General features: G+C 42.2%; 1 protein-coding gene across 1 annotated transcript; it reads right to left on the bottom strand.

Moving 5' to 3' along the window:
• Nucleotides 1–29,502: 29,502 nt before the first annotated feature.
• Nucleotides 29,503–63,429, bottom strand: PLD5 (phospholipase D family member 5). The gene is made up of 5 exons (XM_067535873.1): nt 63,226–63,429; nt 58,494–58,627; nt 56,191–56,356; nt 38,618–38,732; nt 29,503–29,852 (listed from the first exon to the last, which is right to left on the bottom strand). The coding sequence occupies exons 1-5, from the start codon at nt 63,421–63,423 to the stop codon at nt 29,617–29,619; spliced, it is 849 nt and encodes a 282-aa protein (XP_067391974.1). The 5' UTR covers nt 63,424–63,429; the 3' UTR covers nt 29,503–29,616.
• Nucleotides 63,430–72,089: the final 8,660 nt, after the last annotated feature.

The raw sequence follows: 72,089 nt of genomic DNA, 5'->3' as shown, positions 1-72,089 counted from the left end.
AATTGGATGTGTGGAAATCCAAGATTCTTCTTCCCAAATACCTGCAAAATAATGGAGACTAAAATATGCAAATCCTGGCTTGAGGCCCACATTCTCATGGGTATTTAGGCACCCAACTCCCATTGAGTGTAAGGCAACTAAATACCTTTGAGGATCAGGGTACAGGAGTCTATTGGCATGTGTGCTATTGAGTAGTGTGAGTGCTGGCGGGTTTTCTGAAGCAAGATTTCACAAGACAACAAGCTGCCAGGAGATGGCTTTAGGGCACAAGGCTCTGCTCTTCTCCTCCACACATTGGCAGGACCCTCTCCTTCAGACTTCCCAATGAGCTGCTCCTGCCTCACTCCCAATGAGGCCATCTCTTCCCAAACTGACTCTGCTGAGATCTCTTAGTGTAGGGTGTCCAACCTGTGGCCCTCAAAGGCAACTGTGTTCAGAAGATATTGGGGAATTGCATTATGAACTGAATGTGTGTTACCTGAGCTGGGCCTCGCTAGTTTTAAAGAGAAGTGTTTGACTCAACACTGTCACTAAGGGGAGGACCATGCCCCAACTAATTTTTGGCTTCCCCTGAAGCCTCAGGGGCAGATCTGATAGTAGCCAGAAGCACTCTGTGACCCTTCCGTGCGTAGGATAGCACCTGAAAATGCCAAGGTCAGGGCAGGCTGCAAAAGGAGAGCAGATTCTCTCAACACTGGTGGGTGACACTGAAGTCAGACTTCCCAACCAGCCACAAACTGTGCTTCTGATACCCCAGACCGGTTATCAAGAAGCCAGTACACAAATACACACAGCCCCCTTTACTGCATTCCAGTCTCTGGCTCCAATCAGCCACTAGGTCCAGTAAAGAGACCAGTTATTTAAATTCTATTTTCTTTACTAAAAAGGGTCAGCCACATTACCCAAAGGGTCAGCCACATTACCAGATCAATATAAGTTTGGATCTTACCCAAAATACCACGCGGCCAGTCAATCCTTTAATAACTAAAACTAAAAGTTTATTATAAAATGTAAGAAACAAACCATAAGAGAAATGTTAAAGGATTAAAGCAATCAGATACATACAAATGATTTGAAAGTCCATATACATCAGGTTTTTAGAAGTATTGTGGAGTTTGCAGGCTTGTATAGTCCCTCTGGTATACATCGAGTAACTGGATGGGCCTCAGTCCTTTGTTTTACAGCTTCTGTTGCAGATGACTTGATCCAGAGGTAGATAGGTGGCTGGAAGCTGAACAGGATTGAAGACAAAATGGATTCCAAGGCTTCTGCCTTATATATCCTCTGGCCCCTGCCATGCTGCTTGTGGAATTTTACAGGAATCAAAATGGAGTTCAGAGTCACATGGGTAAGTCCTGATGACTCATCGGGTATATCCCTGGCTTCTCCCCCGGGGCCCCTTGCACCTGGGAATGTCTTAATGGGCCGTTAAGCAGGCTATTGTTCTGCAGCCATCCTGTCTGGGGTGTGTCCCAGACAGCACAATTTGAAATACAGAGATATCAAATATATCCATAACTTCCATTTCACATATAACACATGAGCATAAACATTATTATCTTACTTAGCACATTATAGCCTTTCTAACAGTACCTGACATGGCATATCCCACATGAATTATTATGATTTTGACATACTGATGTCAAACAATATCATAAATGCTCCTCTCCCTCCAATCCAGCCAGCGTGATACCCCCAACCTGAGACTGGTGTAGAGGGGAGTAATCAGACTCCTGAATACACCTCAAGGGCCCCACTGATCCATCCAGCATGACACGCTCTAAGCGGCTTCTGTTCTTTTCCATGCTGCAGCTGCTCTGCTGCTCCTCTGCTGTATCACCAAAAAGAGAATAGCTCTGGCTACCCACTTTCCTGCTTACTTGCCTGATGTAGGCGACCCAGAGAAATCAGGATAAGAGTTTGATGAGCTCTGCCTGAGCATAAGGGAGTGTCTACCAAAGGATCGTTCTCCTCCCCACACAAACCCAAGAGCAGATCAGGAGAGGAGAGATGGAGAAGTTGAAAATCAACAGGCACTTCTGTTCTAGCCCAAGTTAGAGCAGTCTAGGGCCTGGTCAAAGTCATGCCACTTGCCAATGGTCCATCTTGGAGCCATACCTCAACTAGCGATAAACAGAGTGCAACACACTCCTGCCATTCCCCCACTACATCATGCCTCTGCACCAGGGGTTCGAGGAGGGAGGCCTAAGAGTTAGCTGACTATTTACGGATGGTTTCCACTACTTTTGTGCCACTGGAGAGCATGTCTCTGCCCCATAACCTGGCCTAGTGTTATTCATTGTAGCTCTTTGACCTTTTTAGAATATGTGTGTGGCTGTACAGTCTTAGTAATTCTTTCTAGTTGTTAAAATAATACAGCTCTGGCATGGGGGCATCAGATGGGTTTGTAACGGTGTCACAATTCTTTTTCTTAGAGTACAAGCAAGTTTTCAGTGTGTGAAGAAAATGCTGTAGTAGTGCGGGTTTTCTCTTGTGGTTTCCCTGGGAAAGCTGTACCAAGTAATAAGAGACTCTCTGCCTTCATCTCTCCAACTAACATCAATTCTTGAGACAAAATGGCTCCCTGGGAACTGGGCATTGTTTTTGGGGCTCCGAACCCTGAAACAGAGGGTTTTGTGATTATGCCTTTTGTGATCACCTTTGTTCCAGATTTGACATCTATGGATCATATTCCAAGTTGCACTAAATATATATCAAGACATCATGTCATGGATTTCTCCTGTGACTAGAAAGCTCTACTATCTGCTACTCTGCTTTGCAGAGATGTGACAATAGAAATACTTAGCACTTTTACTGAGTTTTGTTTTCAAAGCATTTGACAAACATTTACTAACCCATCTGAAAGGTATACCAAAATATTGATGTTCGGAACAAAGTACACAGTTCATGGATCATCTTGGGAACTGGTTAAGCTTTGCATTAATTGACTGACTATCCTCCAGAGATTTCTAGCCCAACTTGTGTGCTAAGCCAAAAATTATAAAAATGCTTACCTGTAGCAATAAAGTACTGACTAGAAGATTAACCCTATGGCTTATTGCCATGCGCCAAGATTCTGATGAATTACAGAGAGAGAAAATTATTATCTGCAAAGCTTCTAAAGCCTGATAATTCACACCAAAGGTAGAGAGGAAAATGTTGCCAACTGAAGTTTAGGAAAGAAAGGGAATATGATTTGGGTTTACATATAATTGTAACACTTCTGTGTCAAATGCCAATAGCAGCAACAAGGGCCTGGTTCAATTTGTCTAGAGATCCTTTACTAAAATAAAATAAACTATGGCTTGAGCCCCTGCCCAGATCTGGACTGCAAAGTCTTACTGAGAAATTACAAGAAAATCTCCCAGGTCATCTGTGAAGGCAGTTTTTTGTTCCTCACTCACAGGCACTCAGGAGTCCTTGGGGTACATGGAACACAAGTATCTATGTATTTGGAAGAAAAGGAGAAAACAGTCAAAACAGACATGAAAACCTATATACATTTGCATTTAAGAAACCAACCAATACAGCTGGACAACAACCTAGAACCCCACTCCTGAGTTGAATAGCTGTCAGTGGTAGACATGGGGCATCTAAGTATGGCTCTCCTCCATGATCTGCTCAGTCCTGAGAAAGGTGCTTTACCAAATCCTGCTCCACTAGGTCTAGTTGTGTGATTTCAGCTCTGCGTCCACTGGCCAGGGAGATGAAGTGCAGTGAAGTTAGCTCGGTACTGCCAGTCCTTTCAGTGGGATAAGTTTAGCTATTGCTGCCGTTATCGTTATCACCATCATCACCATCATCACCACCACCACCACCACCTGCTGCACTAGTCAGTCCTCACTGTGGAGTCTGCTGCTGCAGTTTCACACAGAGCAAAAATTACCAGGTAAGGAAATCAGACCAAAACAAGATGCCTCGACAGGTTTGTTATCCTTGACCACTGTGCCTCATTTCCAGGTCAGAGCCCTTTCCCCTTCTTTTTACTTAGCCTGAACATTATTACCCAAAGTTCATTATTTGTTCATTCAGGATGACCCCACACCCAGGGCATATCCTACAGAATCCTTTGCCCTTTCATGTGCAGTAATCATAGTAATCCCTTATCATATATACTCATCAAAACAAACAAATTTCAGCCAAAAGAACAGTACTCAGTAGGTAGAATTATGGGTAAACAACATTATAATTTATGTAAATGAGTCTGGCCAGGGCTGGCTTTTCTCCTTCTCCCCAATAGCATGCAGAGAGCACTATCTCTCTGGATCTTCTAGGTCTGGGTCTTACATAATAAAATGCTAATGTGTTTGTTTGTAAAGCCAGCAGTCTCCATTCTTGACAATATAGATTGTAGTACTAAACAACACCTAGTTTTTGTATTTTACTTGTCACTAGTCTTTATTTTGAAATTGTTCTAATCAACATTGTTATTTTAGATTCATAGAAAACATATTTTGCTATTATGCATACCTTTCTTCAACTGTACTGGGCCTTTAGTGTGGCTTTTTAAAGACAACTAATTTAGAATTTAAATACAGATGTTAATCCCCTTTGGTCTTTCTCTCATACTAAACCTAGACCACCAGAATTAGTTTTAGTTAAGAGTACTAAACAATTAGATCCGAATGAATAATTCACAATTAAATAAATTATCCAACAAGTACAGTCTCTTTTTCTGCTGGTGAAATATCCATGTGCAAATCACAATTTACTCAGATTTTTTTGTTATTCAAAAATATTTGACAATTGGTTTTAGTCAACTGTTTAGCTCCGTGGATTGATCTCAGTTTTCCACAGCTGAGTTGCTGTGATTGGTCGAATAAAGGACACTGATCAGAAGCCACATGTGCACATAAATCCATTTTTGTCTCCTTTCCCTAAATGGACAAGCACAGAAAGACTTCTGGTGTGTGTATTTCAGCATACAACTTTGAATAAAGGTTGATATTTAGCCTGGCTAAGCATTTATATTTGCTTTGATCTCCAAACTCATTCCATAAGGAGAAACCTCTTCTCCTTTCTTACATATGCTCCTTTAAAAAATGCAGGTATAAAAACAGACCACTCCAGGAGCCTCCTTCACCAGTAATAAACGTACATAAGAACACAGCAGCTGAAAATGTATTAGAGAGCTTTACAATTGCCCATCACAGCTCTTCTCTCACAGCTACAGACAACAAATGGGCCTTGCACTGTGAACTGAAGATGGCCAATTCAGCACTGGGGAAGGGGATCAAGTCCCAAAACTGAGGGGCACCTATGATGAGTGTCCTGCCAGCTGCCCTCTCTTTTATGTGAGTAGCGTTGCAGCTCAGAAGCCCTGGATGACAGCAGCTGTGGCAGTATGGCCTGGGGATAAACATGGCCTTTCAGATAAGTATATCCCAGGCATTTGGGACTTCGTAGCTCAAAACTGGAGTTTGTCCTTTTTATTTATTTGGCGCAGTTTTTTTTTTTTTTTTTTTTGGGGGGGGGGGGGGAAGGTGACCCTCATTCCACCATTTCTAGTCAAAACAAACACCATGCATTCTACTCCATGCTTAATGCGTAGCCAGTACAGATTAAAAAGCACCGACATTGTGAGCTTTCAGTAAGGTGGAGCTCATCACAAACCAGCTGCCAGAATCTATACCTGCTTCAATTTCCAGAGGTAGCCCCATGTAGAGCACATTGCAGTAGTCTAATCTAATATATGCCCCCATCACTGTAATAGCTGAGGCCCGTTTTAAGGATCAAAGGAGACTCTGAGTCAAATTCTATCCAGAGTCACACCTATGCAACCCCATTTTCTTCCATGGGGTTATATGGGTGTAGCACAAGGCAGAATTTGGCCCTCAAGATGTGTTTATTATGGTGAAAATGAGCAATTTCCTTCTTCTATTTACCCTGTGATATACCGGCATCAACTGAGCTTCCAAGATTTCTATAAAACTCACCTGTAGCTCTCTGGGAATGTAAGATATTTTATTGCCTCTGCTAGCTTTGCTTCTGTCACAGGACAAACCCATCTCATTTTTAACAGCTAGGAAAGCAGTCAGGGTTTATAATTGTTTAACAAATACTAAGCTGATTCAGACGGATAGGAGTTTGCCCAAGTAAAGATTGAGTAAAAAATATGTAAAGCCCTCAGGATTGGCCTATCATTATTGCCATAAAGAGCATACACTACAGGACTAAAGCACTGAATGAAATTGGTGCTATTTCTGACAATATATTTTAAGCAAGAGAATCTCTATGGCTCTGATTCAGGAAAGCACTTAAACATGTGCTTAAAGTTAAGCATATACTTAAGCACCTGCTCTGAAGAGGGACCCTTTCCTGAAACAGAAACTACAACTGTAACCCACTGTCACCTGAGTCTCTTTCCCGCGTGTACACATTTCCATCAGCACACAAGTACCATAGCCTGTGTTAATAACTACAAGGGCTGCTACAATTTACATTTCAACGTAAGAGCTCTCAGCGTTGCAAGTAAGGGCTTGTCTACATATAGCATTGTCCCTGATTAACTGTCCCTGATGAAACCTCCAACAATTGGTCCAAACAAAATTGGCAGCCCTATGTATCATAAACTCTCCTGGATCTCACACACATATATAAATCCAATAATTATATGATCCATGTCTCGGGAAAGATTTGAACGCTTAATTCCCTGAAGCTACATTAGAGCATAACACAGTCCATAGTGTTTCAGTAGGTCGCTTCTTAATAGTTTCTTAAGATCCCTTTATTGTCCTCATCCTATTTGTATGTTGAGCTTTCCAGTTTCTGCATTCACATGTCCTTGATGCTTTATACCCTCCATATGTAAATGAAAGATTACTCAACTGATGAGGCTTACTAATTGCTAGACTGGCCTCTTTCACGGTTTACAGTGTGTTTTTACACTCCAAATGACACAGAATATACTCTCAAGTTTGGTTAGACTTAAGTTTATAAAAAAACCCAAAACCCTTTCAGCAGATACAGAGATAAAGAACTACCATTCCAAACAATTTAAAGCTAAGAGCTTTATATTGCTAAGTTATCACAAATGGACAAATATGTCCATTACAAAGGCCTACATTTTTTCTAATCAAATGCAAGACTCCTCTGCAGCTATCTCTGCTGACATTGAGAAATACACATTAGAACTAAGCTCCCAGTGTTTTCACAGTAACTCTGTGACATAAGCAATCTTTAAACCTTTTATCTTTCTCAGTCTTATGAACAGGCTCTTCATCCCATTTCTTTGTGTGAGTATATCTGAGTAGATGTTAGAGCTGATCAAATCACTCATATCATTTCAATTACTTGCTAAATTGAGCTTCTTTCTTCTTGCAGAAAATCCACAAGCAGATCCCAGTGTCCCCAAATGTATTTGTTGTTCAAACTGATTTACCACATCTTTTATGTGTGCTTTTTATACTTTTTTTTTTGATTGATCCTGAATAGTTTGTTGTGAATCTGTCTATGAACTACTATGTACCATTTATAAATCTGTCTGTGTCCACTGTTTGAAATTATGAGTGCTCTGTATGCTTAAACCCTTATGCTTATCTATACTGTGTTCTTGCTTCATACTCCTCGTGCTAAGGAAACAGGGGTATGGCACTTGAATTTCTGGGTTGGGTGCGTGGATTATCCAGACTCATTGCCATTTGAGCAATGCAATGGATATGCTAAAGAAGGTGGCCAACCCTGGTGGTAAGTAAGAAATAGATCACTGAGGGGGGAGGGGCTGATCAGGAGGTCAGCTGACAAAGAGGACTGGAAGTTATAAAAGGAAGCTGGCTGGAGAGGAGAGGATGCAGACTCTATGTTTTGGAGGAGAAGCCAGAGAGAGGTCCAACAGGGGGACTTGGAATTTTGAAAGGACACTGACCCAAACACTCCAGTGTGGCAAGGAAATTGAGGCGGCGAATGGGCCATGGGTGTTTCATTGTTTTTACCTAGAGCTGCATATGTCTTGTGTGATATAAAATAAAGACTAATTGTGTTAGAAACCTTTCCAAAGCCTGTGTTTTATTTGCTTCAACTATCAAATGTGCCCGGAACAGTAAGTTAATATAAACCACACTGGAAAAGGGTGTACGTAAGCTACTGGGATATCTTAAGAGGGTTTGCACTGGTCTGGGAGGGGGGGGCCAGCACAGTTAGACCATGAGTCCCACTTCTGTGAAGGGGTAACAGAGAGCTTATGTCCAGGAAGTGTGCCAGAGAAGGAAACAGTGGTGAAGCTTACACTTACTCAGGAAATTTGAAGCACATGAGTCCAGCATGTTGAGATCCAAACACAGCAGCCTGGTGAGAGTCTAGAAGAGAGAGCTCGGCCGGGGCTGAGACAACACAAATGGCAATGAAAACATGCATAATCCCCCTGTCGTCGGTGGCTTAGGACCTGTATGATGTGTGAACAGGAGAGGGCATCTCACAGTCTTTGGACAGTTCCAAAGTTTCTGTCACCTGGGCTCATTTCGCGGTGCTGCTGGTAGGTGGCCGTCTCCTTCTCCCGGTGTGCTAAAGAATAATGTTACTCGGCGGTGCCTCCAGTGAGACAAAGGGTTAACCACACTAAGGCAGTAGCTACCACACTTGAACTGCCAAATCATTCAAACTCGCCCAAACAAACCAATTGAAAACTAACTATAAACTTTACGTCAGGCTTTGATTCAAGAGAAATATACAATCAGTAAAAACACTGAATAATTAAAGTGAGTGGCGATATTAATAATGATTTGTAATGACTAAAGGCGATGCTAGCAAACACACTAGGTCAGGTGACCCCTGGGCCCCCCCCCAAAGTTAACCAAAAGTGTCCCATCCTACCTTCCCCCCCGTGGTTCTGTTCCCCACGGCTCAGGTACCCAAGCAGTGCATGTGGTGACACGGGTGCAGTGGACACTCCATTATCCGGGGAATTGGCAGTGCAGGTCATGATGATCCCTGTAGATGAAAGTCCTGTCGTGGACGCAACATGCCTTAATGGTACAAAATTAAACGCTAACTAGCTCTCTAACGATAACATGGGGACAAGGCTGATCAGGGGGTCAACCCTTTAACTGGCTGCTGGGGACTACTGTTGTCTCCCCTCCTCCCACTGGCTGAGGGAAGAGGGTTACCATAGTGACTGGGGGTCGATTCTCCCTCCCCTTTCCTCCTGCTACCTGGGTGATGACACCAGCACAGCAGTCTGTGTCGTGGACACCCCAGGGTCTCAGAATGTGTGTCCCTTCTCTTGGAGCACAGCTAGGGTTGCCAACCCTCCAGGATTGTCTTGGAGTCTTCAGGAATTAAAGATTAATCTGTAATTAAAGATTACGTCATGTAATGAAACCTCCAGAATAAATCCAACTAGAATTGGCAGCCATAGGCACTGCCACTCTTGGAGGGGTGGGGCAAACCCTACACATGTATTTTTTCCCCCGGAGGTAATTGGCTTAAATGCATGAACACTATGTACAGATTGTGCCAAGGCCTCTCAATGGCCAGGTAACAAAGTTAATGGTTTATACCTCTGAGCTCATTTAAACCTGCCACTCCCCAGTGATAGTGAGATACAATAACATTTGCTATAGTTAGCTTTCAGCTTCATTCATTACCTGATTTCTGTCCTCTGTAAATAAATAACACTTGGTCTCTAACGGGGTTATGTGCAGGAGGCCTGGATATAGTGCTCTGCAAACATCTGATGTGTGGAGAATTCAGACTGCAACCTGCACAGAGTTCCCTCTCCTTCAGTGACTCATCACCAGACTGTCCTTTGGGCTGCTTTTGATAAAGCTTTGCAACATCTGGTCAATTCACCTGTCTACCTCGCACATCACTTTAAAGCCAAGTACATTATTTATGCCTGATGTCTGTGATATATTTGAAATTGTCTCTCACCTTAGTTAGCAGGCCAGACATTACAAATGGATTCTGCTCCGGTGTTTTGCTACATGTAACATTATGAGTAAAGGTTGTTATAGCCAAGAAACGTATGTTACATAAACTCGTAGGCAGGACTGAATAAAACTCAATAAAGTATAACTCTCTGGCCACACCGGAGCACTTCATTTTTCTCAGTTGTCTTTGTTTAGGAGAATTAAGACTAAGTGATACTTTTACAATGATTACATAAAAATGTGTAGATGTTGATTCTGACACACATCACCAATGGTAAGAAGTGACAAACTCTTGGGGCTAAATTTGCCTGGGACAGGCAGTTGCAATGCCAACTAACTGTGATGGCAAACAGGATCACAGATCAATGGCAGGACTTGGCCCTTGTTCAATAAGTTGTCCCATTCTTTGTAAGCTGTAAAGTACGTTAGGTACTCTACATTCTGTTTTGGGAGTCCCTGCAACACCTAGACACACAAGGATATGTTAAGAAAGACAGCCTTTTTTATTTTCTTTTTTTCCTTTACTCTTCCTGGTTCGAATAAACTTTTAACATTTTTTAAAGGGCAATTTTATTGTGTAAATTTGATTGCTTTTTTAAAAAATTCAGTTTAGGGGAAAACCTCATGTGAATTTATGATTGTCATCACTGATTATGGTGACTTTTATGGCCAATCAGTCACATTGCTTTGCATTCCATCTCCCATCCTTCAACCTAATATCAATCGTATTCATTTGAGTTGTCCTTGCTTATTGGACCCAAAGGCACTACTTGTATGAGTTAAAGTCTGCAAGCTCATGCTCTTGGATTGCAAACTCCTTGGAGCATAAACCTTGCCACTTTACCTGCCTGTAAAGTGTGCTGCTGATGCTACATACATAATAAATACATTTTTAATGGGCTGTCCATAAAAGAGCTTTGAGGCTTTCCCTCACTATATACTGCATCTGGATGGATAGGAATGCTTGCCCAATACAGTGTTAGATCCTGATCTTTCAATACTCCAGTCTCATTGATTTAAATGGCACTTCTGGTAGCAATGAGGGCCTCTAATTTGTAAGCACAGAGAAACTCTGCATACATTTTTGGACCAAACTATTAAGCTGGCTCTGCATGAGCAGAGATGCGCTAAACTTTTACAAGCCCTTAAAAATGAATTCTTGTTAAGCTGGTTCTACTCCAGAAGACGTGACCTTTCTAGCACCATATAAAAGCCTTTGAGATTATACATTAGCAACAAACCAGCAAAATGAATGCATAATCTCTAGCAATGTATGCCAACAAGAAAGTGTATTAATGACTTGTTTCCATGCAGGCTTGATAGTGGCTAGAGTGCACCAAGGGTACAAACCAGTGATTTTGCAACATTTGTGTCCAAAATACTGACAATAATACCTACCTGTTATTTAGGATAATAGACAAAATAACAGTATTTCTGATCACATGGTGTAAACTTCATACCCACATTTTAAATTACAGGGCTGAAACAAGTTCCATTATACATTTATTTTCCAAATTATATTTTATTCAGGGTAAAATATAACAATAAACAATGTCTCCGTGTGTTTTTGTAGGCAGCTGGTCTGTGCTTGGAGAGGAATAAGCCTGAAGGTCAGTTGAGCTATTCCTGAAGTGCACTAATAGCCTGCCACTCTCAAATAGGTTACTGCTCTTCTTTGGCTTCTTCCAGTCTTCCACACACACCACATAAGTGACCACACTTCAGAAAAGACGCAAAAAAAAGAGGAATGAAGTCATTCAAATTAAATGATGCTAATGAGCCAGCATTTCTGCAGTCTTTCCATGGAAGTGTGTGATGATACCCCATTGATGTGTACTGGTAAACTGCATGCAGCTTGTCGGAGGTGGAGCCCGTACCTGAGCTACATTTAGCAAAGTCAGGCTGGTTTTGGAATGGAGCATCAGTACATGCAAGTTTACCAGGAGGAAGAGCAATTCCAGCACCTCATTGGTTATGACAGGCACCTTTCTATTCCTTTTAAACAGATGGCAATAACAAATTATGAAAGGAAAGAGATGTTTTTCATATTTTACTTAATACCAAAGCAACGTAAGCAATCCATTTATGCACACCGGAGCCAATTCATTGCCATCCTTCCTCAGGACACATACACATAACCTATCAAAGTTGCACTGCTGCAGCTCAGTCTTAATCACAACCACAGTGAGTGTCCAGAGACAAGGATATCTGAGTCCAAAAATAAATAAAACGCTGATAAAGAACAAAAGACTTGATTCTGCAGGCTGCTGAGTGCTTGGGAGTTGAGGTTGCTCAGCAACACTCAGGATCAGGCCCAAACGAAGAGACGTGCGCCGTACGTACAGTAGGCATACTTTAATCGTTCATTCCATTTGGAAAGATTTTTCTTTTTTGGGAGTTCTGTCCTCGGTTTCAAATGGGAACCGCCACAGGAAGGGGCGATCTCTTTCCAAAGGCAATTGACTTTGTAAGTGTGAGCGCTGCACATTGTACTGCGCATAAGCTAGGCCTGTCCAGAGTTAGGCATCAAGGCCCTGATGCTGATGATCCAATGGCTTTTTTAAAATATGTTTGGAGGCCCTCGTTTGGGGTCTTGATTTACAGTGCATGCTATATTATAGCAGTTACATAATTGCCTCAAGTGCACATGTCCCTGATCTACTACACTGGTGTATAGGTTTGAAATCTAAATTATATTAATTAAACCTAGAGGAAGGGATCCATAGCCAACCATCCGTAAAGCAGCATGTCATTTGCTATAATTAGCAGCAGCAGTTTTGAAAAAGACCGTTACACAAAGCTGTGACATGCTGTAACCCCATGTACACCCTTATGGTATGATTTGTGTATTGTTCATGTTCACCCTCATAGTGTAACTGTGTATTGTGTAATACAAAGTATGCCATGTAAGATGTTTTTGGAATGCTCATGACACACTGAACATTATTATTATGGTAGCGTGTTTCCTGCAATGTCACATATGTAGAGATATGAAACTCTGCTATGTCAGATTCCCAAATGTGTGTCTCATGGCTTGAACAGATCCAGGCAATCACAAAGCAAAGTGAGGGTTCACACCTGGCAGAGGCATGTATACAGGAACAATGGACTGGCCTGAGCACCTGATAAGACGATTCTCATTTGACTCAAGTGGAGGAAATCATGCCCATTGCCAGACATGGCCAATGACCTGACCCCAGGAGGAGGAAACATGTTAAAGGCAGAGGCATCTTTGTCTCTGGAGCTCTCCCTTGGAATCCATCTACAAAGCCACAACAAGCAACTGACAGACTGTCCACGGGGGCGGAACCTGGTTGAAGGAGTTAAACAGTCTGTGTGGTAAGATAACACCAAAGACTGAACGACTACTAAAGCGCTGAGTTTAGTTTAGAATGCTATTTGTCTTTTAATTAATCATGATCAAACCTTGATTCATATTTTTCTGGCTTATAATCAGCTAAAATCTTGCTTTAGTCAAACGTATTTGTTTGTTTTATCTAAAGCAGTGTATGTGGGTTGAGTGTGTGTAGAGACTTCACTTGGCGTGACAGAGCTGGTGCATATTAATTTCTTTGATAAACTGACAGACTAATATAATGAGGTTGCAGAGTGCAGTGTACAGCACTGAACCCTGCAAGACAGCAGTTTCCAGGATTGCATCTGGAACTGGGGGTGTTTGCTGGGGGTCAATCCCATGAGCAGCTCACCAGAAGCGCTCCTTCACTAGGTTAAGATTACTCGCAGAAGGCTGGGTGTGGGTAAACCCAGTAGTGGGTGGTTCACACAGCAAAGCAGAGTAAGTTAGGGACCAGGAGTGAGGGATCGGGGTGACTCAGCTACACACCAGTCCAGATTGTAAGGGGGAATGTCAGAAAAACAAAACACAAAAGTGAGTACAGCAGATCAAACTACACACATAGGTAAAATACTGAATAGCAGTGGGTCACAACCAGAGGTATGTGTATCCTTGGGGGTATGCAGAGGTCTTCCGGGGGTACCCTTAACTCATCTAGGTATTTGCTTAGATTTACAACAGGCTTCATAAAAAGCACTAGCAAAGTCAGTACAAACTAAAATTTCATACAGCCAATGATGTATTTATATTGCTCTATACATTGAAATATAAATACAATATTTATATTCCAATTGATGTATTTTATAATCATATGTTAAAAATGAGCCAGCAAACATTTTTTCAGTACTAGCGTGCTGTGACACGTTCGTATTTTTATGTCTGATTTTGTAAGCAAATAATTTTAAAGTGAGGTGAAATCTGGGGGTGTGCAAGACAAATCAGATGCCTGAAAGGGATACAGTAGTCTGGAAAGGTTGAGAGCCATTGTTATATAGCCTATTATAATTTTGTAATGTTATGCTCTGGTCAGCTGGTACACGCAGTAATTTCCTGTCTTTTTCTTTTCATCTCACAGTGCATGTCTTTCAAACCACTCAGCTCCCATGGCCTATCTCTGTAGGCCAACTGTAAATAATGAATCCTAGTCTGTGGTTGCAAGCACCTGCCTTTAAAAAGAAAAGAAAAGACATTAAACTGAACATTGCATTTGACCAAGCAGTGAGGATCTTTAGCAGCTAATTGACATTGAAAAATTAATTTTCAGTTCCATTCATGATCTCTAAGAAACACTTATAAATAGTTTGGAAATGAAAATCTAAGGAGGAAGAATAATCTTATGGTTAAAACACAGGAGTGTGGTGCAAGTTCCAGTCTACTACACCTTTTCTTCTGTGTGATTTCAGGCAATGAGAGTAAATTCTCAAGCTCTGTGAGTGTCCGTTCCCATCTGTAAAGCAAGGCTATTAATACACCCTAATTCATATGGAAGTTATGAGGCTAAATTAATGTATGTGTCTGTGACTAAAGCGTTTTGAGATCCCGGATAGAAAAATGTCTTATCCTGAGATGCACTGACTGCAGTCAGTGCCAATAGAAATGGACTCTAAGAACAGCAGAGTATTGTTGTTTGTAAAAGATCATCGTCTTGCTTAATATTTATGCCATGACTGCAAACATGATCTGCTCTGAGACTGATAAAATGAAAAGGAGACATAAATAGCTTTGGATTTATGACAGGGCTCTCCTTCAGGGCAATCTGTGCTTTGTCTTTGGACCCAACTCTACAGGGTACCACTATTACATTTACGGAGGTGTTTTATTAGTATCAGCTATGTGGTGGTCTGGGTCATATTTCAGTCAGCTACAGTTTTCCTTACAACAGATTGCATAGTCAAGAGGAACCTTTCTGTAAAAGCAATTTGGTATTTGACCGATAGGCACAAACAGCTATGCTCAAAGGTAATGCAGTCATCTCAGGAGACTTGGCGTTCTTCATTGTCTCATATGCTTATTTTTTCCAATATAGCCTACCCTTTCCTCATTAAGATGCCATTCCTTTTAAAACTTCAGCGAACACAGTGTCTTGCCTAAGGTCATAGAGCATATTACTTGCTAAGAACTCCCTTTAAACCACACAGCTTCCACCAGTCTGCTCAAAACACGAGGGATGTCATAGGACAGGCCCAACTTCAGATACAAGGAACCATCAGTTGAGAATTGGTAAAGGCAATAAATAAAAGGCCCATGCCTTGTGTTAAACAATGAAGGAAACTTCTAGGTAGGTGAAACGGAATAAGCCATGCTGGAATTTGTGACCAGTTTAACAACGCTGTTGCAAACAGCACCATGGGATAGTTAAGGACCATAACAATGATCATGGCTTGAGTTTCCCTTCTGCTCCTTGTTCTCTTCTTCCTTTTCTGTTTATTATGAAATACAAAAATATTATTGTAATTTATAAATAACTATTCTGTATTAGTATTGAAGTTTCACTTCAACACCTATTTCTGCATTTTACATTTCCATATAAAAATTAAGGCCATTTTTGTCAAGCGTGGGTGCCTAAAATGCTGCTATATCCATATTTAGGCATGAAAGTAGAAGGATGCTGAGCAACTCTGAATCCCCACAGCCATCACATTTTGCAGCCCTCACATCAGCAAGAGCTGGGGGTACTCAGAGCCAGAAAGTCTGTGGAAAGGACCCACCATTACCTTCACTAAAGGAGTTTGCCAAAGAAACAAGTCAATGGAAACATTATCCACAACATGTCTTGAGTACTGCATATGGTGAGTGTGCCAGATAGGGCAAACAAATATTATTAGCCTAAGTTTTACCAAGGGGGAAGGTGAAGGTGATTTGCCTACAGCCATACAGTGAATCTGTGGCAGTCAAGATCAGAACTCAGGGGTCCCTGGCTCGCTGGGCTGTACCATGCATCTTCTAAAAAATACTAACTATGTACAATAAACAAATGCTTAAACACACTGTATGTACAACCTTGCCACAAGATATCATTGTAGCCCATGCACAGGTTGAAGTCCTGGCAAAATACATAACATGGATTTATAACTTGAACAGTGTCACAGAACTATGGTTCAGTTTTAAAGTAGTAATTGGAGATAAAAAATACCTTCTGGCCAAAATGATACCTAATAGAAATATGTTTTAACAATGGATGATCCACAAAAATCTTAGGATTTATCTAGGCGACCATCTAGATATTATAATGTTATTACCTAGTCTATAGGCATCAGGATGCTCTTCGGGAGTTCTCAGGGGAAGCCTCTCACAACCACATGGCCCATTGCCCAGCCCCTGGAACCACTGCTGGCTCCTACAGCTCCCCCTGTAGCTTAAATATACTCCCTCCCAGAATTCCACCTGAAGGTGTGAGCCTGCTGATGCAACTCTTTAAGAGGCCAAGCAGTAACTGCAAGTTATACATGCATACAGGCACGGTGCATAGGATTCTATCACACCATTGCTCTTTCTTTAACAGCACAAGAAATACACAAGTCTATACAAACGTAAGCCCTACATGCCTCAGTTTCCTCATCAGGCCACAGCATTCTTTGGGCTGGAGTCAAGGTCATCAGGGGTCATCCAGGGTCCTTCTGTTCATAGTGCTTGGATTCTGAAACATGGAGCCTTCTACACCAGCTTGGCTCCTCTGATGGCTGGTCCACTCTCCTCCTGCCCAAACTTCCTGTGTGTCTTCCTGAACCTTCCCCCAGTGAGTCCTCCTATAACTTTTTAGTTCCTTAGTCAGGAAACACCCAGATCAGCCTCAACAGGAGATCACAGAGCTCTACCTTGTGACTTTGTTGTCAAATGTCCTCTCCCCTGACAAACCAGTTCACCTGGGTGAGAGGCAGCCTATTGTGTATAGGGAGTTTGATTTTGAATGGTGTATCATCCAGAGTTCCCTCTCTAGTTAGCCCTCTGTGCCACTACCCTTGGTTGATTTCAGTCCAACATGGAGGTAAAATGACAACCGAGAAGGAAAAGAGTCGCACATTCAAAATGGAGTTTGTAGGTTGGCACAGCTACATGCCAAGAGTTCATAACCTTACACATAATTCATGAAGTGTACAGATAGATTTCCCAAATGGTCACAAGATCAAATGGACCTCAGCATGCCCAGAGTAGCAATATTATCAGGAGACTCCATGGTTCTTTCCCTCTGTCTGTCACTAGGAGTGTTCGGTCCATATGCTCCTTTGGAGCTGTTAGGCCTTTGGAGGAGCTCGATTTCGGCTGAATTAAAATGTCCAGTGTTCTCAGGCAGTAAGCACATAAGTGTGCATCTTTATGCAGAACATACAGGATTTTAATTCAGTTCAGAGGTATGTTATGGAGTCGAAGCCAGCAGGGACTGCTAGAAGATTGTGGAGAGTGACGGAGAGGGGTGGGATGCATAAGGAGGCGGCAAAGGGGAAGGTACAGAGCATGCTGGGGACCACCCCATCTCTACTCCACCCCATCTCTCTCTCTCCCAGAAATATTTAATGGAATTACTTGGAATGTCAGAAAAAGTTCATGTTTGAATGGAATTTGTTGACCTTTTCAGTTTTAAGCAGGCAACTGAATTTATATATTCAGTCCTCAAACCAGGCTTCCAAAGCGGTAACAAATACAGCAGAAGCAGAGATTGCACCACAAATCTTGTTTGCGTACTTTCAGTCGTACCCCAAGAAGCCATCCTGGCCTGTAGAAAATGTCTATTTAAGAGCTGCTTTGTGCAAGAGGCGGAATTCTACTGATATGGAAATGCAGCACAAGCCTGGTCTGCCAATGTGGCAGAAACAGCTACTGTCAGACAGGTTATATAAGGGAGAAGCATCTGAAGCAATTTGGGTCCTCATCTTGGAATGCCTTTCTTCACCTTCTTGTGCCATGCTGATAAGGGGAGCTTTCTGATTTGTTAATTGAAAAGACTCTGGCAAAGGATGCTGCAGTTTTAAATCACAAACTCTCCTCCACAAGATTTTTTTCCCTCTCTCTTGCTCTTTCTAAAAGATGTGATAGCTCACACAGAAGTTATGGGCTTGGTGCAGAAATCACTGGACGAGATTTTTTGGCTTGTGTTATGCAGGAGGTCAGAGCAGATGATCATAATGGTCCCTGCTGGCCTTAAAATCTATGAATCTCTCTTTCCTCTCTTCTTCCTTATGATTTCTCTTTAGCTTTGTGAGCTTTCTTCTAGAAGCAGTACATGACCTCTTGGGGGTGGGATCATGGCACAGTGCCATGCCTCTCCCCCTCCTGTCTCCCATCAGCAGGTTTTTCTCTAGGCAGGGAAGACAGACTCAGAGAGGCACAAGCTCCACTGTGGGCCAGAGTGCACACCTATGAAGGGGATGACTGTATTCAGTGGAGTATCCAGGCCCAACACAGAGACTGATCATTAAGGGTCCGTTTCTGTCACCTCTTACTCTCTCTGGTTTCATTGACACTGCTCATGGACTGAGGGACTGCCCACTGTGAGCCTCGGTGACAGAGCTGGGCCCCAAGATAAAGAGTGAAAGCTTCCAGCACGAGTCACAAAGACCTGGACTAACACTACCCAGCGTGTGAACCAATGACTGGAAACCACAGGCCTTGGATAGCTGAACCCAAGCTAGATTAAATGAGTACCAGCTCAGGTAGCTTGGGAAAGAACAGGAAGGCATCATATACTGAAACAGGATTCTTTTATTTCAGTGCAATACAAGATATTTTGCTCTGAATGAAAACATTTGATACTAAAAAAAAAGCAGATGAAATACATTCCATGTAATATTAGGAATCCTTGGATATCAAAGCAGTGAAAAATGATGGCTATGATACCTCAGCATTAAAATCAATATTTACATACCTTTAAAGCAATGCATTTTAAAAAAAATTTGATTTAGTGTTATATCATTGGTAACTTAGTTTGCAGCAGTATAACTATATTACCCACTTTCAAACACTGATGACAATACCGTGGCCAACTCAATCACTTAGCTAGTGATATTGTCATCACATTCCAAATGTACTTCTACTGCAGCAGGATTCTTCTGCACCAGAAATACTCCTTCTTCTTTCAAGTTAGCACATCAGCTCAAGTCAATCAGGCATGCTGAACTTTGGTTATGTTCAGTAACGCTGTAAACAATGGGCCAAGTTCACAATCAGATAACACCAACTCCTTGGATTAGGATTACGAACAAAAGGACTTTAAAAAAATGCTACACCACCCTGCAGCCTGCTGATCCAAACATAACACTCCTCAGTTTTGGACTTTCAACAGAACAACGTAAACTAGAGCATTATTATTTAAATTGGGTTAGGACAGGTTTTGTCTATTTCTACTGCTAGTAACTTCATTATGAGTTATTTCTTTCATAAAACCAGAATTTACGGGGGTTGTCCACACGCTGTTTAGCCCCTCATTGACAGATTCAATGATGTTCTAAACATAAACACTAATTACACAGGTATTGCTGTGAACCAAGCCCATTGTCTGAAGGAAGCACATTTCTTGCCAAGTTTAAAAATGTTCACATAAAAACATATTCTATATTGGATCTAAGCAGTTATTGTATAGTAAGTTATTAAAATCATGTGTTTTCTTGGTTGCACTTTATACAAACACAAAAAATAACCATGGTTAAATCATGCAGTAAAATGTAGCATTCTTAGAAAATAAAGTGTAAAAAACATTCAGTATTCTCATGTTAAAGCATTTACACTGCATAGGCATTCGTATAAGGGTATATCATAATAAAACTCATTAAATATACAAGCATGCAGCAATTGCCTTGTATTCACAGTTTCTAGAAATGACTACGCATTAGTTTGCTCAAATATAAATTGGTAATCCAAAATAGACTTTGCAACTACTCTCTTTGCAGTGGCAAATTTTATATTCTCATGTGTGCATTGTAGATATTGACCTATACAACAGGCCTAAGCTATGCCACTATCTATATGGTACATGTATCTGTAAATGTGTGTGATGAATATAAAGTTTGGAGTAAGAGACACAATGAAACTTTACCACTGCTTCTCACATTAGAGCTTGGAGACTACAGAATGCTTCAATTAAGTAAAATATCTAAGCATATTTACTGTATTCTCCTTAGAGATTAACACTGCAGCCTTGTCACATATCTACCTATTGCATAAGCTAGCCATGCAGTTTTCAAAGTAAGTTTAGACATATTTACTGTCTGGTATTCTAGTCCAGTCACATACTAGTCTGACACATTTTCACTCCATGGCCAATGGCTCTCTACTATAATTCTCATTAGGAGTATCTCGCTGTAGGATCCCTTGTCCTTTTCCACCCCCTGCAAGGGGTGTGAAATATCTAACCCTTAAAGATAGTTTTGTCTAAGCATATTAAATATGTTTCCCATTAATAGGCTGATTTAATCTCAAAACAATTATGGAGCAAGTCATTGCTGGCTGGTGGTATCCTATGTGTTAGCCAATTTACAGGGTATCCCTATTTCCCACAGTTCCAATATGTGTAAGTGTGTGCATGTGTGTGGGGTGGGGAGAGCATATGTTCCATTTCCACATTTGGAATCTCAGATAGGCACTTGGGCACATGGGTATTTGGTCATCTAAGCACTGTTATTGGACCAAGGAACTTAGATACCCACATTTGGAAAGTGAGCTCATGGCCTGTTTTCGCTGGTTTTTGCACGCTGCATGCCTGAGGCTGTAAATGTTGCCTTGGTGCTATTCTCAGGCTTTGATCACAACTGTAGCCTCCTAGAAACATCAATTCTAGGAGAAAGAACTGGTGTTTAAAGAATAGTTGAGTGGGAAGTATATAAAAAATACATAGAAACACACACACGGTCCTCTCCACTTTTCCCACACCATACATAGCCATACATGGACCTAAAACTTTCAGTACCTTGGTCATCTTAGTACAGCATATGGAAGCTTGCAGTTCACTCACTGCCTATTGAATCTCAATGAACTTACTAGGAAGCCGTTCATAGAATTTAAGGCCAGAAGGGACCGCCAATTCATCTAGTGTGACCTTCTGTATATCACAGGCCACCAGCCTCACCCAGCACCCACACACTAAAGTCACCATCCAAAATTAAAGCAAAGTATTACAGCACTCAGGAGACTAGACCATTGGGCTCCACAGGGGAAGAATAGAAGGGCCCAAGATGCACCAGTGGCTGAGGCCCCTGCCATGGCAGGGAGATAATTAAGTGAGATATAGCCAGATGATCCTGGTAAGTGACCTGTATCCACACACTGAAGAGGAAGACTAAAAACTCCCAAGGTCACTAGCAATCTGGCCTGGGGGGGAAGTTATGGCAATCAGTTAGACCCTGAGCATATGAGCAAGAATCAGTCAACGAAGCACCTGAGAGAAAGAGAATGAGAATACTTGGTGCCACTTCAGAGCCCTGTCCCCCACACCATCCAATGTCCCATCTCCAACTATGACCATCTCTGATTCTTCAGAGGAAGGAGACCAAACACTGTGTGTGTGTGTGGGGGGGGGGGGGGAAATCCTTTCTTATCCCTGCAAGTGAGCAGCTGAAGTCTTGAAGCATGAACGTTAGGAATTTAAGACATAATCCAGAAGGATGCCCAGGGCAGCTGAGCCATACCCTCACACCACCAGCAATCCATCATGCCATCCCACTCATAAACTTGTCCAGCTTGCTCTTAAAACTTGTTAGGTTGTTTGCCCCTACAACTCCTACTGGAAGACTGTTCCAGAGTCTCACTCCTCTGATGATTAGAAACCTTCTTCAGATCCAGGCATTTTCCCCTAAAGCTTTGCAGACAGGTTATAGCTGCCTTTTCTAACTGTAAATGAACATTTTATTCATCTGCAAAAGTAAACGGGTCTTTTTTTCTCCCCAACTAATTTTTTTAAATGATGATGCAAATGAGTACCTGGACAGTCTTGGTCTTGATTTAAAATACGTGTTAATATTAATGTTAAATGATCGGGGGGGGGGGGGGGGGGGGGGGGGGGGGGGGGGTTCCTGACCGACCCTCTACCATTTCCTTCTTTTGGTAGGCAAAAATAAAAACCTCATCCACCCTGGGAATTTCTCAAACCCAAAGAATCTGGGGCATTCTCAAAGAGAAAGGACACAGCCATCCAGGGAGAGGAGGAGGAGGAAAAAGTTTTTGTTTGTTAGTCAGTTATTGAAATCAAGCCCCACACTGTTCGCTGAGAAGTATCCTTACATTTTGAATGCTGATTGCGTTAGAAAACACCATCTGTCAAGTGAGGTTCATTTTATTTAATTTATAGGATAAATACCAATTACCATTAACATTTTTTGGGTAAAATTTTCAAAAGCACGTAAGTGACTTAAGAATGTCGGTCATTTTGAATGGGAATAAGGCACCTACATATCTTTGAGGATCTGGGCCTAAGTTTCATTGACATTCAATAGTGCTTAGATATCTAATTAACTATTAATAATAAGGATCAGGCCTTAGAAATCTGAAACTTTTTCATATAGATGGATGAAACTTATAGAAATAGCCATTTGTGCTAAAATACAAAACACCAGCACCACAACTTTATAATCACAGGACATTAGTATTAGTCTTTTGTACTGTGGCATGAATCAGTAATCTGCTATCAACCTTATTTCAGATTTGAGTGAAGAAGATCAGAAGGTGCCATATTTCATATGATTAAAAAGACTACACCGCTGTGTTCACTAAAATATAGGAGCCAAATCTGCAGATTAATTGTTGGCATTAGTAGAACCAATTCTATTGAGTATAATGGAGTTGTACTTGCTTTGTCAGAATCAAACAAATTTAGAACCAAATTCAAGATGGTATTGAGAAATAAACAACAAATATATTTTTTCCTATTTTTCTTTTGAGCCTTAAACTATATGTAACCTCAGTATTCTAATGCAACTGTAAGCCACGTACATGCAGTTGGAATGCCGCTTTCATTAAAATCTGAGCTACACTCTGCCCTGAAAACTCTCTTATGGGACTACTCAAGGGACAACTACATGCCTCCTATAAATAGTCTTTAAAGGTCTGATCCAAAGATCATTTAAATCAATGAAAAAAACTCTCATTGATTTTCATTGGCTTTGGATCATGCCCTAAATGAACTTTGAACAATATTTCTCTAGAAACGTCTGGGATACTTCATATTTGAATATGGTCATTTAAGATAGCGGTTCATTTGCTGAAACTGGCCCACAGTACAGATTTCATTGTATAGCAATGTTACCATTAGTAACTATTAGTAACCATTAGTTACCATTAGTCTGAAAAAACCCAAACACCCATGCAGCGTAATCAAATACTACATGAGGTTTTACCATTAGTAATATTGTAACCATTAGTAACCATTAGTCTGAAAAAACCCAAATACCCATGCAGCGTAATCAAATGCTACATGAGGTTTTTCTACACTTGTCTAAACTCTACTTTGAAAAGATTCATTGTTTTCTCATGCTAGTCTGGCAAGCTTCTAAGGCATATGTGCGAGGTGATGATGCGAAAGCCACTTAATTCATATATACTGTACAGCAATAATTAACAAAAATGTAAAGTCAAATGTAAGAAACCATTGTACAATATCAGTTTAGCTATTGTAACACAAACCATTATATTATTAAAAGTTGAATAAGGGTACTGGTACACTCAGCTCAGGAGGCAAGGCTTTAAATGTAAATTATATCAAGGATTTGTTCAACTTCTACATAAATTCAAATGAACAGAGCAACAATGATTACATAAATCATAAAGCTATACAAAAAGGGAAGGAGGGGGAAGAAGCAAAATACAGTAATAAAATTAGCATTTGAAAATATACTTATATTTTATCAGTACATCTTAGGTTATAACAAAATAGTTGTATTAATTATGAAGTCCACAGGGTTTAAGATAAATGACTTCCTTCCATAAGGTTATTAGGAGTCAAGAGTAGATAACAATAAATTAAACATTGCTCAAAAGGAGAACATTTATAATGGACTTCAGTCTGAAGAACTAGAATAGCCAGCTGATGCCTTATTATTATATGGAGAAAGGCAGCTCTAATTTGAGGAAGTATGCACGATAGTCACAAAAAAGGTAGAAATCTTAAGTCTGGATTTCTTCTTTATTTAGGGCTAAAAGGCAAGCAAATTCCAATTAGCGCCAACTCCTGCAGTTTTTTATGCCTGCAAAACTCCCATTGACATTAACAGAAGTTCTGTATGTGTTAGGAATGCAGAAAATGTGTAAATCCCACAAGAAGGATTCTAAGATTTCCAAACTTGTTTCTCAGACTCACATTTTGGGCCTGTCATAGGGACTGAATTCAATGGGAGCAGGATCAGGCCATGTATCATGGCTGACACAGGGCCCAAATTTGACCACTTTAAAGTTAATATGGTAAAAATGTGCATTTATTGTAAAAAAATAATAATAATTTAGACAAACATTGGGCCTGATCTTGCCAGGGAACAGGCAAGGATACCCACTCTAGCAACATGAGACTTGTATACAAGCAGCCATAGAAACATCCTCATGCTCCATTGGATTATTTAAGGTTTATGCACCCCCTATTGACCTCATATAATCCCATCTGCTATTTAGTCTGGAGAAGGAAAGAAGTGTGTGCTGAAGGCAGAAAAGGGCTGTGACAGACCAGATCAAAGGCTTTGTCTACACTAGCACCTATGTCAGCAAAATTTTGTCACCCAGGAGTGTGAAAGAACACACCCTGAGCAACATAAATTTTGCCGGCATAAGTGCTTCTGTAGCCACGTTATGTCGATGGGAGAGAGGTCTCCTGTCGACATAATAAAACCACCTAAATGAGTGGTGGTAGCTATGTCGGTGGGAGAGAGTCTTCCACTGACATAGCACTGTCCCTACAAGCGCTAATGCTGGCAAAACGTATGTCGCTCAGGGGTGTTTTTTCACACCCCGAGCGACAAAAGTTTTGCCGACATAAGTGCTAGTGTAGACAAGGCCTTAGCTCCTACGCAGACTGTTAGAGAGACAAGGTGAGGTAATATATTTTACTGAACCAATTTCTGTTGGTGAAAGAGACGTGCTTTCAAGTTTCATAGAGCTCTTCCTCAGGTCTGGTAAAGGTACTCCGAGTATCACAGCTAAATACTAGGTGGAACAGATTGTTTTGGACTTAACACATGTTGCAAGAGACCATTCAAGGATGGAGTCAGTGAAGACACTAGATTCATGGCTCATTACAACTATCTGTAACCCACTAGCCCTCTTTTGTCCTATGCGGCCGAGGCGTTAATTGCCCACTTCACCCTGAATGGTCTCTTTCATCAACGGAAGTTGGTCCCCCTCACTCACCTTTGTTTCTCTAATATCCTGGGACCAGCAGAGCTACAATAGCACTGCAAACAAATGTGCAAAGTAGCTGTGTATCAGTCATTGTATGTGTCTGGACTTACTTTTCCCCTAGGCTTGAAGGAACTGCCATGGTATTGTTACTTCTGATTGGAGTCTGATATTGGAAGAATGCAGATTTTGAACACCCCAAAAGTCAGGAATATTTTGATCTGGGATTTGGATCATCTTATAATAAAGATGGGGCAATTTGCGAAATTTGGATCCAAAGCTGGGTTGGCATTTAAAACACCCCAAAGTTCAGGTGTGTTCATATACAAGGTTTAGATTTTGGGCCCAACTCCTGGTGATAGTTTTGTCTTTTTGTGACTCTGGCACTATGTACTGAATTCTAAACATTCACAACATGTAGGTCCTTTGTCTCTTTTAGCAAGCTGTTTTTATGCACAAGGATTAAACACAAGAGTTTAGCAAAATAGTTAAATAAAAGAAATAGTTCAATAAAACCTTGTGAATGAATAAGGCACTAGTAAATGTTTGCAGCAAACAACAATTACAGTCTATATTCTTTAAGAATAAAGCTGATCTCTTTAGAAAAGCCTTTGTAATATGACAGAGTTACCAATGCCAGTTAGAAGGGAGTTAGAGAAAGTGCATCTTTTTTGGATAGTGCTCGTGAGGTCTGTGAGAAACTACTACATGCAAATTCCTCTAGGAGTTTGGAAACCTGCCCCTATGCAGCGGTGGTGCTCTAGAGAGTTAAAGCAAAAGGAAACAGTGGTTCTGATCTCAAATGAACCAGTGTAAATGAACTTTAATGGAGTTACTCCACATTTACATTGGTGAAACTGAGATCAGAACGTGGTCCACAGCATTTGATCTGTTTGAACTATAATTGTACTAACCCAGAAAAAATGATTGGTTATCACCCCCCGCCCTTGATTTCTTCTAAAAATGAATACGATTTCTTTTAAACTCTTTCTTTGCTCTTTTTCAAATCCAAGGATGCACTTTATCTTTTGGCTAACATACCATACCAAAGCCTTCTGCCCTCTTTTGGAGCTGCTGCCATTCGAAACAGCTATATTAAAGCTGTTAGTCCATGTTTAATACCAAATTAAATCAGTCCCATTGTAGAATGACTGACCATTATTTACTGATCAAAGTTATTTAAAAAGAAACCCCTTCTGTTCATAAATCAGATTGTTCATAAAAACACAGTATACTACTTTTTTTTTTTTTTTTTAAATCCTGTGTTTTTATGTATTAGTCTTTCTCTGGATAACTGAAGCACACAAATTTGTTCTTCAGGCCCATGAGAATCCACTTATACAATAATGGACCAGGACAGAATTGTGACTCTACTGCTCCAAAAATCTATCAAATAAAATTACGGCATTTATGTCATTCCTTTGGTATCATAATTATAAGATCAGTGGCAACCCAACAATGTCACGAGATTACTTTCTCTTGCTTTGAAAACAAATGTCTTGGCCTTCTCATTTGACAAAGTTTTGCTCCATTGACATTTGATTATCTGTATAAAATGTCATCGAAAAGTTCAATCATTCCTAGTATCAACAATGCAAGAGGGGAATATATCAGTGGTTAATAATTTTCATCTTTTTACGTGCTACTGCCAGCAGAAGCTATAATGGCAAACTCTGGAATTTTTGTCTCCTCTGCCCTTATGCAAGGACTTAATATGAAGTTTATCCCAAGACACATGATTGTCTATAAGATGGTCACCTCTAGAGCTGTTCTTGGTCCCTCTGTAAAATTTTGCAAATACGCTGATCTGATTTAAAAAATGATCTTCAACCTTGAATATACTGGATGAAATTCATTGCTGATGTAATTGCTGAAGTCAGTGAGGCATGGAGTTACACCAGAGATGAATCTGTCCCATTTCTTTTATAGTTAGTTTCTTAAGAAAGTAAATGAAATGAAGTGCTTGAGGAATTCTCCCACAGGCTCTTGTGCACATCTTTATAAGGATATAGAGAAGAAAGGAAATACAGAAATTCTGCTTCACAAAGGCCTCTCCTTCACAGCATCTTGGATTATTTCTCTTTGAATGATGTTTCTCTCTAAGCATCTTCTATGAATATCTGAATATGCCATATACTGTAGCTTTAAGGCTCTGGGAAGTAAAATGAAGGTAACTGAATTGCATGTCTTGATTTACTTCGTTGAACATTAGCAATTTGTTATTCATTTTTAGGGCTGTGCAATATATTTGCAATAAAGCATGACAAGATAGATATTTGAAATTTTGGTGTTTCATTACAACTTGTAAAACCTAAAAAATTGCCTCTCAAAAATATAGCCATTTCTGAGTAAAAATGAGCCTAGTTCACTCAGAAACAGTTCTATTTTTAAGTGTCTCATCTCTGAAAAGTGACTGTAAAAATGGCACAACTGCGTACCATGTGTCTTGTCTTCCACAACAACTGGGTTTTTTTTCCCCCCCTAACTGTCAACTTTGCAAATTCAAATTCAGGTCTGAGTCAAGATGGGTTCTTGACTCTTCAGCACAAATAAAGATTTTACAGGCCATGTTAAACCGTCCCTTATCTCTCTGAAAAAACTATGGTTTTCAAAATATGCTGTCAATGACATACATGCAGGGGAAATTGGATTGGATTTAGGAAAGAATTCTATTGATGCTCAAGAAAATATACAATCAGCTCACTTTCATAGCTCAATTTCAGGTGAAGTAGTACAAAGATATTTTTGTCAATACTCAAAGCAGATACAACTCTGAATAGAAAGGAGCTGATCTCTTGAATAAGAATGTACCATTTTTGCAGTCACTTTTTTAAAAGAGTAGAATCACACATTAAAGCCCAGATCCTCAGTTGGTGTAATTCAGCGTCACTCTCTTGAAATCAATACAGCTATGCTGATTTCCACCTGCTGAGTATTTGATCCTAAGTGACAAAATCAAAACGTCATTTGAACAGACGTCAGTTCACCAATAAAAACATGCAAGAAATTGAATGACCTATTTTGACACAAAAACGTTTTTCACAAAAGGATACTCTTTTGTTTGTTTGTTTTGAAATTACTAAAGCAAAGTTTGCCCCATGTGAAATCAACTGGAAGAAAATTGTGAAAAATTGCACTAAAAATACTGTAGAGTTTTGCACAACCCTGCATCTTTTTTCAAAAAGTAGCATGTAAGGATTTTTGTTTTTTTCAAACAGTGAGATGTTACACAAAATTACTGCCTCACTCTTCAGAAATACTTCAAATTGGGAAAATCACATCGTACAGCTGACAAGACAAGACAGCCCTTGATCTTTATAATAGATCTTTATAATAAAACATCCTCAGAATCCAGGAATTTCATAATTAGAGACATTGGTATAACAAGGAATAACCACGATGGTAGAGGGAATTAAAGTTAATAATGTTTTTTTAAAATGTGTTAGGCAAAGGTTTGGGGGGAGGGGGCATAATTCAAGTTATTTGGACAAAAGAAAATGTATAGTATTATTAGAAGATGACAAGGAAGGGGACCGCTAGCTTTAATACATTTTAAGAATGGTGTGAAAAGGTAATTAGATATCAATATCAAACTATCTGTTAAAAATATCAAAATCTGCTTGGATGGTCAGATACTTGGAAGGAATGATTTACATGGGAGAATATTCGCTTATACTTGTGTCTTTTGCTATGAGGGAAATCTGTCCTCCATTATGTATCAAAAGCAGCTGATCTTAGAATGACATTTCATAGCTCAGCTTTCAGTTCTGCCCCCAAGGTTCATACTAACCAGGACAGGAGGTAGGAAAAGTCCTAAAACTGAAGAGGAGGAATCAAAGTATGCTTTTAAATTAAAACGTGACAATCAATGTCGAAGCATAAATGACATTCAATGTCAGAAGTAACAAATTTAAAAGTTGTAAATAATTCACTATAGAGAATATAGTTTAGAGAACATTTTATATAAGTGTGCTTTTTCCTAAATAAAGAAAATTTTTTTTGCTCTTTTTGTTTAGTCTCGTATCTGTAAATATGAAATTGAGTTACAGCCCCCATGTATTTCTTCATTCGTCATACAGTAAAATAGTCTTTTTAATTCACATTGCTCATGGCAGTCTTATTTGCCACTGCTTTGTTAAGTTTGTGATTTAAGCAGTTTGTGATTTTTGTTGATTGGAAACTTTTGGCATAGTGTGAATACCAGTCCCTTTCAAACACGGCTTTAAGTTGCTTAATAATGCTTGTGTTGTTCCCCTCGTCTGCTTGGTTGATAACGAGGCCAGCTCCAGCATTCTGAGTAAAATCATTTCCCACCCAGTCAAAATTACCTATAAATAAATGAAAGAATATATGATGAGATTGCAACATAAAAAAGCCAGTTTTTAAGGACAATCTAACAGAATGCAGTATTTCTCCCCCCCACTTTCCAGAACAATTACAGAAATATAGGTATTTTCTATGACAGCTCAGAAAAAAAGATCTGTTACTTACCTCATGTATACTGTAATTCAGTTCTACATTTTTATCACTTTTGCTCAGTCTGGAAGCCAAAACAGTTATTTTGTTGTTCTCAGACTGAAGTCCCTCTCCCTGTTCATATATATCATATTATCTGCCTCCATGTCCCCGCCATCACTGCCAAGCATAGGTGCTGGAACTAGGTTGCAGGGGTGGACAGGATGTTGCCGCACCTCCTGGCTTGAAGTGGTTTCCATCATATATGGGTTTACAGTTTGGTTCAATGACTCTCAGCATCCCCACTATACAAATTGTGGTGACTTACTACTGTGTAATTCATCAATTTGTTCCAAAACCTCATCTACTGACACTTCAATTTGGTCTGAAGCCAGTGTCCCTACCTGAATAGCTTAAAATCTAAAAAGACAACAGACAGAAGAGGAGAATGGCGAACTCTTCAAAGGCAATGTAACTGAAGGATGTTAAGCATGCATCTTGATCCATTTCTGTATGTTTTGTTTATCATTTTCTATATGTTAAGGGAGTGAGAATAGATGGACTGAAGAAGTGTGTTTTCAGGAAGGATGGAGGAATTTTGGATTGGGTCAGGGAGGAAGTTCCTGGTGTATGGACTAGCAGAGAAAAAGGGCTAGAGAAGGACGTAGGAACTTTAGGAGCTGTTGTACTGGATTACATCAGTGGTCTTTCTAGAATCCAGACAAGTATCTTTTCTCTGATAGTGGCCAATACCAGAACCTTCAGAGTTAGGTGCAGGAATTTGAAGTGGGCAATTATGAAAGAACTTGCCCCTAGGGAAAGTTTCTTCCTTATCCTTCAGTTAGAGGATGGCTCATGCCCTGATGCATGAAGGTTCATATCCCTTCTACACTTTTGATACTTGTTTTTTTTCTAAATCCTATCAGTTGTAACTGCAGATGGGTGCAATGTACAGTTAGCTGTGTGGCTTGAGAAGAATCAAGAGGGAAAGAGGGACTGTGGAAAGAAACACCAGATTGGTAGATGGAGCCATGTTATGGAGGACCTTCAGTGCAAGGAGCTGAAATTTTATCCAGGGATTGGAAGAGTGATTGAACATGGTCAAAGATGCAGAAGAGAGTGATGATTTAGGGGGACATCATTTTGGACAGTTTGAAGAGGGTAAGAAAGGGATGCAAGAGGCCAGAGAGGGGGCAGCTGCAGTACTCGAGGTGAGACATAATAAGGATCTGGAGAGGGCTTTGGTAATGAAACAAATGGGTGGATTTTAAGCTGCTATACACAAAGTAACAGGATTTAGTGGCATTACAAATGTGAGAGGAGAAGCTGAGGCTACAGTGACAGAACACAGGATATTTCATATGACCCAGAATTTATGACGATGCATGTTTATAACACTGTCACAGACTCCTGGGGGTGTCTGTTGGTGCTCTCTTGCGGAGTTCACAGGATTTCCTGGCTTGTCTCTGTTCCAGGGTGTTCCCTGGTTAAACGTCTCCTTTCTTGGATCTGCTAGCGTATCACCGCCCTGTAGTGGTGCTCCAGGAGGCTGCCTAAAGCAGAACTGTTGTCCCTTGGTGCCCCAAGCCTTTCTGCCTCCTCCCTTCTGGTATTCTCCCCCCTTTTATATTAGACTTCGTTTCCCTTATGAGGCCCGGCTGTGGGTGCCTGTCTCCATGATTGGCAATGCTGGCAGCTGCGCCTGGGCGTGGCCGGTCTGTTTTTTTGTTTGTAGGTAGGAAAGGCTCCCCTCCCCTCCCTGCCTAAATTCCAAATGGGGATTATAGACCCCATTACAAACACAGCATCAGTTCTTGTGACTCTCAGCTGCGGTCTTGTAACAGGGTGACAATTTTAAAGAAGGCACATTTGGGCCAGTATGTAATCTTCACTTCAGTGTGCGATCCTAGCCAGTGGGCTGTATAATCACGATTTCTTCGGGGACTACCGCTTCATCGAAGAGGTGGAGCGGAGGAGCCATCACAATGTCTGCATCTCTCCCTACACCCCCAAATCCCTGGTGTGGTGGCTTCACACAGTGAGTGCCCACAGTGCTAAGCTCTCTACAGCAGACAGGGACTGGACACCCCAAATCCTACCTTACCCCTGCACAGTGAAATTGAACCAGTTCTGCTGCAAGTAGGGTCCTCCAGGTGAGTAGAAAAGAGGATTGATACTGTACATTTTGCCTTTGCAGGGATTTTACCCTACTAGTGGTACACAGCACACTTTTGGAAACAACTGTATGTAGAAATAATCTCTTGCTGTCCACTAGTCCCTGATAATGCCAACATATGGAGAAAAACCAAATGCTCTTTGTGAGAAAGGTCAAATAATTGATTCCAGCTCCAGACCAGGGACACAGATCTTTGCATATTCATTTAATTTTAAATAATGTAAGTTGAGAACCTGTCGGCAAGAGGAACCTGAGTGCTGTGTGTAAACATAAATCCTTGAATTGAAACATTTAATTTAATCATTTCATTTAGTTTAATCATCCTGGGCACATCTACCAGGTCCAGAGCAGCTACACCTTACCCCAGGTCTTTTCTACAAAAAGGCAGATGGAAATAGGGAAAAGGGTAATGTTTTCACTGACCCAAACAGAAGAGACTGAGGCAATGAGCTTTGGAAAGAGGTATAGGAAGGTAGATTGGTCCCTTCTATTCACCCTTACTTATGGTACAAGAACAAGGGAACGGTCACTGTAACTGAAAGTCAGAAAACTTAAAGCTACCGAAGGGATACACTTTTTTCACAAAACACATAAGTAACCTGTGGCAATCATTATCACAAGATGTTACTGAGGGCAAAAGCTTAGCAGGATTTTAAAAAGACTGGATGCTTATATGATAATGAGATTTGCTGGAATTAGAAGAGTAAGGATTTTAAATTAAAGGAACTAAACTAAGCGTTTTATAAGGGAAATAATCCATCATGATTTAATGGGTATTAGGAAGAAATTTTCCCAAAGGGGCAGATTGTTCCATGAAAATCTATTGCAGGTTTTTCTGCATCTTCCTCTGAAACATGAGCATCTGGGATTGGCCACTGCCAGGGTCTGCAGGAAAACAGACTAGACGGACTGCTGCATGGTTTGGGTATGGTAATTTGTATGACCGACACAATGAGCATGGTGTGGACACGCCCAACCAACTTAATTACAGTGTCAGCTGGATGTCTACACTACAAAGTTAAGTCAATTTAATGTAAATCGACATCCAGACACTGCAGTAATTAAGTTGGTCAAGCGTGTCCACATCATGCTCATTGTGTTAGTGGAATCCATCCTCATTAGCTGCGCTTACAGCGATGCACAGAACAGCGCACCGTGGGTAGCTATCCCACAGTGCAAGTAGCAGCAGGGCGTTATGGCAAGGTCTTGCAAAGTCTCATGGGACCAAACCATTGTCACAGGGGGGAATGCGAACATGGCTTCAGCCTCCCATGATGCAGTTTCCTCCCTTCCTACCCCGATATCAACGGCAGACAATCCATACTTTTTCACGCCTTTTTTTGAAAGCCTGGCTCAGCCGCGCATACACCATTGCCCGGGAAGCATGGATCCCACTTAGCTGTGCACTCTTGTGAGGATTACAAACACCTCACACCTTATCCTGCAGTATTTCCACAACCAAGACAGGAGCTGATGCATGGAACATTGTGATGTGAGTCAAGCAGCCCTGCTGCAAGCCATAGAAAACAATTCCCGGTTGCCACTGGCAGTCGTGCAACAGCTGAACACAGTGGAGTGCCATTTCTGGTCCCAGGAAACGAGCAGTGACTGGTGAGATCGCATCATGAAGCACTTATGGGATGACAAGCAGTGGCTGCAGAACTTTCAAATGCGGAAGGCCATTTTCCTTTGTGCAGAACTTTGTGCAGAATTTTCTCCAGCCATGAAGTGCAGCAACACTAAAATGAGCCGTTCTGACAGTGGAGAGGTGAGTGGTGATAGCTCTGTGGAAGCCAGACTGCTACCGATCAGTGGGGAATCAATTCGGAATTGGCAAATCTTCCATGGGAGCTGGTGAGATCCAAATATGCAGGGCCATTAATTGACTTCTTTTAAGAGAGGTAGTGACTGGGCAATGTGCAGGACATAGTGGATGCTTTTGCTGCTATGGGGATCCCTAACTGCAGTGGGGTGATAGATGGAATGCATATCCCTATCTTGGCATCAGACCACCTTGCCAAAGAGTAATACATCGAAAAGGATACTTTTCAATGGTGTTGCAAGGGCTGGTGGATCACAGGGGGCATTTCACCGACATAAATGTAGGATGGTCAGATGCATGGCATGCTCATCTTTAGGAACAAAGGTCTGTTCAGAAAGCTGTTCAGAGACTCTCTTTCCAGATTGCAAAATAACCATTGATGATGTTGAAATGCCAATAGTCATCCTGGGAGACTCAACCTACCCTTACTCCCTTGGCTTATGAAACCATACAATGGCCACCTGGATAGCAGTGAGGAGCAGATCAACAATAGGCTGTGAAAGTGCAGAATGGTGGTGGACTGTGCCTTTGGATGTTTAAAGGGTCACTAGCACAATTTGCTTACTAGGTTAGACCTCAGTGAAAGCAATATCCCCATTGCTATCACTGCATGCTGCGTGCTCCATAATAACTGTGACGCAAAGGGAGAAAAGTTTCCGCAGGGGTGGGGCGTAGAGGTGAATAGGTTGGTAGTAATTTTGAGCAGCCAGATACCAGGGAAATAAGAGCCCAGAAATGAGTTCTGCATATCTGGGAGGCTTTGAAAACCTGTTTCAGTAATGAGCCACAGTAATGTGTGTCACTTCCCCTCCATTGCATCAGTTTCCCTGTATCTTCCCTTCCCCCCCAAACCTTCATGATGGGAATACATCGAGTATTTAATTTGCGAAACATTGACTTTTATTGCTTAAACATAAAGAATCTGAGAGAACAGGAAAATAATTGAATCTTGGCCAAACGGTGTGATAAAATTGGGAGGGGAGAAACAAATGCAGTTTGTCTGTGAAAGCACAGAAGTCTTGCCCATCAAAGGTCTTTGAATGGCCACCTTTTGGTCTTAGTACCCTCCCACACCTCATGGAACGTTTAGATGAAGGAGATTGGGAAGAAGGCGATGCTTGCAGGCCATTCTGCAGAGACCGCAGAGGGACTCTAATATCAAGCTGCTTCTCTTGAAGCTCAGCCAGATGCTTCAACATGTCTGATTGGCATGGGCGGCAGGTATAGGAGGCTTAACCTCCTCAAACAGTCACCGCTGCCAGAAGCTCCCTCTTTGCCTCTGCCCTCAACACCTGGCGCTCGCTCCATTTCCTCGCTCCCACCCCTGCTCACCACCGGAGCAAGCAGCATGGGGGGAGGCTTGGGGGAAGGAATGAGAGTGGGGGGGCCAAGAGGAGTGAGCAACACGCAAGGGGGGAGTCTCATGGGAGGGGGTCGAGTGGGAGCGAGATCTCAGGGTGGAGCCAGCCTGCTCAAATTCAAGAGGTGTGCACCACCTGTCTGATTGGTCCTTTATAATCTGCAGCATCTCATCCCCTGTGGCACATTAATGCTCCTGGGATGCTCTCCTGGTCTCCATATCCATGTCCAGTTTTTCAGACAATGAAATCCTCCAGGTTCTTCACTCTACGTCAGCTGTCCTGGAGACATTCGTTACCTCTGTGAACATTTCATCATGTGTTTTTTTTTCCACCTTCTGAACTGCGGAAGTCTCTCCGTCGGTGTGGAGGATGTGCTTAAGGCGAAGTTTTCCATTGTAAGGTATGCAAAGCACAAGGCAATCGTTTTCAGTGCATAACCTGGGTCTAGTTCAAGGTTGCTATTTAAAAAAAAAACAAACACTCCCCTTATTACACTTAAGTGCAAGCCAAAACATAATGAGAATCCCTAGCTATTCAATGACCCTGTTGGCTTTTCTAGCCATGATGACTATGGCCCAGTGGCATGGGCGATGGGACTTGTGCTGCAACTTGTGGGAATTCCGCATTGGGAGTGCAGGTAGGCAGGCGGACAATGCGGGCCCCACCCACCAGCAATGTGGACGTTGATTTGAGACCAGGGACCAACGTTAAGCCTCCCAAATTATGATCTTAGTCCGAGTGGCTCAAGGGAAGGAGGGGAGAGTTTGTGGCCACAAGAAAACACATGAAGTCTGCCCTGCCTTCCCTTAATGCTGCTGGTATTAGTTGCCCTGGACTTGCAGATTCTGAGGTCAATGCTGATCCCTGCCACTCAAACCACCAGCATGTTAGAGAAATTGTGGCTGAGGGAAATCGCTATGGGTGGGGGAATCAAATAGTCTATTGTTTGCCATACGAGCACTTGTAATGAAAATGCCACTGTCTCCCCTACGTGACCCTATGAGATAGTTGTCTCCTGAGGGTAACAGAGGCGGAAAGGGAGAAAATGCTGCAAGTGTCTGGGAACAGACATGGTCTTTATGCTGCTATGCTGTGTACCACAATGATGCCAGCAGAGTTAATACTGGAATGGCATGGACAAGTGTCCTACAGTGGCGGAAGAAATAAGGCAGCCCACCCCAGAAACCTTGTGCAAAGGATTGTAGATTGTACAGCTTCCTGTACAGAAAAGTTTCCTGGAGATCTCCATAGAGGATTCCCAGGCCATCCCAATGCACATATGCAGTCTTTCCTGGAGGGGGAGGGGGGCCCTCTGCGTAGCCGGAGTGGCCACTGGGGAAGCAGATACCCACTGCACCTCACTTTTTCTTATTATTACACATAACATATAAAAGCATCTTACCCCTACAGTTTGATTGGAATTGCATACTCACCAGAGGTGCCTTCCCCGGCATCATGATCGGCCACCACACTGTCCTGTGACTGTCTGGATTGCTCCAGGGTTAAAAATAGCTCCTGGCTCCCAGGGAGAATGGATCCCCCGCTTGCCTGTCTTCCATTCTCCTCCTCCTTATCTAGAATGTCCTCCGCGTTATTGCCGGAAGAGGCCTGGGACTCAGACTCTGGGGAGGTAACCATGGTGCATTTGAGGGTAGCAGTGGGGTCACTGCCAAGAATCACATGCAGCTCATTGTGGAAGCAGCCATGTCTGTAGTGCAGAACCAGAAAGGTTTTTTGCCTCCCTTGTCTTCTAGTACGCCTACCAAAGTTCTTTGATTTTCATGCGGTACTGCTGCATGTGCCTGGTGTAGCCCTTCTCCACCATGCCCCATGCAATCTTTTCGTAGATGTCTATGTTTCTTCAGAGGCGTGCCTGCACAGACTCTTCTCCCCACAGGCCGATAAGATTCACCATCTTCTGTGTACTCCAGGTTGGAGCATATTTGGGGCATTGAGTTGCCATGATCAGCTGGGCTGGCAAGCTCTCCACGCTGATCAATCAGGAAATGGAAATTCAAAATTCCCAGGGCTTTAAAAAGGGAAGGAACTGTTTCCTGTGTACCTGCCTACTTTGCAGCGGAGTTAAAAACGATCTCTGGAGCAGTCACAGTGGAGCATCGTGAGACACTTCCTGGAGGACAATTCAGTCGACTTACACAACACTGCGTCTATACTACCTATCTGTCGACTCATCAACATCGATTTAAGTGCTATACCTCTTGCAGAGGGGGAATAAATAAGATGATGATGTAAGGCAGCTTCCGTCGACCTAAGTTTGTAGAGTATACCAGGTCTCAGAGATGTGTATCCTCACTTAAGGCCCTGCACTAAGTCTGCTCCCCAGGAAGGACTGTGGATATCAAGCTAGACCAAATCAGTTGATGTTGAGGTTCAGGAGAAAAGTCAACTACTAACTGCCTCAGTGAGGAACAAACTTCACTGATCTACCCTTTTCACAGCTCAGCTACTTGAGCTGTACTCTGGGTTTTTAGGCAGTGAGGAAGCTACCGAAGAATTAAAAAGTAATAGATTTTTACTCAGGAGACTTTAATACATCCAAGAATGAAAATTTCTGTTCTTAACAGGTTATAGTGCTTGCTTTTGCTTCAAGTTTCTAAAGGGTAGTTTTTACTACTCCACTGAATAAATATTTTATTCAAGATGAACTTTTACACTTAGCCGTTTACAGACATTTTAGAAGTATGCATTTAACCCATGGCCAACGTCTTCAGATTACGAACAAAAATATGTACAATATAGAACAGGTATTGTGAAATCAAGCATTACAGTATACAGGCTGTGTCCCTGGGGTAAACTGAAAAGGATGAGTAGAGTGGCAGATTGTCTTATACTTACAAAGATACTCCAAACATTGTGATGACATGTCAAATTGTGAGGCTAGTCAGTCTTTATACAAATTAGATTAACAAGATCTATTAAATCATCCAATCTGTTGACAAACCAATGCAGGATTGTTCCATGAAGTACATTCCATAGTTGCTTTTTCAGTCTACTTTAAATAATTCAAAACATTACCCTTTTCTTTGGGAAACAATCCATTGGAAGAAGGAATTCAACTCCTCTATCCCAGCACTGATAAACAGCTTTGCATTGAAAATAGGAATTTTCCACTTAATGTCCAATCTTCAAAGACGCTGATGCTTTAACTGAACGGCATTTTTAGCTATCTAATACTCTGCTTACAATCGTTATTTCAGACTTTGGGCTCCAAAGCTGTAATGTGCTAACCAAAACCAACTGAGATGTGGGTTTACTTACCAATATAAGCAGCTTTGTCAGTCACCATATATTTGTTCCGATTTAATTTGGGAAGGGATGTATTCTTCTGTTCTTTGAGAAAGCAAGCATTCTCTTCTTCAAGATCAAAGAATTTCTGCAGTCAAGGAAAAAAAGACATTCAGGTTAATGAAAACTCCTCTCCACAACTTTGCAGAAGGAAAACAGAAAAATTACAACCCACCCCATATTTTAAACTGAGAATGAGTTAGTATTACAGAACAACTAATAACTTTGATTCACAGGAGATTGTTTCATTCTTGGAAAACTCTACACTGTATTTTATACCCAATGTATTTTATATACCCAAATGTCATTGTTCTCGATACCACATATGCCTTGGCAGCCAGTAGAAAAATTAACATTCACCAAATGTATGGCTATGGTATAATGGCAGCAATGCAATATCATGGAATAAAGGAATACAAAATCCATACTTTTCTACAAGATGAGAGCCAGAAATTTGTTTAACTCTCATTTCCTCATTCATCAAGGGGCTATAGAATTTGAAGTCAGCTTCAGGATACAGATTGTCAGGAACACCAATTAATTAGTATTCTTATTAGTATTCTTATCTTATATGGTTCATAGTTTACAAACTGGCAATGTGCCCATCTCAGTAACCTCTCAAGATTAAGTCTGTAATTTGCAGAGGTCAAACTTTCAATACAAGAAAAAACACATTAATTTTACAAAAAGGGAGAATATCTGAAAGGTTTATGGAAGTACCCCAAGTGCTTTCTATTTTAATCTGACGAAGCATCAAACATAATGAAATCTGCAATACTAAATTAGATGCATTATTTGTGTTTCATAAAGTAAACTGATAGCTGGCCCAAAACTCCAAAAGCGGCACAAGGGAAAAGGACCATTGCACACAGGAAATAAGTTGTGTTTGGGTTGGAAACATTTAGTTCACCAGAGATAACTGCAGCTTTTTCTATAAATGCTGACTCACAATGTCCCATTGATACGGCTAATTACAGGAAATTATTCATACATCACATACCTGCACAGTAGTTTAATAGGAGGTGGCATGAAGAATGGGTTAAAGTTACTATTGGGACAATATTGTTATTGTCGCAAAGTCCCTTCCAGTCCAATCCAGATTCTATGATTTTTGTGATACCCAGATCCAGAACCAGATGGACCTTGGGCAATTGCTGGTCTGGTGTAGACTTTGAAATCATCTTTCAGATGTGTAGAATGCTTTGCCTCTCAAAGTATCCCACAATACATTTCAAAGTCTGACAGCTGCAATCATTTAACCAATTACCGATGCAGGTGGGGTGGAATGGATTATGGCTTTGATTAAACATGTGACAGTAGACAGGAAGTGAAGAGCTCTGTACCTATCTGACACAACACAGGGAATTTAGGTTGTCATGTAGAGCTAGTTGAATTCAGTTATGGCCAGGACACTAAGATTATCAGTCTAGTCTTGCAAAAAGTGCTATGGCATTTTTATTGACTGCCTGCAGTCTGGACCTCATTTCTATGTTTCATTCACCAGGAAAATATCATTGTGATGGGTTCTTTAGAAATGTTTGTAAATAAGACAGCAGGCAAATGCTGCTGCCACCAACTGAATCATCAGCATCTCTTCCTGTAGTTCTCTAGGTTTCCCTTGGTGGTCTCCCATCCAGCTACTGAACAGGCACTCCCATGATTAGTATGCAAGGGACCAACTGAAGGTGCTACGGCTGGGAGTGTGAGTAAACCCAGAAGTAGCAGGAAGTTATTTATCTATTTATGTTTTTATACATTGTCCATGACCGTGGAAAATGTCAGACAGTCATTCTTTCTTTTCTTAATTGAAAGCGAATTTAGTGTGAAATGTGCTAATGTCCTTAATTTACCCACAGAAAAGGAATAGCACAGACAATGGCAGTACAAGTTTTCCAGTGCCATCCACCAACTGAGCCTCAACCTTGTTATGGAGGAACAAGGGGTTGGGAGATTAATTCAGTTTCTATGCCTATGCTATCCTCAGCCTCTCATGTTACAAGTATTCCAGTAGTGAAGGTGGTTTGTGTGAAATGGCCTCTTGGATACTAGGAACTGAGCAGGGATCACCAACACCTCAGAGAACCTATGCTTTTGTGGGCAAAGGGGTTACCTTCAGTCTCACCCTCTTGCTTTGTCACCAGACCTTTTAATAGTTGCCTCCAAAAAGAAATCAAGCTGTCAACTTCTAACCATTTTCAATAGTACATAACACTCTGGGCTTATAGCCTCTTCAGTTAATCCATGCAACTTTTTAAAATTTGCCTTCTGCAACCATCATAACTAGCCTTGAAAGTGATCACCACTATCTGTGACTTACACATGGCTCCCAGTAATGGGTCAGTAGATAACTCTATGCTCCAATAATGCGTATTTCTTCAGTACAATTTCATGGTCCATATGGGAAAAAAAGAAAAGATTTCCCTACGCAGTCACTTTTGATTTTCATGTATAAATGTATGCTCACTTAAACTGCACATTATCTCTGACTTTCATAAAGACTCATTTTTATATTTAGCTCAAACACTGTCAAATTTCCTAGTGAAATGTTTGTATTACAAAACAAGCAAAACAAAACCAGAACTTTTTAATTAATTAGGTGTCCTATATGGACAGCAGAATATATTTTTAAAATTATTTTGTCTGTTGCTTTGGATAAGATCCCTACTGTAAGTTTTATCACAAAAGCCTGCTGTTGAATTAAAACAAACAAAGAAGTATAGGTGGACATTTTCTAGCATCTCTTTTATGTAATCATAGGATTTGGATTTTTTAAAATTAAACTAAATGTATCTTTTTATAGCTATAAAGGACAGCGACAGACATTAGGGGCTAATTTTCAAAAATAAAATATGAGCCCTGAACTCCCTGCATATGAGGAAGTTACTTACCTGTAACTGGAGTTTCTTCAAGATGTGTGGTACCTAACCTATTTGTATTCCAAATGCAGGTGTACATGCTTCATGTGCTGGAGTTGGAAGTTTTTCAGCAGCTGTGTCTGTTGACCACATGGTCGTTTTACGTTGGTTGCCATGTGCTTCATGCAAGGTTATAGGAGACCGTGCCAGGTGATGCACCTTCAGTCCTCCTTTTACCGCTGCATAAAGAGTTCGCAGCAGAGGGAATGGTGGGCAGGTATTGGAATACAAATAGGAACCACACATCTCAAAGAACCTACAGGTAGAGGTAATTAACCTCCTCTTCTTCTTCGAATTATGATCCCTATATGTATTCTAAACATGGGTGAGTACAGAGCAGTGATCAGCTCAGAGGTGGGTGTGAGGACACGATGGCTAAAGGCCTGCTGCAGGATACACATCCCAGAGTCATGTCTGCGGTTGCCCACTGGTTGATGGTGTAGGGCACTGTGAAGATGTGAACAGAGCACCATGTTGCTGCATGGCAGGTCTCATGCTGGGGACATCCACCAGGGAGGCAGAGGTGGTCGTGTGCACCCACGTAAAGTATGTCGCAATCCTGCTGGGCAGTGTTACATTGGAGTGCTCATAGCATTCTGAAATGTGCTTAGAGGTCCAATTGGATATGCACTGCAAGGAGAGGGGCTGCTCCCTCGACCATTCCACAATTGCTACAAAGAGGCGCTGAGGAGGTGAAGCACATCCATTTTGCGGCATAGCATGCCTTCGTGGACTCCCGGGTATTGTGTACAAGGATACAGTGGACGGGTGATGAGCAGGCATTGTCTACATGTGAGCCCCATCCAAAAACCAGGCTGTCAGTAGGAGTAGGCCCAGGTTGGGGTGGCAAACCCTGTTGTTGACCTGGGTGAGAAGGTCTGGCAGGGTGGAGAGGGGTGATTGGTGGGTGGGCCAACAGTCTTGACTAGATCAGGAAACCAGAACTGTCAAGGTCAGCACGGGGCTATCAGGATGACCCTAGCTCAGTCTTAGTGGATCTTGTGGAGGACCTGGGGAAAGAGGGGAACCGGTAGAAAAATGTACCAAAGGCTGTCGCACCCTGGGAGAAGGAGGGTGTCACCTTTGGAGTCCTGACCCCTGACCACCCTGGAGCAGTAGAGGGGTAACTTGCAGTTTTTGCTCATGTGGCAAAGAGGGCCCAAAAGAGGGTGCCCCAGGCATGGTAGGTGGAGTGGAGAGTGAGTTTATGGAGTTCCCACTCATGGTTGAGGTACCAGGTCTTGCTGAGTGTATCCCCAGAGAGTTCTGGCCCCTGGGAGATACGCTACATGGGGCATGAAGTTGTGGCGGAAACACCAGTTCCAGGGGCAGAAGGCCTCCGTGCAGAGTGACCAAGATCTGGTGCTGTCCTGTCTTTTTATGTACACCACAGCAGTGGTGTTGTCCGAGAGGATCTGGATGTGTTGGTCATGGAGCAGAGACAGGAATGCATGGCAGGCCAGGTGGACCATGTGCAACTCCAGTGTGTTGACTCTCTGGGAGTCCACTTCCCCTGTGTGGCACAACCAGCCACGTGTGGGCCCCATCCTGCTAGGGAGGCATCTGTGGTGAGGGTGGCCATTGAGATGGGAATGGCAAATGGGGTTCCTCAGAGCACTTTCATAGGATTGGGCCACCAGGTAAGAGAGAAGTGGATCCAGCTGGGGACGGTCAAGGACGAGTCCAGGTGGGTGATGTAGGGCCTGCAGACTGAGAGGAGCCACATCTGTAGGCAGCACACATGGAGGCACTTGTGCAGGCCACCATGTGGCTGAAGAGGCAGAGACAATGGTGCACCATCGTGCGTGGGCTGCAGCGCAGGGTCTTCATTAGTGTCGTGACAGTGGTAAAGCGGTCTGCTGGGAGGAAGGTTCACACTGCCACGGAATCCAGGTATGCTCTGATGACGTGGATTATCTGCGTTGGGAGGAACTCAGATTTCCCCTCATTGACACAGATGCCCAACAAGGGTGAAGTGGAGTGAAGGGCTGTGACTGTTGTCGCCATCGTGGTGAAGGATGGAACCATTAGCAGCCAATCATCCAGGTACGGGAATACAAAGTGTCCCCACTGGAGGAGTTAGGATGCTACAACCACAAAGACCTTGGTGAAGACCTGGGAGCTGTGGCGATGCCGAATGGAAGGATCCTGAATTGATATTGGTTGTCAGCCACACGGAAGTAGAGGAATTTGCGGTGGGCTGAGTGGATGTTGATATGGAAGTACGTGTCTTTCATGTCAAAGGCTGCGAACCACGCCCTCTCGGGAAGGGGGGAATGATGGATGTGAGCGTCACCATACGGAACTTGGTTTTTCTGATCAAAGTATTTAGTAAGTGGAGATCAAGGATAGAGTGGAGGCCCTCGTCCTTCTTTGGGACAAGAAAATACATAGAGTATAAGCTCCTGCTGATGAAGAGGGGTGGGCACGGCTTCAATAGCACCCTTCTTGAGGAGGATGTCTGCCTCTTGTTGAAGAAGGGTGTCATGGGCAGGGCTTCCCAGAAAGAGCTGGGGGGAAGGGCCCAGTGAGATGGGAAGGTGAGGAATTCTATCAAGTAGACTTGTTGTATGATCTCCAATACCCTGTGACGCGTGGTGATCTTTCCCCAATGGTGGGCAAATAGGGCAAGACAGGCCCTGGAGGTGTCACAGGGGGCTGCAGTCAGTGACATGGGGGGTTCACAGCTGTTGATCATCACTTCAAAACCGGTCCTTCTGCTGGTCACAAGGCATGGTGATGGAGGTGGCGGTGGCCAATGGCCATGGGTGCTGGGGTCGAGTTCCTGGTACCTCATGTAGGTGAGGTGGTACAGAAGGTAGGTGCATGGCTGGAACTGTGGCTTAAGTTGCTGTGGATGGGGGTGTGATCTCTAGGGACCAAAGAGTCATCTGTGAGTCCTTCATTGAATGCAGGGCTTCATCCATTTTCATGGAGAACAGCTTGTCCTCATCAAAAGGGAGGTCCTGGCTGGTAGATTGGACCTCCCTGGGAAAACCAGACAACTGGAGATATGCTTCATATCTCATCACCACCCTTGTGGCCAGGGATTGGGAGGACGCGTCCACCATGTCTACCGCGGCCTGGAGGCTGACCTTGGCCATCAGGTGGCCATCAGGTGGTCCTCATTCAGCAGGGCCTGGAACTGTTGGAACTTGTCCTGTGAGATGTTCTTGGTGTAAGTGTTAAAATCATACTTTGCCAGCAGAGCTTGATAATTGGACATGCGGAATTGGAGGACTGTGGAGGAATAGAGTTTACAGTCCTTGGGGTCCAGGTTCTTCACCACCTTATCCAGAGGAGTGGAGATGGAGGACTTCTAGAATGCCCGTTTCATGGATGCATGCATTCATGGAGGGCGGGGGATGGGAGAACAGAAAGTCAACCCCCTTAGCCAGCACAAAGTACCTGTGTTCCACCCTCTTGGACATAGGGGCACAGGACACTGGCATGTGCCACACAGTTCGTGTGGGTTGCAGAATGATGTCATGGACAGGCAGAGCTACACGCATTGATCCCTGAGGCTGGAGAATGTCCAGCAACTGATGAGGTTGGTCCTGGACCTCCTCCAAGGGAATGCCCAAGTCAAGGGCCACTTATGGTAGCAGCTCCTGGTATTGGTGATGGTCAACAGGAGGTGAGAGTGTCAGTGGGATCAAGGCCTTGTCCAAAGAAGGGGAGGCTGCCGCTAGGACTGGTCTGGGACTGGGTCAAGCTCCAGATCCTCCTCCAGGTCTGAGGCGAGAGGGAGCTGGGGCGGGCTGGTATGAGGCCACCAATAGTGGGTACGACTGGTGATAAGTGTCCCACGTGGGCCAGTGGTGCCACAAGGCTAGTTCCTGATGGTACTGTGGGCACCAAGGATAAGGGCACCACCCAGGCAGGCCCAGAGCATAGTGCATCAGAAAAGATGGGCACACCCAGGAGTCCACACTATGCCAGGAGACAAGGGAGAAAGATGGTTCTTCCTCCAAGAAGTTCTCTGAATCTGAAGAAGCCTCTGGAAGTGGTAGAGCCATTGGTGTGTGTGGTACAATGACTGGTGGAGGCCGGTCACAGCTGAGGAGGAGCAGCTTATCTGCTGGTGTAGGTGGCCGGGGGCCAAAAGAAGGGGTGAGGGTGGGTACAGCAGTTTGAGGTGGGGACCAATGATCCATCCAGCCTGGTGTCCAGGGCACAGCCTGTTATCCACTGAACCAAGGAAGGGTACGTGGAGCAGAGCCCATAGAATCCTGTGGTGGCTGAGGAGCACGCACTGGTGAGCTATCGTGACCCTCAGTCATTGCGGGAACCAGTGGTGCCAGCATGTCATGCTTCCACTTCACTTTGCCTCCTGCCTAAGTGGGTGGCCCTGCGAAGTCATCGTGCTCAGGGAGGGAATGCAATGCATCACAGACCTACTGCTGTGTTTGTGAGAGCGCTTGCACCTCTCCTTGTGCACCTTTTCATGTGCTGCTGGATTTGGGCAATGAGCCATGGGCAGAGGGCTCACCCCTGGTGAGGGGTGGTGCACCCTCAGCACCAATGGTCTGGGATAAGACTTTGCACAAGCCTGGAGCACCTCTACCATGAGGAACTTGCAGAGTTGCAGAAGTTGAGCTTCATGAGTCCTTGAAGGGAAGGACTTGCTGATATTGCATCTCGCTCAGGCAGTAGAGATAACGTGTGCTCGTCACTCATGGAAATGAGAGAGGACAAGAGGCGCAGCTCTTGAACCCCAGGGTGCAGGGCATAATCCCCAGCAGGGGTCAGGGTGGCCCCATAAGGGGCTACTCTATGCACTAACTAACTTATTTACATGAGTATGAAGAAAGAAGCAGAACTACTAACTAGCTACAACAGACTGTCATTCTCATAGAGGCTATGAGCACGAAGAGAGGATTCTGATTCAGATCATGCAGCACGAGGGAACTGAGGACATGTCACCCTGCACGGCCTCTTATAACCTCACACGGAGCATGTGGTGATTAAGACGACCATGTGGGTCAACAGACACGGCTGCTGAAAAACTTGGTTCCGGTACATAGCGCACATGTGTACCCACATCTGGAATACATGTAGGGACCAACACTTGAAGAAGAAGAAATCGTTATGCCCGTGTACACCCTTAACTGAGAGTAGAAATTAGACAAATGCTCCTGTTAACGTCCAGGTGTCTATTCACTTTATTTCCATGTGCATTGATCTGATTTTCATGCACAACTGCAGTAACTGCACACATTTGCAGTTGCATTTTTGCATTTACATTGCTACCGTACACTGAGGCCACAATCATTTGAAAATCTGGTCCTAACTGTCTACATTACCATGCCAATGTGCTAAGGAAACAATTACACATGTCAACTAGCAACATTCAGTCCTTAAGAATTAGTTAATGTAGTGAATGGGCTAAACAATTAATACATTTCATTCATTTATTACTTAAGAAAAAGGAGAGGTTGCCCATAACACGGAATCTAGAACACCTCACTATATGTATCTACTAAAACATTAATTTGAGAATCCTACAACCATATATTATTACCTATTACAATATAGCATCAGTGGGGTGTTTTAGAGACAGCTTGAAGAAAAAGGTAACTGTTTCAAAGAATTTAGAATGTGTAGGTGGGATTTTTCAAAAGCATTTAGTGCTGGCCTATCTTCTTCATTGAAGTCAAGGGTAAACCATCCATTGATTTCAGTAGCAGAAGTTAGGTCAATGTTGAGTGCTTTTGAAAATTCCATGCTTAATGTGAACATCATTAATCGTAGTCATTACCAGTATGAAGTATTTCTTTATGCTTAAAGATGTGATGTCACTATACCATTGAGCATCTGAACAAATTTGATATTGACGTATATGTAAATCAAGGTAGTTTTCTAATAAATCAACATTATTAATGCAATATAAAGTAAACTCTGTTAAAAAGACAAACATGAGGAGAGGAAGAAATAAAGTTGCGAGGGGACAGTAAGTGTATTTTAGCATTATGAATAAGAAAAAACATTTATAGACATGTTGGCATTGAGGTTGGGCTTCTCACAGTATGTTTAATGTCAGAAAAATGACCATGCAAAAACTGTACTTTCTTAATCCCTGTACACATTATTATATATACACCTTAATGTCAAATTTGTTCCAATGCTTCACTGTACAGTGATGTTGCATCCCCAGTCTGCCTGGGAAATGCAGAAAATACATAGGAAGACATGGTCCTCAGCCCAAACAGTTTACATCTAAGAAAAGATGCAACAAGGTGAGTGTAAGAAACAACTGGAAGGAACAGAAGCAACAGTGACAGAAATACATGATCATATAGACTTGCTATGCCCACATAATTTTATTTTAATTGTAGTCAATAAATGAAACAAGTATCAATAATCCCTATTTGCCATTTACTTAACCATTAGCAGTTGGTAACTTTTATCTATCCAGATACTTAGATATCTCTCATATAATTCTCTTAGCATCCCACTAGCATGACTGCATTTTATCCTCCCAACACATCTGCAAGGTATCCTCATCATCCCTATTTTACAGATGGAGAATTCAGGCACAGGGCACATTAAGCAATTTATATAAGGTCACAGATTTCCTGCGTGGTCTGTAGCCAAACTGGGCCTCAAACGTGAGTTTCCTAAGGGTCAAACACTGCTCTGTTCATGACACCATCCACCTTACTATCCTCTATAAGCATCATGAGAGAAACAGGCTTTCCAGATGGCCTTGAAAGAGGTCAGGGAATTAACTTTGTGGAATAGTTAAAAGTCATAACTACTCAACTTTAGTAAGTACAATAGCATTTTACTTTTACACATAGCACTTCAGAGCCAGCACCAAAATGTGAAAATGAACTGGATTCTATGTAATTCTGACTAATGTACCAATGAAATAATTAAGTTACAATTGCATGATCCAATTCTGCTCTCATTGTCGTCAATGGTCTTGCAGAGGTACATGTAATTTAGAACAGAAGTTAGCCTACAGATTTTTTTCCTTTATTCCTTGTGATGACCGATGAGATGATGAGAAGCCAGTTTGACTCTCAAAATTCAGGTCTAGAATCTAGGAAAAGAACCATTTACTTGTAAACTAGCAAAACACATGGCTCCCATGAAGAGCATATAGGACTTGATCCAAAGCCCACTGAAATCAACAGGAGTCTTTCCACTTACATTAATGAACTTTGGATCAGGCCAACAGAGAGGGGAGCTCATTTAATATTAGTCTGAATGTAAATATTGTATCTAGAATAGTTAAAACCACTTGCATGGAAATCTTTTTCTTAGGGTAACAAATACTGCAAAATTTATTATGCTAACTGTAATGTAAATACCACTAGTATATTAAAAACTGCAAGAACACATGCTCAAATAGAGAGACTTGGCTTAAATAAATATGTAACTTTGGATGAGCGGCACATAGCTATTTTAGCACTCTCAGCCATACAAATAATTTTTCTATTTTTTTCTCCTCAAAGCTGCAAAATGTTCTTCATTACATATGTATGTCTTTCATAAAAAAAAAGTGAAGAGCTTTTTTGTGCTGAATTTGTGTTTACTGAATGTACTGCATGACTTAAAAGTCAAAATTACCCACTTAGCTATTACTCAACATGGTATATATCATGCCAAAAATGCGCACTCACTTCTGAATATACAGTATCAGGTACACCTGGATGTACCCCCCGTGATAAGTTGATGTCCATAAATACTTTCATGGAAAAGAAAAGAGAATCAGGCATCAAAATAGTTCATTTGAACTAAGGTTGCTGCTCTGTATTGTGCTTATGTGTGTGCTGCATTTATACAAAGAACCATCCCTCAATAGGGTTACAAATGGGCTCAGTCTGTGTAGAGTCATCAAGTCAGAGATTAAGGACTGAAGGGGCCACCAGATCATCTGGTCTGATCTCTTGTATGTTATGGGCCACCCACCACCCACACACTAAACCCAACAACAAAGAATTACAGCTCACGGGAGACTAAACTATTATGTGCCACAGGGAGAGAATTGGAGGGACTGAGGTGCACCAGTGCTCCTACAATGACAAGGAAATGAGTAAGTGAGATATATTCAGATAATCCTGGCAAGTGACCCACAGCCACACACTACAGAAGAAAGCAAAAAACCTCCAACTTCCCTGCCAATCTGTTCTGGGGGAAAGTTCCTTCCCAACCCTACCTATGGAAATTAGTTAGACCCTGAGCATGTGGGCAAAAACCAGTCTGCCAAGCACCTGACAGAGAGAATGCTCAGTACCACCTCAGAGCTAAAGGCCAGATTAAGTTCCCAGGAAGTCACAATAGATTTCACCAGAAGATATAGATGAAGAAAGTCTTTAAATGCTTCAAACAATGAGCATAAATCCCACTGCACTGTGTTGATGAATGTTGCAATTAGCTGCCAGATGACCCTTTCAAGATGGCCCCTGAAGCCTGGATCTGACCAGCAACCACAGATAGTTTAGCAATATTTGTACTGAGATAGGTTCTAGAAATTATCTGCCACACTCCAATATGTAAGTGGTGTACAGGTAACCATTTCGGTCCCAGGATATCAGAGAAACAAGATGGGTGAGGTAATATCTTTTACTGGACCAACTTCTGTTGGTGAGACAAGCTTTTGAGCCACGCAGAGCTCTTCTTTCTCATACCTGTGTGGCTCAAAAGTTTGTCTCTCACCAACAGAAGCTGGTCCAATAAAAGATATTACCTCACCCACCTTGTCTCTCTAATACTTCAATATGGCAATAGTAAAGGATAATGAAGCAGTATCCAACATATTTGGTTCTGTCAAAGAGTCTTTTAGGTAGATAGCTTCGGGGACAAATGCAGAACACATAAGAGATTATACTGGCTATAGCCAGGCCTGATACAGATCAAATCAAACCTAGAAAGTGGTCAACCAATGTTGACGGGGGAGGTACACATGCAGTAAAAGGGTTGGCAGGCAGGATTAGAGTGATAATCTCTATGGGGCCAATTCACACTCTGGCCAGAGGACCTTGATTTGATTCTGTGCTGGGTGAAAACATTCTGAGGAGGAAACCACTAGAGAATTCCTTCTCAACCTCAAACAGAAAGGAAGCACAGATGATGCTTAAAATGTTTCAGCAATCTTTGTGGGGTAGGCGAGGTCCTTTTGGGATGAGATAATTGAGATTGGGGTACTCCCAGGCCAAGGGAATAAAGGAGGGTTTGATGCTGAAACAGTTTGTCCTGGTGGAAACAGAATTGATACTGAGCAACTTGTGTCTGTACTGAGTGTTGCTACTTCACCACCTCCAAGTAAAGGGAAGCTGCATTCTTAGAGTCCATAGGCTGATGGAACTGCTTTGAGCTTCTGGGTTAAAAATCAAAAAAACAAACCCCAAAACAGGCTTGGTTTTTTCTTTGCACAACAAAATAGGAACTGAGTGGGAGCCATAGTGCATCTTTAATGGATAGAACTTTGGCACAAAACTGTGCATTTATCAACATACATAGCCATATCCTGTGTTAACTCCTTTTAATTCTTCTAAGGTCTGAACATCCCATTATGTGAACACAAGTGTCATTGTAAAGATGATTTCATGAAGAGGAGCAAATGGATATTTTATCTTTCCAAATGACAAGGTCTGAATGCCAGATGATTTTTTATTTGTTTGTTTCCTTGCACAGTTACATTACTTACAGTAGAATTACATGGCCTCTTGCCAACAGCAAATTGTGGGCTCTTCCTGAGGTCAGCCATCAAAGTAATATCTTAAAAATGCCAAATGACTAATATATTTCCATCCCTAATCTCAACGTCCACACTGGCTGAATTGGACAAAACTTGTGTTAGGCTACTGCGTGTAGCATCACAGGTAGGGCTGGAAAGTGTGAATCCAGCAGGACAAATATAAATGGCTTGAAGATGTAATGTTCACTTCAAGCAAAACAGATATCCTGCCTATTGTTAGCAAAATCTCTCTCCTCTCACAAAAGGAATAACACAACTGAAACTTTCTTAATTAAAACAAGTCAGTTGCTCAAAGGCATTCAGTACCACTTTCACTTAAAGCTCAGTTTGCAGGCCTATTTCAAGAGGTTATAGTTTTTAAAAATAAAACATTACCACCCAATATTAACTTTCTCATCATGGTTGTTCATCCAAAAGAGGAATTTTTGATTACATTTGGGAAAATTATATTTGTCTATTTTTTGAGTTATTTGGGGATTAGGAAAAGGTTATCAGTGATCACAAAAACTAGAATGCCTTAGGGCTAGTCTACACTTAAACCTTACAGTGGCTCAGCTGTATCGGTGCCGCTGTAAGAGCGCTTGTGTGTAGCTGCGTTATGTCCACAGGAGACAGCTCTCCCACCGAAATCATAAAAATGACCAAAATGAGCGGTGATAGATATGTCGGTAGGAGATGCTCTCCCGCTAATACCAGCAAAATTTATGTCGCTCAGGGGTGTGGTTTTTTTTACACTCCTGAGCGACAAAAGTTTTGCTGACAGAAATGCTAGTGTAGACAAGGCCTCATGCTTAACCACGTACAATTCATTGGAAAAAATGGAGTTCACAAATGTCTCATAAGACAAAAAGAATAGTGAAAGCAGTTGTTCACCATTTTGTGTGAAAGGCCTAACCCTTCAAGGATCTGAGGGTGTTAAGCACCTCATGGCTTCAGGCCCCGTGATTTAATGTACCAGATAATTATATTAAATTAGATGACACAGACCTAGTGTGTCTATATAGTCACACCTCCCAGATCATGACATTTTAGCCCTTACATGAAAAGAACCAAGGTCAGCAGGGTAACAAGCATCACACAGTATACAAGAGCTATATGCAGAAAACAAATTATAAAACGTGCTGTAGGGTGCACATTTTTGATACTCAACCCAGCCGGAATGAAGGATGGCATGGGAAGCTGGCATTTCTATGGGGGAAGAGTTAAAGTAGTATGGTTACCTTAACTATGAATTTCCATAGACTATAAAAGCTAGAAGGGATCACTATGATCATCTAGTCTGCTTAGTTTTCTTGTAGATGCAACTTCACTCTGAATTTCCTGGCTCCTGTTCATTGTTAAACATTCTTGAAAGAGAACATGCACATCTCAACACCGCTTATTCAGACTGTAAGCTCACACTGTAAACTTTTTTATTTGGGATTTAGGGACTTCATTCCTTTCAATAGACTATGTCCAGGGTAACACGGTGCCATATCAGACTGACAGACAAGCAGTAGTGTACTGTGGGTCACCGGCGCCTGGAGGCCAATACTTGTATTGGCGCCGCACCCCCGATGGCTGCAGTGGCAGCAGTGCCCCGTGGGGAGGTGTCTGCGGGCCCATTTCCCTCTCTCGCTCCGCCCGCTGTGGAGGCGGCGGGCGTGGCTGGGAGCAGGAGCAGATGCCCCAGGGCTGCCTGGCGGTGGGGAAGGGGGCATGATGGGTCCTTATTCCTGTGGCTGCCTCGTTGCACCCAGCACGGGGGTAGAGGGTCCAGGACGATGCTTGCTTGTGGGAGTGCTTCGCCGCCAGCAGGCCTGAACTGAGTTCAGTTGGCCACTGGGGAGCTCAGCGTGGCCACTGGGGATCTCAAAGCTCGGTGGCCCCTGGCCACCTGCAACAGCGGGGGGGCAGCTCCTCCGAGAAGGGCATGGCTGGCGCCCCTCCCCAACCCGCACCTGGGGGCCTGGCCTCGTACGACACTACAGACAGGGAAACCAGTCAAAATAAAAAAAGAACTAAACGGAACCTTTACCCAAAACTAAAACTAAGTGAAAAACATATTTTTCCAGAGGTTCAATAAGTTTAACTGTTGTTCTCCTTATTTTTTTATTTCATTTTTCTACATTATCCTTTCTGATTCTGGCTAGAAACAAAAATGTACAAAGGAAATAAGCAAGCAAGCATTATTTAAGGAAGTATGAGCCCAAATAGGTTTGGATGAGCATCTGAGTTTCAGGGTGTTAATCACTGCAAAACAACCTCCTTAGGTTAGTCTGTCATTAGTTAAAATTCAGTAACACAACCCAATATGCAAAAGTCCTTTTGATGGAGAGCATAAGGCTAATTGGAATTACTTTATCCCATCTCTGTAACTGGATTAAAATCTGGGGGTTGTAATTATTGTGTTAACAATTACATTACCATATGTGTTTCAGACTGAAAATCGTCTGTATGCAATGTTTCAGGTTATCCCCAGGAATGTTATCCCCAGGAATAAAAAAACCAACAACATACAAGGAGTATATCACATAAAGCCACCCCTGCTTGTTGTGTTCATAATTTTATATTTGACTATACAAGTATCATTCAGTGCATGAAACAAAAGATGTGCAGTGTTTACACTGGTATTCTGCAATTAGTTTTCCTTAGGCTGTTACAGCAAATTCTGCTTAGGCAAAGAGTCTAAGGGTACATTAGCCATTCTGAGAAAGAGAGGAAATATACCAACCCAGGAACTATACGAATTAACAAATACTGTACAACAGTCTGTGCTCTCATTGTTCAGGGGGAAAAAAAAAAGAGAAAAAAGGAATTCCCTACATTTTCCCTTCAAGTACTTACTCAGTGGTTGAGCCCTGGAAGAGATAACATTTGAAAGAACTGTATTATTAAGGTTCCACAACCTTACTGATACCAACTGAATGTGTAATAATCTAGTAGACCTGTGGGCTGTTAACTAACATAAACTCCTAGGAACTTCTACTATCCCAGCGGTTCAGCCTTTTTCTTAACTTTGCTACTATAGTGAGAAGTGCTGCTGGGACAGCAGGGTGAGGGCAGAAGTAGAAAAGCTGGTGTGTGTGAGAGAGACCAGTGCAATATATTGTGGGGTAGGCTGTAGAAAGTCACAATAAAGGGATATCGAAAGAGTAGATATGCAGTTAGAAAGCAAAGGGAATACTCTGCACACCTCTTCACCTGTGTAATCAGCTCTAGTATAAATGGATGTTTATTACTGTTGTTATATATTCCTCCTATTGCATACTAGGTGCATGTGCAGATAGGCACGAAAACACAGCAATAAATGCCACCCACCTGCATCAAAGGGCGGGGGAATTGATGGGGCTGGCAGTGAAAGGGGGACAGTCCCAGAAGCCAGGGAGGGAGGCCCTTTCAAGGGACAACAGGTAGCTCCTCCCCTGGGAGTCTCTGGCATCCATCGGCCAGCTGAGGGAGAGGGGTGCTGATTGGCCAGCATTCTCCAGTTCCCAGGATTTAGCCCAGCACAGGGGCTGTGTGGAGCCTCTTTCAGCTCCATTTTAGCAGCCTACCTGAACAAGGAATGGGAATCAGGCCTGACAGATGTTCTGGGTCTAGCTGATTGCCTGTTTAGAGGAGTCAGGAAGGAATTTTCCTCCAATGGGCCAATTGGCAGAGGACCAGGGTGTTTTTTTGCCTTCCTTGCAGCACCTGCAAGCCACAGTGGGTTAAGTGTGAACATGCATGGTAACTAATATGCAGGTACAGGGGTGGTATTACTTACTCATCACAATTTATGGCTGGTTTCCAATATGGTTAAAAGAATAAAATTAACGGTTCCCAGAGGTAAAAGAACTGGGATTTTGTGAGCTGAGGTCAGACCTTGTGGTCCTTGCAGGCCGAGGACCAAACCCTGTTGAACCCTCTATCCCCCATGCAGGCAGCTTAAGGGGAGGATGGGTGCTAGGACTCAGATACAGTCCTGGGGCGTAGGCTGAGGAGAGCCTACCTCACATTAGGGATTATATGGTAAGGAGACTTGTAATCCTGGCACCGGTTATTAATTAATGCATTTATTTATTATGAAAAAGAAGGAAAAAAAGGTGCTAGTGTATTTGACTGTCAGATCACATTATTGCACAATCAGATAACCAGTGATGTCAGATTCACTTCTAGCTAATGGTCAATTTAAACAAAGACATAAATCTGTGATTCACTTGGTTCTACTTCTCCAGGAGAGACCAGATCTAGTGCTGTGAACACAGGACTGGGAGCCAGGATCTCCTGACTCCTAACCCTACTGTGACATGTGAAGTCATGGGCCAGTCATTTAACTTTTCTTCCTCAATTTTATTATCTGTAAAAAGGGGATGATACTGATCTACCACCCAGGCGGTCAGGTTAGGACTAGTTAGTGTTTTGTAAAGTGTTTTGAAGATTAAAAACACCACACTATGTAAGTGTTAATTATTATGATCATCCTCAGTTTGGCTTAGCAGAACAATGCCACTGTACAAACAGATAAAAGAGAGAGTCCCTGCCCCTGAGAACTTGCTTTATAGGATTATTGCATGTATTCTGTTACCCAAATTCAAACTTGTAAGGGCGTGTAACGCCACTGAAATCTAGAAAGTAACTTGGCCACAGTGATCATAAATTACAATGAACACCATAGAGGGCAATACAAAATATTTCACTTGCAGAAGGGGACTGAATTGGGGTTAATGATGCGTTTACCTTTGCTACTAGTTCATTAAAGTCTATCGCAGTCAGTCAAAGGAGTTGTGCTTACACCAGGGATAAATTTGGTCCCTAAAGTTACACATTTCAGGTGGTTTTCAATGAAATTTTAAGACTTTCACAGTATCACGAATAATTTTAATATACTTATTTTTAGGATATTTTTGTGCACTGAAAACATCGTAGACTCATTCTGAACCAATACAGTGTATACTTACAACTTTTAAATTACAGCTGTGAACCTCAGTGCAAATAGCTTTAAGAGATGAAACAAAGTTAAATGTAAGGGGATTTGTGTCTTTTGAGAAACTTATAAGGAGCCGGACTTTAATGCTTCGTAACACTAGTGTTTCTCTTATCTTCCCATCTAAATATGGCCAGTACCTGTGGAGAAAGCACACAATACATTCAGGTAAAAAAGCAATCAATCAGATTTTTACCAAGGCAGACCTAGCCCGACACGAAACAAAATGTGAACAGCATTTGGGGACTCAAACTGAGGTGGAGGAAGAGCCATGCTAGACTGTTACCACTGTGTCACCCTGCTCTGCACAAAACCAACCAGCCTTGGGGCTATGAGGCCCTGCAGCCCGCGAGTGAGTATGCACAACCTCTCTCTGGGTGGGTGGTTGCAGAGGTGCCCACAGGGATGCAAAATGAACTTCTAGTCCTCCCACACCCAGAGGAGTGATGCACCTGTCATCAACAGTGTTCAAGTAGGTTGGAACAGGATGGGCAGCTCTCACAGGACCAAAGAGGAGGGGGAGCTATCGGAGAGTGTTGCTTACCCAAGCCAGAGAGAGAGTGAGAAGCTCTTCTCAGTTTTAAGCAGAGGGAGCTGCCACCTCCTTATTTTAACCCCTGATTGTCAGCCTCTCTTTTCCTCATTCTGGGACCTCGGGCCTAGGACTATAATAATCTCAAGAAGCTCCTGTCAGGGTAGGGGGAGGGGATGAGAGCTCCTCCAGGGTAGGGTTCCTATATTCTTTGGCTGGAGGGAGGGAAGAGGGGAGGTTGCTCACATGAGAGGTCTCCCCCTCACCGTCACTGCCCAATTGCTGGGGAGTAGGTAAATTATTACCCAATGGGAGAGCTGTCTCTGTGGCACTGTTCCTACTGTCCTTGGCCCAGAGCACTCTCCATGGGTCTAGAGATCCCATTCCTGTAGAGGGAATAGGCCAGGAGCATGAGAGTTTGGCAAGAGACCCAAGGAAGATGTGCAGCTCACTTTTACCATCAATTTTGGGAGGTCGTAGAACACAGCCCGAGGCTGTGTTAAACTTCCCACAGAGCTCCCCTGTGCCAGAGAAACTCCCTTAATGGGAGGTTGGGGAGATTAGTGCAGATGGAGAAGCTATGGCAATGCATCAACTTTAAAGCCATGCTGCCAGAAAAACTGCAAGGGACCTCTCTGTGCCTCAAGTGGATTTCCCCTCCAAATCCACAAGGATCTCTGGATTAATCAGGCTAAGGGGATAGATCAGCTGGTTCTTCTACACAATGGGAAAAATACTCCCCAACAGAGCAACAATACCATTAAAGTTATAAAAGATCTATTCCATTCTAAACCAGTATTATGCTTTATACAGGAACTTTCTTCAAAAATGTTCTTGTGGGTCTCAAATTTTTCATGTCAGATCTCAGGATTTGGACGAGTTACAGATAACCCATTTGTCCAGTTTTCAGTTATGCCATGGTGAAAAAAGGCATATGTAGGAAAGATTTGCAAAGTAGCTCAGCAGCCAGCAGCTATCATTAAGCCACCTGAATTAAGTGGCCAGATTTCCAAAAGACTCAGCTCCCAGCAACTGCCACTGACAACAATGGGAGGTACTGGATACTTGGTAGTTCTCAGGTTAGCCACTTCATTCAGGTACCCAAGCGGGAGCTGAGTGATTTTATTATGATCTGGCTCCAGTTTTAGGTTCTGAGCACTTTTGAAAATCTAGGCCATAAATACATTGTGCATAATTATTTTTTACTTTTTTCCCTCTGAGCTGGCTATAATGTAATATGGCTTGAAGTGCAATCTGTGCTGAGTTAGAAAAAAAATCTGTTTATAAAAAATAAAATTATGACAGCTTCCATACTGTGTATTAGATCTTTCAATATGTTCGCTCTCTCTTTCACACACACATACTATCTGGTATTCATAGAGTGCCAATAGTCATTGTATCTAGGTGCTGAATGCAGTAACATAAGAAATAAGAAACAAAAGTGAGCTCTATGGTTGCTTTCCTGGGTCTAAGTCACTTGTAGATGGGCAGACTAGACACATTCTGATCTCCTTCAATAGGGTGAACCACAACTTAAGACCCAGAACTTGGAAATTCCTTCTTAGGTCCCAATTCTGCTCCCAGTTAAGTCAATGGTAGAACTCTCATTGATTTCAATGAGAGCAGAATTGGGCCCTAAGAAATTGATCCATAGTGAGTAACTAAATGCCTGCTGATTTATTTTCACCAGCAAGAGTTTTCCCTCACTGCAGCAATGTGCTAATACAATGTGGACACTTACTAACCTTTTCGTGTCAATGACAATAGGGAGGTAATCCATGACAGCGATATAAACAAACTTCTCGGCACCATCTATAACATTGTAGATAGCTTCAATATCCAAGACTCTGTCTTTTGGACAAAAGAGTTTGGGAGAATTCTGTGAAGACAAAAGGTCAAATGTTACATTTAAAATAAAAGGACAGGTGTTTGTCATCATGAGGGGACATTTATAAACAAAATTACAAAATGTAGTAGAGAATATTAACCATGGGTATGTTAAACTATACAGCCGTAATTTCAAAGGCACATTGGGGAATCAGGCACCTAACTGCCATTTAAAAATCTTCCTAGACAGCTATAATTCTGTGCAGTTTCTGTGTGTAATTTCTGCTCAAACCCATGAAAATAGCCATTGCTATCAAAGTACTTGAGAGGAAGGCATTACATGATGCATCACAGAATGTTGCTTTAATGATTCACAGCACTACATTACACAGAAGAAGATGTATCCTGGCCACAACACTAATCTGGCATATCATTTTTAAATAGTATGAATTAGTGTTACCTAGCAGCTCTGTGTTCTTGGGGAACCAGGGCGCAAAACCCCAACTCTCTCTCTCTCTGGCTCACCTGAATTACCCCCCCCCCACAAGCCCATGCTTGAACCAGAAACCAAAGGCTGCTTGAACCAGAAACCAAAGGCATTTCAATATGAAAGGGCAGGGGACACAACTGAAACCCTCCCATCAAAGGTGAGACAACTCCCCATGCCTCATACAAGAGACACAATTGGAACCCTCCCATCAAGGGTGAGACAACTCCCCATGCCTCATAAGCATCTCAGTTAGCACATGAATGAAGAACAGAAGCCTCATCTACATCGAAGATGGAACACGCACTGAACTCTGGGATTGCTGAAGCAGGGAAGCACTGCATTTTGGGAAATCTCTGCTCTCAATGTAACTGAACTCACACCTGTACACACCCAGCTCCGCAGTTATCAGACCATTCTAGTTATTGGTATGCAAAACACTGAAACCTGGTTGCATTGTGAGCCCTCTCTCAAGAAAAGACGCCCTTCCAGGAATGATCAGCTCCTTTTGTCCAGACATTGTTTATCCATAAACAAACCTGGCATCTACAAATCCCCTATCAAAGCTCAAACCTCTGTTCTGATGCTTGGATCCAAACTCTGCATCAGTTCCACTGTAACCTGTCTTCTCTTCCTGACTGATCGTGTTGGGGGCTCTGCCAGACTCAAAGCCCTCCAGACCCTGAACTGACAAGCCTCTTCCTGGGAACCTCTGAACTGCATGGAGTGGTGAGATCAACCCCCCCCTCCCCCCCCGTTTTCCCCCAACACAACTTATCTCTCCCTCTCTCTCTCTCCCTCTCTTAGTCCAGGTATAACTTTCTACTTTTGTAATCAAACCTGGGATAGCTTTCTCCAATACCCCCAACTGTAATTGTGTAGTACTGTAAGTGTTTGATTGTTTTTCTCTCCTTGTATGGTATTACTATTAGTATCATAAGTTTTACATACCTAGCAATAAAATAACTGTTATAACCAAGCTGGTTGCCACTTTCTCTCTCTATCTCTCCAAACTTTATTTTCTTCCTTTGTGTCCTTGGTCCCTATCTTGCTCTGTAGTAAAGCTTCTCTTACCTAAGCCAAAGATCTCGGGAGTGCCCAAAAATCCTGTGGGGTTTGCTCATCAAGGGGGTTACTGCTAGAACAATTGTGGTGTAAAGGTGCATATATGAAGGGGACAGCCAGGAAGTGCTACTCTGCCTAGCCTATAGAGTCCAGGGGCAAATGAGGGTGCAGCTCAAGTGCTGTTTGACCCAGATGATTGAATCCAAGGGGCAATTAAGGGGAGTAGCCAAAAAGGTGCTGTTTGGACCCAGCCTGCTCTATTCTGGTGTGTTGCACAGGGGCATATAAGGGTAGCCACTGAGAGTGTGGTGTCACCCAGCCTGCTGAGTTCAGAGACATATAAGGGGTCAGCTGAGAGTGCTGATAGCTCGGTCTGCTCAGACGCACTAAGTTGAGCTGAACTGTGTATATGTGTGTGTATCTGTGGGGGGTTTATTTGAATCTGGTGCTGGAGGAACCCAGCCCTGAAAACCTTAGGTCCTGCAGGATAACTCCATTGGGAGGGGGCTTGTAGCCCTATAAGCACACAAGTAACACAAGCAGTACATTAGTAGAATCACACCCCCCCTTCCAGGAAGGTAACCCTAATAAATGAGCATACCCCAAGGTGAAGGGCAAATCTGGTAACAATTAGTGTTTACCACCTTAATTATTTACTGTTCTATGCAAGGTAACATTTTGCTAAGAAAATCACTATTGATGAAACATGCTTTTTCTATGTAGAAAAGTTCCAGAGGGCTAGCTGCGTTAGTCTGTATACAGCAAAACCAACAAGAGTCCTGTAGCACTTTAAAGACTAACAAATTTAATTTCTGCAGGCATAAGCTTTCCTGGGCTGTAACCCACTTTGTCAGTTGTAAGGAATAGAAATCAGATAGGAGGTATACATCCAAGGGTAAGGAACAACAATGGGGAAGGTAGGTATAAGCAAAGTCCATTCAGTCAGAGTAGTTAAGGCCTATTCACAGCCATTGATTAGGAGGTGAGAATGTGTGAACAGTGACAATTACTTCTTGTAATGAGAGAACCATTCCAAGTCCCTATTTAGACCCAGTTTGGTTGTGTCAAGTTTGCAGATGAGTTCCAGCTCTGCAGTTTCTCACTGAAGTCTGTTTTTGAAGTTTTTTTGTAGAAGTATGGCAACTTTCAAGTCAGCTACAGTATGTCCTGGGAGATTGAAGTGCTCTCCGACTGGTAATCTCCCAGGACATACTGTAGCTGACTTGAAAGTTGCCATACTTCTACAAAAAAACTTGTTAGTCTTTAAAGTGCTACAGGACTCTCGTTGTTTCTATGTATGAGTCTGATCTTTAAACCACCCTCATTTGTGTTGTCTACAAAACACTCCCATTAGGCATTTGTTAGGCAAGTGCTGAACATGCTAAACTCTTCATTTTGTTATCTCACCTTCCAACCTTTCCCCACTCTGTCTGTCTGCTTTGTCCATATATTGCATCTTGACAGTTAACCTAATGTGATTCCTCTGATAGAGGAGCTGTCGTCTTTGTTTTCTGTCAGTACAGTAACAAGTACAGTGGGGCCCTGATCCTTGATTGATGTTCTTAAGTGTTATTTTAGTACAAATAATAATAAATACAAAGAAAATACATAATAGAGTAATTAAAAACACTGGCAATTCAGGATGATCTTCCAGGATTGAGAAAAAAAGCAACTGCATTTTCTTTTCTCTCTCTCAGCCACTCAGGAAGATTAGGTTCGGTTGCTAAGCAACTGTACCATGATGATTCCTGAATGGAGAATCATCGATTTACTGTGATGTTCAGATCTTACACAGCAAGAAAGATTGGAAAAGAAGAACATTTTAAAACAATGAATTTAGATTCAGGAAACAAGGTACAAAATAAAAAAAATATAACAGGTGATTTATTTCTATTATCTGAATCTGTTTTCTCAGGATATTGTATTCGCAATTTGATTTTCTCTGAAGATAACAGATTATTTTCTCTCTAGAAATGCTTAGGGTACAAGGTAATAGCAAAAAGACAAACTTGCTACAGAATTCAGAATTGCTGCAGTCTCTCTTGGAGACAGTTAGATGATAACGACTGTTGATCCAGAGGCATTTTGAGCACAGGATAAATTGGCAGAGTAAAGTTAATATACTTATCTACCATGTTTATTTTCCACAGGAGGGGTAGAGGAGGGTAAGAGACATGTTGGCATTCCTAGACTCACGACACTGGCACAATAGCAGAAAAACGTTGTAAAACTATCACTAACATTCATGTCTGTGTACAGATGTGAAATGCAAATCGTCTGTTACGGCATTGTTAAATTGATGAGACATAAAAATAAAGTTCTGACCAACATTAAAGATCTCTTGGCATTTTTTCCCCCCAAAATTAGGTGTGCAAACCCTGCTGTCTTGACCAATTCTAGCTTGGATAACTAGATACTACTAGCATAACTTCTCTGTGCCCTTTCAACTGGCTATAGAATTCTTCTGCAGCTCCTTTCCTGGGCACTTGGCAATGCTGCCAGGTGTGCTGGTAAATAGCTGCGGTGAGTTGCACAGCATTTCAGGGTTGGATGAGAAATGATATATTGAAAATTCTGCTTTCGAGAAGGAAAGAATCTGGTTTTGGAAACTGCATCTTTCTTTCTTTCCTTCTCATTCCCCCTCCTTTGACAACCTCTATGGCATAGGAAAAAAAGCAAAAGCGAGAAAAAGAAGATTTATCAGGAGAAACTGCAGCACAGAGGATAGGGGAGCAAAGGAAAGTGAGGTGGGTGTAGAATAGCCCATCTATGGTTCTAGTCACAACTAGAGAGTAAGAGTCAATCAACATGAAGTATGGGCCTCACTGACTGAAATGAAGCACAATATCCATCCTGGGTCTACTCTAGCTCCCATGCTCTTCAGTGTAGATGAGGCCTCTTGCAGAGATCATTTCAAAACCGAGTACAGTTAGCTGGTGATATAAAATTAGATGTCTCTTGCCCTATAGGTCCTACATATTCAGTCTCAACCCAGGAGGAATGCTTGTATGAGATCGCAGCTGGACATGTTGGAGAGGGGAGACTCACTGATGGGTTAAGGATTTCAGCATGAGGAAGACATTCTCTTAAGAACTCACCGACACAAAGACCTCCGATTTTGTCTCATTCAGCTGCAGCATCAGTTTATTTTGAGTATCATATACTCCATACAATCTCTTAGACCAGCTTGGAGGCACTTTATTCTTGTATTGTAATGAGCTATACAAGGCAAATATCCTTTGTAAATCTAGGACGAGGCAGCTGCAGTTGTACACGATGACACCAAGTTCTTTCATCTGTGAAAATGAAGTTCATACCATTAACAGTGTATTGGCTGGCACATGCATCTTTACAAATATACAGTATGCACAGAAAATACATTTTGCACAGGTATATCCTGCATCTGTAGAGAAATAGACACCAGACTGAGACAAGAACAGTGGAGAACATTATCAACAATACTATGCTACAGACTAATACATAGGCTACGTAGTTAATATTAAAGTTTTGATTCAGGAAAAAATGTGACTGTGCAAAACTTCAATGTATTTTTTCTGAATTGTGCACCATAATAAAATATGATGTACCACTGAAGAAACTTCTAATGAATGACACCTATTTGTCACAGGAATTCCCTCCACTCTGAGACTATTTATAAAGGCCATTTATTCTTTAGATGTTGCTGTAGATCTGCTCCTCTTGCTATTTATTTTGGTGTGTGTGTGCTTGTTTACAATAATAGCATTCACTCTCTGCTGGGTGGCATGATAGCAGACTGTGTACTAGCATCAATGTCCAACTCCAGGAGCAGTTTTGGTTTTGCAGGTACTGGGAAAGCTGAAAGAGCAGAAATCTCACTAATGGACAGCGAGTTAATTCCCCATGTCAGAAAGGATATGATGTTCATGCTTCATACATGGTAGGCACGATGAAAAACTGGACTTCTATCACTATCAGTAGTTAAATTTACTGTGGCTTTAAGTGACAGCATGGCCCAGTGAACAGGACACTGTATTTGGAGGCAGAAAAACTGGATTCTATGCCTGATTCTGCCAGTGACATGGTGCATGACCTTAACTAAGTCACTTCACCTCTCTGTGCCTTAGTTTCTCCATCTGAGAAATGAGGATGATGATACATTCTCTTCCATTGAAAAGCACTTTCAGATCTATGCATAAAAAGTTATATAAGATGAAGTATTGTTGTTATTTCCCATTCTAAGTTACAGAATATCAAAAATACCATGGTAAAAGTAAATACTACAGTGCAGTAAATGCCTTTTTCTTTGATCAGCATTAGCACCACACTAGCCACTGCATTTAACTGAAGGTAACTCTCCTGGCTATCTATTAGTTTGGCTAAGATTTCACTAACTACACCTCTCTAGTACTTAATATGTTGATATAATTTCTTCTATAAAAGTGTGCATCATGTCCCTTCTGTAGTCAAATTGTGTCAGTGCACATAGTTTCTTTCCCCTCCTTTATTTTATAATGGCTCAAGAAAGCTTTTCACTGCCGTGGGTCACAGATGTTGTCAACCTCCCAATATCTGCATTCCACATCCGTTTAAACATCTCCAAAAATAGAGAGAGAAGCCATGCATGTACCTATTCATGGATTGGAAAACAATATCTCTTCATTCCAGATTAATGCTTAAAAGGCTCCATGCTGCCCTCTGACAAGTACAGGGTAGCATAACCCAGGGGATGTGGGTGGCAAGGAGGAAAGTGCCAACTCTGCAGTATGCTCCATTTTCCCCCGACATCAGAAAAGCCCTTTTGCCTTCTGCAGTGGCCCCAGGAGCCAGGCAGTTTTAAAAGGAACTGGCCTGGTTACAGCATCTTTCCTAAGGATTTGATCCTGTACCATTGAAGCCAATGGGAACTCTACCATTGAAATCCAGTGCAAGATCAAGCCCTAAGGTATTATGTCCCTCTTCAAGTCCACAAAACGAACTGTTCAAGTTAATGCTGACAGAATCAGCATGGGCCATCCCTCCACACTGTGAAATCCTTGAGGGAAGAAGCCAGTGGTAAGCAGCTCACACAGAAACTCTTAGCAAGGAGAAGAAACAGAGTCTGCTCATGGATGACACTTGCCTCTCCTGACTCCCACGAACATCAGGTGGATCTTGGGGAATCGGATGTGTTTGTTTATTTTTCAATGGGGAAGGAAGATAATGGGGGGAGCTGATCTTCTTTCCATTTCTATGGTGGCTGAGAGGAACAATAAAACCAAATGGACGACTAAAAGAAGAAACCCGATGAATGAAATCATACATTTCCCAGCTCCTATTCTGAAAAAATCACATATAGGCCTCAACAGGTCTCATTCCAAAAATAATGTATTAGTCGGCTTCCACACAGGAACATTACTTAATAATCAAATTGCATAAACAACAAGACACATGCAGCTTTTGACTTAATTCAGAAAAGTGGAAAATATATTTCATAATTCTTCTGTGAACATGCACAAAGCTGACATTAGCATTTGAGAATGTAGACTACTATAACAGTTCAATCTGCGGGTCAACAAACAACAACTTGGTTTCATTAAGAAGAAAGAAATTATTCTAAACTGCCCCACATATCCTAGTCAAATAGGATATAGTTATTATACCAAAGGCTAATCTATCCTATATGTCTATTTGCCTGTCTGAGATTTCTCCTGCCTTCTGTTTTATCTCCAAATGTTTTTGCTTTAATCTGGAGCGAAATTACATAATTATTTCTAACCCCACTTTTGTGTTGCCAGTGCTGCTTTCTTTTTAATCTCAAGAATCTCCATTGCAGTGGACTCACTTACAATATGTTATACTGTACATCAGGGCTGTATGGCTTAATCAGCTTTTCATGACTCGATTTTGTCTCAGATATATTGTTACAATTTTCCTTTTTCTATATTCTTGGTATTCGCTCTCTCTGTCCTTTATTATACCAATACTCTCTTTACTGCTCCACTCTGTGCCCTCTTTCCATTATTTGCAAAGACATAATCATGTTCTAAGAGTACACCTCAATTTGGCAGGCTTGCATACATTGTAATGATTTCGCTGGCTGGAAAATGAAGAGAGAAACCTTAGGAAATTCTATTCCTTTCCATCGTCCAGCTGAGGGACTACCCCCACTCAGCTGGGTGACTATGACTACCCCCACTGTGTGGTAGTACAGAATGAACATGATGCCTTGTGATAATGACCAATTTTCTATAAGTAATTTTTGTAGTTCCCGTTACATTCTGGAAGCCGGGAAAACAGGAAATCATCCTAGTGCCTAGGATGACTACACTGAGGATGTATCTACATTGCAAGTAAAGGTGTGACTATAGCAGTGGTCGCACAGTTAACAACAGCAATGTAGATGTAGCAGCGTGGGGAAGGCGCTAGAAACCAGAGTACATTCGCAGGCACCTCAGAGCGGTTGCTAGCCCATGGGGAAGGCTGTGCTGCCAGGTGTATCCTGCTATTATTACCTGTGCTGGCTAGATTAAAGCTAGCAGGGGTATGTATGGCTACCGGCGCTACAATCACAGCTTCACTTGCTAAGTAGACATACCGCTAGTGACAAGAGAAAAGCTGTTCTGTGATAGAGAAGAGTATCTGCTAATCACTCATCAATCATACCAGTGATAATCAATCAATTTCCAGACCGGAGGCTAACCATTTCAAAAGCACATACTCACTGCCAACATTATTGTTTGTTTTTAACATTTCTTCAGACACCTTGATTCAAAGACAATTACGAGCAATCCATGTTTATATGCAATCAAGCAGTCAGCCTCCTCCTTTCTTCATTTTTTTGGATCCATTCTGTAATCAAAGAATCCTTTCCTGTGACAGAAACATCCTCCTCTACACTGAGTCTATTTTTACAGTTATGTGCAGAATACTTTGTGGTGAGGAGAGGCTGCTCTTTTCCCAGTTAATTACAAAGCCTATGATTTTGCAGGCATTTCGGAGAATGGGCACTGAGGATGTCTGCCAATGATAGATTTTGCATGAAGGAGTATGCTGCCCAGTTAAGGTGAAGACTCCCTTGTTAAAATGTGAGGGTTGCTATTGTTATAGACAAGACCTGTTAAAATAGTTTCAGAGGAGAAGTAGAAAGAGAGGGATTTATATTGAAAGAATCAAATATCTGAAGATTACTCTGTGACTTGATCTGATTGGAACATGCAGCTAAGCAACATCTTAGAGATCTACTGACATGGTAAAATCCTCCAGGGGGAGAGCTAGTAGGGTGAGCAGTGTCGCTTTACCCAGTGTTTTGGAAGTTACTTATACACCAATGAAAACCCCCGCTAAAGAACAGACTAGAGAGAACTCACGGCCTGGAAAAAAAAATAAAATAAAAGTGTGAAGGAAGCTAATCTTCTGAAGTGAAAACAAGAGTGACCAGTCTGGCTCTCTGAGCAGATGCAGATAATCCAAATGGGAGGCTTAATGGGTAACAAATGACATTAGGGTGGAAAGCAGGAGAGGTTACCTGGATAAAGCTGATGTGTACTTATGCATAGGTTTTCTTACACTTGAAGACACTTCTCTACACATACTCATTTCAAATAAATAAAAATTGGGCCTGCCTTTCTACCTCTTTACCCCTTCTGTAGTCATTTGCATCAGTGAAGAATGAGAGTAAAATGCTACCAAATAAGAATTCTCCACTCACACCACTGGTTGCTTTTTACACCCATTTTGCACAGGTATAAAAATGGCTATAAAGGCACAAGGAAGTGCAGAATCAGTCCCATTGTATAAAGATAAATAATATGTAAGCTATGGAACTGAGTTCAACTACAAAAACTGGGGAAATATACACGTTTTCAGAGTAAGATGAAAATTCCCCACTGGGCTGAAGGATCAGACCCTTGAATATCCCCTCCTGAAAAGGATTCTACTTCTCACAAACAAATGTTTCTATCTTCTTTTTTCTTGTGCAATTCTATGCTCCGTATAAGTCTTCCCATTGTGTAGCAATGTACTACTCACTTTATGTAAGCCCAATCTGCCCTCCATTGTAAAATCTAAGTGCTGGTGGATGTAGCTGGAATCTCTAGATGCTCCTTGTTTATTCATTTTACTGAAGAGAGTGTTCAAACTCCTGCTTGCTCAGATAAATGAATGGCCTAGTCCTGAAAGTGATGGACATCTTGCTCATTGCCATTCGCTCCAAGTGTATGGGGAGCTGAACATACGGGGCATATTCCAGGATAACACCCACGGCATCCATTTATTGCACTGAATAAAACCTTTTCGCAAAATCACATGACCTTTTAGACCCTGGCCTTTCAGAAAACTGACATTTTAGATACACTGCTGTGCATAACTTGCACTATCTTCCATGCATGGACACTTTCACTGTTTGAAATTAGCTCCCATTGCAAATGGATGACTGAAGCTGAAGCAGAACCACAACACAGTAAGTTAATGCAAAAACAAAATGCATGTTACACTGAGTGTAACACAAGTCATTAGCTCATGATAAATCAATTACCAAGGTCTATAATGACCTAAACTCCTTGGCAGCTTGCAAATAAGAATATTATATAATAATCAAAATGTTTAAATGCCACTCTAGGGTTGGCCATAGTTACATATGGCAGCAACTTTGTAACCAATTCATAAGATGTGTCATCATTCTTCACTTTGCTTATGTACCAAATATATGGTTCCTTTTCTATCACTTATCAGTATTCTTTATCACTGACCACAATGCTCACTTACAATGTTCTTATCTAGCATCTTTTAATGTTGTACGAGTCTTCTCAAATCATACATCATCTCATATGGGTTTTTTTCATTGACTCATGAAAGGGACCTAGTATTTGCTTCAGTAAGGGCTTGTCTACATGGGGAGTTTAAACCGAACTAAGTGGAATTAATCCAGCTTGAAAACACTTGCATACAGAGAACACAATTCATTGTAGTGCACTGATCCCCATTTATTGCAAACTCTGGAGTCCTCTTTCAAAGTGAACTAATTTTGCTGTGAAGTTAGTCAGTCATTGTTTGTGTGCACACAATGCTGCTGCGTATTATTTTGGGAGTCCTTCAACTGCTATCCCATACTGCTTTGTGGGGGACCATTACTGACCTGTTGGTTTACCTGTGTGCCCTCCCCTGCTCTGCGGTCAAGTTGACCGAATGTCCCTTCCCTCATTTATAAACTGGGTCTCAGCCAGATTTTCTCCTGGATTCCAGTTTATCACAATACCTGCGATAATACTCCAGAAGTCCTACAACATGCCTCAAACAGCTGCTTGGAGGCACAATGAGATCCCATAACTATTTGGGGAGAAGAATTGGTGCAGGAAGCTCTTGTGGCCAGCCACTGGAATAAAGACCTTTTTGTGACATTGTTGTTTTGTGACAGATGTCCATGAGGGGCCACACCCCAGGATGCTGAACGGTGCTGAGTGCTGGATAAAGAGAAACAGCTCAGCAGCGCCTACATTAAAATGAGCGATAACAGGGAAAAGGGGACATGTAACCTGGCAGTGGACATGTAACCTATCCATTTTTTGAGGGGCTCGACAAGATTTTACCCAACCACCTGATCCAAGCACTCTGTGAAATCTGATGGCTGCCCCCTCCCCTACCCTCAGAAGAATGAGCAGTAAGACTCATCGGAGGATGAGCATGAGGAGGGAAGTGAAGATCTCCCCCCAGAACCTCGGAACGCCAGGATCTTTTTGGGACTTAGGACACTGATGCTGACCAAGCAAATGGCAAGCCGGATTCCCAGGCAGCAACCCAGACCGCGATTAAGGAGGCTGATCCTATAGAAGGAACATCAGTATGTAAAACTTTTAATATAATGTTTGTAATAATTTAATAATTATGTTTCAGTTTATGATGATGATGCTCTACTGCTGTGCCAGCTTCTGTTCCATGTGCTCCATGGCCACAGCCATTGTAGGTGGATGAGAGCTAGAAACCTTTCTGAGTCCGAGGTCTCACCTCCCTCCACTGGCTCATGCTGTCTATTTGTGCACCTTCCCAATGTGCACCTTTCCAAAATGGAGTTTACTTCGGCCAAGCAATCAGCTGCGTCTTATGCTGAAGCCCCAACTACCAACTATGTTCAGGCTCACACCATGGAAGTCATGGCCCAGGTACTTATTTTCCTTTTCCCTTCCCTCAGCAGTTCTGCTGGCGAGCACCACTCCCTCCGCCCCCCCCCCACAAAAAAGCCCCATTCGCCATCTCAAAATGACTGTCAGCAGCACTACACAGCCGCAGCCCTCTATCCCATCGCCTCCCATGGCAGATTCCAATAAGAAAAACATTCTTTTGTGCAAAATTCAGAAGTTTATTGAGACACTTGCTACAGGAAAAGAAGTTCGCCTAGTGTTCTCACTTTACATCGGGTAGACATGGGCATTGCATGCCCGTAAAGCTACAAAGAGTACAGCTCCCCTGCAAATGCCTTGTAACAGACATTCTTACAAACCAGTAACAGTGATTCAGGTAATCATTATTCTATCAGACTTCTATCTATTTTTTTCCTCTGCATTTTTAACATGTCTGCGGGGGAGATAAAGCAAAATCTAAGGCTAAGAAACTGCTTGATTTTGGTTGTGAGATTATGATGCACAGTCATCCCCCTACCCTGGAATAGCTTGTGACTCCTTCCACTCCTGCAACACTTCTGGAGGGCCGGAAGGGACACCATTTTGGAGAATAACTTCACAAGGTATTTTGCTAGTCTCTTCTTTGCCTTTTTGAACAAGGCCATTCTCTGCCTCCTAGCCCCTGCTTCAGTGTGACATCATGGAGAGTCAGGAGAGCTGACTATACCCTGGCCATTACAGGTGGGAACAACGACAACACCTCCCCACTGTACCCCCTCAGCACTGCTTCCAGAGGCCAGTCCCCTCTCCAACTGCAGCTCAGGGCACCAAGAACTGTTGCACCTGGGCCCCCAGCTCTTTTGAGCCCTCCATCGCCCCTGGTAAGTTTGAGCCTTAGCACCAGTGCTTAATTTGCAGTGACAGAGGTGCTGGGGCTCAAGCAATTTTTTTTTACATTCAAGCCCAGAGGTGCCAGAGCTATGAACTGCCAAGCCTAGAGGTGCCGGGGCTCAGCCCTGGCAAGGCCTGGTGCAAATTAAGTTCTATTTGGCACTAACACCCAAAGGCCCATGAACCAGAAGAGGCAGAGCCCAGAGGTTTATTCACCTGTGACTTTAAGCTCCCCTGCCCCCAGTGTTGTGCCCCGCACGGCACTGCTGCACTTTGTTGCTTTGTTTCACTGCTGGTTTAAGGGAAGGATCCTCTGGAGTTAGATTTTTTTTTTTTTTTTAAACATATTGTTTCATAATTACAAGCTGTTGTTTCATTTTCATTTCAGTTGAAGATTCATTTCTGTTCATTGCATAAATTGGTTTTATAATAAAAACCTTTAATTTCTTCCATTAGTAGTTCAGAGTTCATTTTACATAGTTTGCACCAAGTTGTAAGCTTTTAGAAATACACAATGGCAAACACCAAAGGTTTGGGATTGCCACAAAGTTGTATGTCCACTACCTATAAAACAACACTGAGCTGCACAAAGAATTTCCAACCACCTCTCCACTGGTAAACAGCTGGATGTACAGCTCCACAATTTCAGGCTTGAGCCCCATAATAAGAGCAATAGGCATCCCTGACTGTATTGCCCTGTACGTTTCCATTTTGTATTAGATGGCTTGCTGGCTGCTCAATCTGCTGAGCAAGTCTCTGCACCTTAGCCTCCCACCCATCATTAAGGCTTTTCTCTCTAACTCTCAGAAATATGGTACAGAACACAATAGGTTGCTATAATCTTTGGGTTTTTTTTTTTTATCTGCTTCCAACCTATTCCACGATGCCATCTCCCTTTCAAATAGCCAAATGCACATTCCACTACCATTCTGCAACTCCTGAGGCAGTAGTTATACGGTTCCTTTCTTCCATCCAAAGGAGGATAAGCCGGATCTCCC

This window comes from Emydura macquarii, unplaced genomic scaffold (assembly GCF_026122565.2).
Source record: "Emydura macquarii macquarii isolate MOO-44397 ecotype Brisbane River unplaced genomic scaffold, CSIRO-AGI_Emac_v2 contig_3517, whole genome shotgun sequence".
Taxonomy (NCBI): domain Eukaryota; kingdom Metazoa; phylum Chordata; order Testudines; family Chelidae; genus Emydura; species Emydura macquarii.
This window is presented reverse-complemented; position numbering and strand designations above follow the sequence as displayed.

Excerpts from the sequence above, each read along its gene's own strand:
- PLD5 (XM_067535873.1), bottom strand. The coding sequence starts at position 63,423 with ATGAAAGAACTTGGTGTCATCGTGTACAACTGCAGCTGCCTCGTCCTA. Across the intron at positions 56,357-58,493 it reads ATTGTCATTGACACGAAAAG|GTACTGGCCATATTTAGATG; the intron begins GTTAGTAAGTGT and ends CTTTCTCCACAG. Across the intron at positions 38,733-56,190 it reads ACAGCTGTAATTTAAAAGTT|AAATTCTTTGATCTTGAAGA; the intron begins GTAAGTATACAC and ends CCTTGACTGCAG.